At 36.4% G+C, this 72,089-nt stretch overlaps 1 long non-coding RNA gene across 1 annotated transcript; it reads right to left on the bottom strand.

Moving 5' to 3' along the window:
• Nucleotides 1–27,908: 27,908 nt before the first annotated feature.
• Nucleotides 27,909–46,531, bottom strand: LOC102555226 (uncharacterized). Its single transcript, XR_354682.5, has 3 exons — nucleotides 45,981–46,531; nucleotides 29,760–29,965; nucleotides 27,909–28,310 (listed from the first exon to the last, which is right to left on the bottom strand). It is a non-coding gene; the product is annotated as an uncharacterized LOC102555226 (long non-coding RNA).
• Between the last annotated feature and the right edge of the window lie 25,558 nt (nucleotides 46,532–72,089).

The following is a 72,089-nucleotide window of genomic DNA, read 5'->3' on the forward strand; positions in this document are numbered from 1 at the left end:
CCTTCCCCTACCTGGACAGCCTGCTTGGCCCTCCGTGTGAGACGGTGTGCTTAGTCTTGCTGGGACTAGATGTCCAGTGTAGGGTGGTACACAAGGGTGACTTTACCTTCTGTGAGAAGTAGAGGGGGGAACGGCAGGAGAAATTTGTAAGGGAGGGACTGGGAGGAGAGCAAAAAGGGAGCTGCAACCAGGATATAAAGTGAATAAAAAAGAAATTAATGATAAAAACCCTAGCATGTTCTCAGAGAATAACTTGTGTTCTAAATATTTTTTTATTATAGCTACTTGGAAAAGTTTACCCATGTATATTTGCATGTTTCTTTTAAAAGTAAATATCTCTCCATCATTCTCAACCAAATGATCTTCAAGCTACAAGGTAATCTTTATGAGTTATTTATAAAAAAAAAACAGTTTTTTTCTTCTCCTCACAGTTAACCTGAGTTAATCTCTTCATTGCTCTTTTACCAGTCGATTTTCATTGTTTGTTTCTGTATCTATGTGACTCGATAAATTGCCTTGGGTACCATCATTGGTTGTAAGAGTACCAGGTACCTCAGTAAGTAGTTGATAAGCATTCGTTTGATGAACAGTTGAAAACATGAAAAATGTCTTCTTCAATTAAAAGTGTAATGTATGAGTCAAGAAATAAGTTTATTTTCATAATGATATTTGTTGGTATTTATAGAACTTGCAAGGTTTTTGTTAGATTTTATAGTAAATAATAATTTTGAAGGAATGGTTCTGATTCTTCTAAGCAATTGGGATTTATATTATCCCATATTACTCTCCTTCTATTTGGAAACCATATCTTTAATTATCATATGCCGATTTACAAGGCTATGCAACCATTTTAAATAACTTACTACATATTTTTAAACTACATAAGGCTTTATAACTCTCATTTATTTTTCCTTCAATTAAACAGTTTGATATGTGCATGTCCTATTTACATTATATTCTTCATTGATCTCAAAACCAGAACATCCATATATACAGACACACATGCACAAAGAGGCAAATGCACAATTTGTATGATAATCTAAAATAAGTGGAAGCTACTTATACCATCTATTGCTTGGAACTTATAATATATATATAATATATATATGGTTTCAAGAATACGAAATGGACCTCAAAATCTTCACCATGTGGCTGAGGGTGACTGGATTTCAAGTGTGTACCCAGTTAATGCTGAGTTGCCGATTAATCCTGGGGTCTCTTGCATACAAGGTAAACACTTACCAAATCTATATCCACAGCACTGAGATTTATAAATATAATGGCATGCAACATCTAAATGGAAGATATATGTACCCTAAAATATAGATTTACCTTTGAGGCAAACAAGTATTAATGCTATCTTTGGGCATCATGAATTGAGTAACAATTTTTAAAATCTTCTGGCTTACATTAAACATGAACCCTTAAGAAGCCAGGTTGTCTAATTTTGTAAACTTTTGAGAAATACTTTATTCTTCCTAGAACGGCCACGAGCTGCTGGCGTTTCATATCTCTTATTGTGTGAAGTCCTTTAAGAGGGGATCATGTTTTATTTATGACCATATTCAAACTGTTGATCAGCAGAAGTCCATTCTCTGCTATACACCGTCAGATGAATAAACATAATAAGAAAAACAGCCAATTTTGCAGATTTTCTCAATTCTTTAAAAGCCTAGTAGTTAACGGATTTATTTGAGTTGCTAAATTTATACAGTAGATTATGTAAATACAAAAGGTGAATGATGTTGTAACTCACATATTTTTCCTACTAGAAATAAGCAAGGGCTTTGATATATTCTGAATGTAAATTCTCCTTCAATAATAATGCTACTATTCTTTCAATTGCAACTTTAAAGCAGTATGGTTGAGCTGGCAAAAGTGCTTCCCAGCGTGCCTGACAACCAGAGTTCCATCCTAGAACCTACACGGTGCAAGGAGATAGTCGATTCAGGAAAGTTGTTCTTTGTTCTCTACACATGCACCAGAGCATGCATATCCTACCACCACTACCTAGTTTACACCCGCATGCGTACACTCACCACCCCTAAACTGCAAACACAAATACACCATACACACATCACATCCACACATATCACATCCACATCTCCCTCGTCCCCTCTCCCTCCTCCCCTCTGTCCTCCTCCCTTCCCAGAAATTAAATGGATGAATAATTGTTAAGAAAAATGAAGTAAGACTTTTCCCAGGTTGGAGTATGAGATTCAACCAATTACAGGAACATCTTTTAAATCAGTTTATTAGACTATGCCTTAAGAAGACAATGTGATTGTGTTCAATGTAAGCCATGCATGATGGTGACTGCTTTAGTGCACCCATTTGATTACTTCCATATAATAGTATTTGAAACTCTCATTTTATAATCTAACTTTAGTTTGCATCAACTATTAGTACTTGTGCAAATTTAGTCACAGAAAACATGCAGTTATTAAAATATGGATATAAAACTGGACAAATAATTACAGTTCTCTACGGAAACTAAAAATCTCTATGTACGGTAGCATAATTGTATGAAACAAGCAAACTTCTCATGCCCTACTATTAAAATAAACTGAATTTTACTTTTTTGCTGCAAGAATTGAGTAAATGGAGACAGGTTGACTCTGTGTCCATATCTATTCTATTATAGTACTCCACCACAAAAGCTAATTATTTTGAACTTGTCAGTCACTTTATTCTCATGAGGAAATTTTGAAATACAAAAAGTTTATGTAAGTAGCTGTAAATGCAGACATCAATCCCAATTAAAATGAGACTCAACTCCCACAAAGCACATGAGATGTTAAATGGTCTTCCAAAGAAAGTGGAATAGGGCTTGTTCATTTACCAATTTATTGTCTTCAGAATTTGAAAGATTCATGTATATTTTGTAAAGAGAAGGGTGCTGCATTCTAAATTGTGTTGTTTATGAAAACCATGTGCCAATGATGGCTTACTTTAAAATATTTTATTTTTAATTATGCACATGTATGACCTCTCTCCCTCCTCCCTCCCTCCCATCTCTCTCTCTCTCTCTCTCTCTCTCTCTCTCTCTCTCTCTCTCTCTCTCTCTCTCTCTCTCTCTCTCTGGGTGTGTGTCTGTGTTTATATATTTACTGTGACTGCAGAATACAGAAGAGAGTGTCAAATTCTCTGACCTAGAATTAAAAGCAGTTATGGGAAGCCTAATGTAGGTACCAAGAACAGTCATTGAGTTCTTTGGAAGAACCCACTTTGAACAACTATGCTAGGTTCACAGTCATGATATCTTTCTTTTTAACTAGATATAAAAAAAGAGATTGTATTCTTCTTGGACCTGACATCCGTTATGTTCTCTTCTCTCTACTTTATTTTTCAAAGTCATTACCTTATGATATAATGAGGTTCAAATTTGTTTTAATTCAAATTAAGATTTTTCTTTAGCTCATTGCTCATGTCCAAAGACTTTGTTATTTTTAAGTTTTGCTGTAATTGGTGGTTCAAATAATGTTGTTGTGTTTGACATGCTATCACATATTTAATTTACTTGAAATCCACAGGAATAGTCAATTGTTCTTTCATTCAGTGAAAACACTGTCCTTAAGAACATAGTCTTGTTAGCAATACCCTTCAACAATAAACTGTACATAGGAACATCTGGTTCTCTCCTTTTCAAGCCATTGTTTTCTACACCAATCAGAAGCTCGCTATGCATCATCACATCAGCATCAATTGTGTGCCTTTCCCAATTTGCTTCTTATTTTGGAAACTGTTTTATCTCTTAAAAATTATTTTCTTTTGTTTAGTGATTTTCACACAAAAAAACTACTGATTCGTTGATTAGAGTAATTTTGGGTATAAAGACTGATTTAGAGACATTTAACATCAAGAATATTGAGCTTTTTGATCTACATCTTGAAATATCCCAAATTTAGTTTAGGTATATTGGCAAGTACTGAGCTTTATCCCATTGAGAATGGTAAGCACATATTTTATTAGCTGTACTATCAAAGTGTGGATTCCTTCTACGCTTTCTAATAAGTTTAAAATTATTCCAATTCTCAGGCATTTGGCACTAGCATATAACAATATGTTTAATATAAGGAAATGTGACTAAGATTGCATATAAAAATGCTATAGACATTATTGCAGATGCTTGTAAGTTATTATTATAATGGTAGCTGGGAAAACGAATTACTTAAGAATTTGAAGCATATTTCTGAATATTTTCCAGACATATTTTCAATGTTTCTTCATAGTTCATTTCTATTGGTTATGTGACTTTAGTGCCTATATCTTTTTAATTAATTGAGATTATATTTATGAATTATCACGTGTTAAGTACAAATAAATCAACAAATTTCTCTAACTAATAATAATATCATCTTGAGTAAGGACTAAATTAAGTGAGAGAATATAATAACCTTGTAATATTAGTTTCATAACATGACCTTAAATCAGATCCAGGAGACTAGAATGAGAAATAGAAGAAAAAAGAGTTTAGTATACTTTTGGACAACTGATGCAGTACCACTTTGCAAATCTATTCAGTTCATATACATGTGTGTGTTCTTGTGTATATAAGTATCCATGTGTGTACAGATACACATACTTGTGTGCAAACACATATATGCAGATATCAGAGGACAACAACTTAAGGTGTTCTGAGAAACATAGGTCACCTTTTATTTTATTAAATTTTTTAATTATTTACATTCCAAATATTACCTCCATAATGGTTTTTCCTTCATGAGTTAGTTCTTCATTCCTTCACCACTCCCCTTTGCGTCTGAGAGGGTGCTCTTCTACCCACCGGTTCCCACCTCACTCCACTAGCATCTCCCTTCTCTGGGTCATCAAGTTTTAAGACAAGGTTTCTTTCATTGACCTGCAGCCCACCATGTAAGCCAGGAAGGCTGTGTGTGATACCTGAGATTCTTACCTATTTCTACTACTTCACTGCTGGAATTGTAATTATATGCTACCACCCTTGTCTTGTTTACATGGATGTGGAAGCTTAGACTAAGATCTTCACGGTTGCTAGACAAACATCCAAGGTGACTTTTCAGCCCAGATCACTATTGTTTTTAAAACAAAATTCTCATAACAAAGCATTCCATCATAATTACTTGGTCAAATGCTATATAAAATTTAATATTAGAATTCTGTCTTTCCTTTGTGATTACTCTTGTCCCTTTTGAAAACCTCTTGGGTTATGGAGATGCTCAGTGATTATAAGCACAGAGTTTGATTTCCGGCATGGATATATCAGCTTACAACTACTTTTACTCCATTTCTGAAGCAACCACCACCTTGTGGCATCCATTGGCTCTGGGAACACAAATGACGCACAGATATATAAGCAGGCAAAACACCTTTGAGCATAAGATTAAAAACAAAAGAAAACATGGGTATTTCCTTAATGTATCTCTTTATTCACTCCAGTTTAGTTCGTGTGCTAGAACTCCTTAGAGGTTCCACAGTTACTTTAATTTAGAAATGGAGTTATCACCATTGTTATTTCAAGACCTTGTTCTGTAAATACCATGGCTTTAATTATTTTACATTGCTACCTCCTATGTCTGTATACTAGCATAATGATGTCATTAATCGGGTTATCTACCCAGGAATGGGAAATTGCTGTTGAATGAAAAATTGTTGCATGTAAACATCCAGTAAATGATAACGGGGAGTTTCTATCCATCAATGCTTATTCCAAATCATGTGTTCTAGAGTTCCATACTTAACTATCCTTTCTGATATCTGTTGGTGTCAATGACTTTAATAGCATGTGCAGGGCCTAAAGAAGTTACATGTAACAATTGTCCTGGTTGTTACATTAGGTAATGTCCACTCTGAAAAGGAGAAAACCAAAAGCAAAATTTCTAGAAATAAGAATTAACATCTGTATTTCCATTTCTCTCTCTCTCTCTCTCTCTCTCTCTCTCTCTCTCTCTCTCTCTCTCTCTGTGTGTGTGTGTGTGTGCGCGCGCGCGTGCGTGTGCGTGTACTTCTCATTACATTTACTCGGACTATAGCCCTGACATTTGGCATTTCCCAAGGGAATAATCTTCTGGTTCAGTGACTGGCATTTGGTATTCTACTTACCATCTCAGTGAAGGCATCAGTTAAATATCTACTCAGTGATGGAGAAATTCAATCTAGTGGGGAACATATTTCTTTTGGAAGCCCTGCAATTTCACTCTATGGAAAGGCAGGTGTTTCTCAGCAGGAACCAGGCCTCCACAGGAAGAATTCCTCTGAGACCCTGGCATGCCAGAGTTAGAGACACAGTTTCTTTCCTCTGAGCTCCTGAGATTATTTTGTTCAGACACTAGTTATTACCGGGAGTGGCTAGGCCAACTGCTTTTACCTGCAGTTATATTGTGAGCATCCAAGATTCTACATATCTGTCTCTCTATATCTATACTGAGAGAAGACCAAAAAATCCCCAGAAATACTAATTTCTTGACTATAAAATTCCTACTGGGTTAGCATAAATAGAATTAACTACCAAATTAGCTAAATTCTGGTTCAAAGCCATGGTTCAAATGAGCATTTAATAAGCTCTCTCTTTTTTCAGTAACAACTCATTGATTTTTTTCCCCTCAGAATGAGATTAAGTATTCATTTTAAAAGGATTACTAAACCAGAAACAAGAATTCTCTTTTTAAGTTACTGTGTAAACTATGTAACAAAAACTGTATTGGAAATCAAAATAGCATTAAATGTCAACTTTATCTAGCTAGTATTATTAGACCAAATAATTGTGTTTTGCAATATTCTGAGAAATTGTAGAGTTTAAAGAGAAAACTAGACAATGAATATTTAGTCTTTATCTTTAAGTATTTCTACTATGTGAACAGTATCTGAATTTAATTGAAAATCCAAAATCACCATATATTATATGTCATATAAAGTAACATGCAGCAATTTCTATAAAGTCATATAATTATAAGAGCACAAAACTGGTCATATTATTAGCACTCGTAATAAAACTGAAGCAGAGAAGAGGCTTCTGTATAAGTGTTAATGTTACCAGTGGAACCCAGGTTCTAATATTTATTTACTCCAATTATTCTCTAATGTCTGCTGAGCGAAAGTAAATGAAAGATGGAGAAGTTATGTGAGTTAAAGATCAGAGACTGACACCCAACTGAGAAGAGAGAGAAGCGATCTATTCCCAGCTACGCCAGGTTGACCTGAGTAATAATGAAAACTCTAAAATAATGGTAACATTTCCAGTACTATGAGCATTAAGGGCTCACTAATTGCCCACCTGAAAACGCCCTTGAGATTGATAAGCACGCACTCATGTCTTTATTACGCACAAGTTGAGATTAAACTTTAGAGATACTTTACTGAAATCCCAGTGTTTCTTTCTCAAGCCACATTGCCCAAGTTAATCGCAGCGAGTACCCTGTTAACGCAGCATACATGCACCTTTTTTTTTCTCTCTATGTCTGAGCTGCAAAAATATGTAGCATTAGAATAATGCCCACCTGCAAATACTGATATAGGAATTTAATGTATTTATAAAGAAAACTCTGTCAGAACAGTGTTGTATATTACCATTCTTAAAATTATAAGCACTTACAACCAAACATGATTTAGACAAAGAGAATTATATTTAGCTCTGTAATGTTTCCTACTATGTATAAGAGAATTTTTGGGGGAGCATTTATACTTCATCCCAAGTTATAAAATTTAATAAAAAATACTATCCTGAATTCTCATAACAGTATTCTATTTCATTATTAGAGTGTTAAAAAATTTCTTCCTTCTGATTTTTTTGTTGTTCCAATATTTCTTTAAATTTCATCTAGAGCACAGTGATTATCCATTATTTACATATTGTTACTAAATTAGTTAATTGAGCATGACAGATAATTAAATCAGAAGTAGAATTTGAATTATTCATGCAATAAATAAATTCATGTTCATAATTTTGCTTTAATTTTTAGAATATCCTATTAGTTTTCTATTACTTAATAACATATATATTTAATGGGTGGTAAATATTCATAAAACAGTATTATGTATCAACAAAATGTTATTAATTTTATTACTTTGGCTGAAAAAATTTTTCAGCAGCTCTTCAGAAAGCTTCTAACTGCATCTGGTAGTCTGATGTAGCATATATCATCAAAATGTGGCATTATGGCTCTGTTTTGCCAACAAGTACAAAAATATGTATGCATCTGACTCTACTTTATGTATCAATGCTCTGACCTCTGAGTATAAATACCTGTATGGTGTTACAGCCTGATTGCTAAGAGTAACATAGGAAACATTCTGTGTAGTATTAGATAAATTGACTGTTGAGCATGCCTTCATAAGCAATTGTTAAGCCATTCCTGTAATCTCACAGCCCTGTACATGTGAATGTTTGCAAACAAATGTGCACAGTATATTTTGTGCCAACTTGAATAGATGACATGCAAGGGGTGATACAATAAATTGTTCTGTTCAGTTCAATAAACTTGTGGCTTCTCTGGCACAGAAATATTTTGAATACGAAGATCAGAATGATTTTCTTCCCCTGTTCCAACATTGATTTATGAAGTCTATTCATGAGAACAAAATAATGATCATGAGAATGTAATATGTCCATATGGAGATGAGCAGTACACCAGAGGAGAGATTAGGATGTTACTAGAACACAGCAGAAAACACCTCTGGAGTGGTCAGGAAAGTTTCTGTTGAAAAATGATTCCTAGGGCTCAGTCTTGGCTGTAGAGGAAGGGTGCTGGCAAGGCCTTTTGAAGGCCATTATCTCACAGAGCAGTGGTACTTTTGTTGAGTGACCTAAAGACATCACAAGCCATCTGGAAGATCTTAGAGAAGCAGAAATACATTGTAATCAATAGCATCCTAGTTCCTTTTATTAATCATGCTCACACATTGCATGATTTCTTAACATCATTGAATCTCCTTGTTTTGTATATTCATGTTGTAGTTGATGTCTATATGCATGTGAGGGCTGGCACAAGATAAGATTTGACAGTGAAAAAATAAGGTGGGGAGAGTTTTGGTAAGGCAGGAGAGGAACAGAAAGAGAAGAACCAAGATGGAGGCAGAGAAGGACGAACCAGATTCATGTCCTTAAATGGCCACCAGTAGTTATGACTATTTCATAAGGGATGGATTTGTATAGGACATTTTGTCTTATCTAGGTGGGCAGTTTATATCACTATCAATTGATTGTGAGTTTATTGTACAGATCTTTTGTGGAGTTTGAATTTACTGATATAAATTGCTAAATTACAAGCTTAATGAGGTTTGATTTTAATGGGTTACTGGGAGTTGTGACTAGAACCATTAGGGGGGGAAATTCTGGGAATGTGAGCAGAGTCCACAGTAAGAGAGCCATGAGATTTGCAGACTCTGTACAGAACTGGCATGGTGGCGACCTGCCTTGGGAACTAGATGTTAGAGTTCCAAGAGGGTGGCTGCTACTAGCCTCAGATAGTAGCTGGCAGCAGCATGGGATGGAGATTGGGAACTTACTGTGTGAAAAGCTTTTCTGAGGGTGGTGGGGAAAAAAAAGAAAAAAAAATGAAAAGCTTTTCTGACTGAGATGAAAATACCCTACAGATGCCATGTGGCCCACCGGTGCTGGCACAAGGGAGGAATAGTGAGTCTTTTATTAATATTTACTGCAACACCATGTGTATTTGCTAATTTTAACTAAATATAATGATAAGTTTTCCTAAATATATAAGGCTAGAAAAGATATTTTCTTGTTCCCAGAGTCCTGAAATTATACCAAGGGGAGAGATATTCAAAAGCAAATTTGTGCAATAAGAGTCTGGGGTGTGTTGCTGCAATGTGGGTGAGGGTTCAAATAAATCACAGAAAAGGACAAAGAAATTCTAGTCACAGTTAAAGGAAAGTCTCAGATGAAGAAATGTTCAAGTTCGTAAGTCAATGATGTGAATGGATTCCTTGAGGTATGCTTGTAAAAAATGGGCAAAAGATGTTAGAATGAAGATACACAAGAAGCTGACAGTTAATGCATCTTAAAACTTCAACTAAGGCCTCTGCTACGACAGGCACATATCTGGTTCACTAGATTCTTTTCAACCATTATTTAGGCCTAAATTGCCCCTTTCCAGGTATCATGATACAGGGAGAATTTGATTATTTCTGCATATTTCTATACTAAGTCCCATACCAATATCAACAATACCTCATATTGCTGTGATTCAAATAAGCTACATAACAAGGTCTGTTTCCATCCTGTGAGCTTCTGTGATAGCTTTAAACACTGGCAGGCAGAAGTAGTAGAACTCTTCAATCGCCAGGGTTTTAGTTTGGCTCAGAGAGCAGATATCTAACAAATGGGTATAATGTACAGCTGATGACTTTGTGTCCTCCATTTCAGAATTTTTCCATCATATTGATGGGGTATACATTCTTTATAAAGAAGTTTTGATAGATTTTTTAAATGTGTGGTAATATTGAATGCTAATATTCACCTTTTATTCTCTCAAACACCCTTCCTCTCTCTTCGAATTCATTCTTCTTTCCCAGTAATCCCCTACTTCTTTCCTGACCATTTTATTCAGTGGAGTGCTAAAGTACTAAATTGTGCACAGGTCTTGTGCAGGAGTGTTTTTCTTGTTTATTTCCCTGTTAGCAGATGAAAATATAGTAAGTAGAGGGTTTCTCCAGAACCACATGCAGTAACTGTGATCTTATAATCTGTAGGTACAAAGGGTAAGGAGCAAATTTCTATCATTATAAACTGCAGTCTCAGTAATTTTGTTGTAGTAGCACAAACGGAGAGAATGGGAGATTTAAAAACTATCAGGAAAGGACATTCATGTAGCTTGGTTAACAGGTTTAGATTGAGAGTCCATATCAACCTGATATTTTTGATATTCCTGATCCCGTTTTGTGTTCCACAATTTGAACTCCTATTTTCTACCATTGGGAAAGAATTCAGCTTCCTTAAAAACAAAAGGAAACCATGCATGTTATAAAAATTGTGAAATGGCATCTGCTGCTTTTATATCCAGAAGCTTGTAGAGAAAGCACATCTTGAAGTTTCTTTGGTCTTTTAGACCCAATTTTTTTTCAAATCATTTTGAATTAGAAAACAAATAAAGGGGAAGAGAATTCTTTCCTTCCTGGTTCTTTACTTCGGGATATTTTTCTCAGTATGTTTAAAGCCTGACTTGATTCATTTTCAGCCTTAATCAGCTCCTTATTCTTTGAATGCTCCCTGCATTCTCTCAAGAGTCTTGCTGGAAAAAAGACCTCTTTTTCACAAAGGATGCCTGGACTATTGTTATTTTAAAAGAACACACATTTTGAGCTCCCCATCACAAAATAGAGAGAAAAATTCAACTCTGCTTCACCTTTTATAGCAAAAGAAGCAGATGGCAGCTGTAGTGAGACTTTATTCTGTCGTCTCCTCTCTGGGCCTTTCTATGCTGCTAGACAGGTGGTATGAAATATGAAGTGCTTTTGGCCACTCAGAAATATAAAGGCTATAAAGAAACAACACACCCTGCACACATTTCCCATAAAACAAAACTGTTTATATTATTCTTGATTTATAATAGAAATTGCAGCTGCATATATTTCTCCATGAATATAGAGAATCAAGCACAAATCATAAACCTTCCTATACAATTCAGGTCTTACCAATTAGTTCTTTTTAATGGAATATTTTCCCCATTTTAAGAACTTGAAAAATCCTCCTTTGGTGGGTAGTTGAAGTGGGAGTTGAGACATGGTTTCATTCTATAGTCCAGGCAAGCCTGAATCATATGGCCATTCTTCTGTTTCAGCCTCCCAAGTGTTGAGATTATACTCCTGACCCACCATAGCTAACAGAGAAATGATAGTGAAGAATGGTAGGTAGATATAGATGTTCAACCAGGAACATACTCAAATATCTACCAAAACAGTAATGAATTACTTATTTCATCTCTATTGCAACTTCACATTTGAAATGAACTTCTGTTTGACAAGTTCAAATATTTCCAGGATTTTCTGTCACTTTAAATAATTTTATAGTGTTCTTCATTTATTTTTCTTTTAATATGTTTAGATTTATTTATTTTAATTTATGTGACTATTTTGCCCAAATGTATGTATGTTCTTCATGTCTATTTCTGGTGTGCACAGAGACCAGAAGAGGGCATTGGGTCCTCTGTAAGTTCAGGAATATATGGTTGTAAGTCACCCTGTACATTCTTGGAGTTGAGTCAGGGCCTGACAGAAGAGCAGCAAGTGCTACTAACCACTGAGCCCTCCCTCCAGCTCCTCATAGTCATGTAGTAATTTTGACATAGCATTTCACTGTTTGTACCTAATTTATCTAAACAACATGTTTTACAGAGCAGCTTTGTAAGAATTAGCAAAAATATGAATTTGTGCTTGACACTGTCTTAATACATTATGATACTTTATCCATAGATCCTCGTGGAAGTTGCAATATATTTCAGAAATGGGATTCAGTTGAACAGTTGGTGTACAGCACATGACTCTACAACTCTGCCTTACAACCTCATTCAAAGAGGGGAGAGCAAAACACATAGTGCTTCTTATCCATTCACATTCTTATCATCAAAATTAATGTGTCTATGTCTAGTTTTTAGCGCTTTTTTTTCTCTCAGTCTATAGTTCTGTGCCCAATATTGCCTTTTCTTCTCTATATCAAAACACTTTGGTCTAGTGTTTGTATAAAAAGAATAAGAGAAATAAATGTGTCAGCAAACAAGGTGAAAGGAGCAAGAGAGGATTGACTGCATTAGCGCAAACCCTTCATTCTCCTGCTAGGCTGCCATGCTGCCACCAGGGTGTTTGTATTAACCACAGTCGCACTACTGTATATTCATTTGTTTACCTGTTCTGTCTCTTCATACATGACTCTGCTTTCTTCGAGCTGGTTATATTCTGCCACGCCAGTCATGTTTTCATAGAATATACCTCTTAGAGAGCATTCTTCTCACCTGAGCCATTGATATGTGTGAGTATTCTTGAGTCTTCAAGAGGCTACCTAACCATGATTTATGTCACTGGTTGTTCAGTCTCTTTGCCTACCATACACATTTCAAATGTCACTGGCAGAGTAGTCTGAGTCATCTTTAATTCTTTAGTATTTTTCAAATGTAAAGAAAGTCGAACATTCCAGCTCCCTTTTAACTAGTCTTCATCTTAGGTTTTCTCTTCTAAACCACACTATTGAAATATAATATCAATAATGAACAAATAGCCTCATATTTGTCCAGTTTTCTGATTGTGGATTATTTCCTCACTTCCTTTCCAATAGATTTATTTTTTGGTTAGAGAGTTACAAAACTCATCAAAATGGCATAAAAAACTCTCTCTCTATTTCTTTATTTCAGAAACAGAAATACAGAGGTATTTTCAGCACTCCATAGACTTTGACAGCTAGAGCAGTTGTTCAGCTTAAATGTGTGCCATTCCCTTCTATTGTCTGATTATTTCTGATCATTTAGGATGTGCTCAAAACCTCTTAAGCACCTGACAGTTTATTCTGACATAGGGATTCAGAACCTTGTGTGCACACTAAGAAACATTCACGAGTGTCATGCTGTCTCAGCTTCACCTCTTATTCTCTAGTGAAGAATGCTAGTAGAATAAGCAATAAGGAAGCTAGAAGGATTCAAAGCAATTGTTGGCTAGTTTTATGTTCCAGCTTGGCTCATCTACAAAGCACAGATCCCTAAGACACTAGTCTAGAAGATGCTGTAAAAGTGTAGTTTGTTAAGTATGCATGAATACTTAAAAAGTCCGATTGCACTAAAAGTGTGTAGATAAAGCTGATTATCTCCCAACATGTTAGTGCGCCATATCCAGTCATTAGGAAGAATTCTGTTTCTCCATCAATTCTGGGCTCACCTATAGCACCATCTTCTCACAGCATACTTAGCCTGCTACTATTCCCAGGAATCTGAACTGTGTCTTAGGCATGTAAGAAATAAGCCAATTCTTTACTGTATGATTTTTCCCCTTAAATTAGTGAGCTTTCTGTCCTTCTAAAAATATCTGAGATAAGCAAATTATGGAGAGAAGGAGTTGATAATGTCTCAGGATCTTGGAACTTTTAGCTCATGTTTGCTTAGCCTTACATGGAACTGTGGCTGACTCCATTTGGTGAGATATAGCAAGAGGTATTAACCTCAATATCACTGAGAAGCAAAGAAAGATAAAAATAGAAAGAGGATGGGGTCTCAATATCACTCTCAGGTATTTGGGTTGAGTGACTTCTCTTCCTCCTTCTATGTCATATTTCCTGAGGTCTCTATTTTCTCCCACTGGTTCTGTGTGATGGCGAGTAGGCTTCCTTAGGCTGTGGAGATCATTTCAGAAGGCAATGTTATCAAAGGGAGAGGAGATGAATACTGTATAAGGACATGGATGTGCAGACTTTCCCCACACTAAGTAGTCACCATAAGAAGGAAATTGGCTTCATTTCAAGAGTGCAAAGGAAGATCAATTCTATCAAGGGCTTGGCAGATAAAGGTTTCTGCTGACATGGTTGGCCACCTGTGTTTAGTCCAAGGGACACAAAAGGTTCAGGAGTGAAATGACTCCTGTAGATATTCCTCTGACTCCACATGTGTGCACTGTCACTTGCCTGCCACCTCTGCATACATATATAAATACAAAATAAATAAATAAATAAAATGTCATGAAACTTTTAATTTTTTGGAAACTGAATGTTTTATACGTTTAATTTGGATTGCATACATTAGTGTGTAAAATTTTTAGGTAAAAAAGACACTAAATTGAATTTATATTTAATATACTACATTAACAGTTGGTAGTTTGTTACTATAAAATGAGAGGGTTAAATAATTTGAGTTCAATTGACTTGGTAAATATCTTGGCCATTGGTGCTTACTCAGGTAGTAAGATGATAAAATGATTCTGAGTGTGTGGGCAAGCTCTCTGGATTCCAGTTGCTTAACTAAAACTTTATAATTTGTCATTTGTAATTTATATATAATTAGCTTCACCTTCATTTTCTATGTGAAACATACTGAGGTTCAGAAAAATGACATGGTTTCTTTAAGATCTCTTGTATCTTACTGGGTATCAGTATTCTTTTTCTTTTTTTCTTCTTCTTCTTTTTTTAGATTCTATCTTTTAAATTGGGTATTTCTTATTTACATTTCAATTGTTATTCCCTTTCCTGGTTTCCAGTCCATCAGCCCTCTAACACCCCTCCTCTTCAATATGGCTGTTCCCCTCCCCATCCATCCCCCATTACCGCTCCGCCAAACAATCCCTTTCACTGGGGGTCCAGCCTGGGCAGGACCAAAGGCTTCCCCTTCCATGGTGCTCTTACTAGGCCATTCATTGCTACCTATGAGGTTGGAGCCCAGGGTCAGTCCATGTATAGTCTTTGGACAGTGTCTTAGTCCTGGAAGCTCTGGTTGCTTGGCATTGTTGTTCATATGGGGTCTCGAGCCCCTTCAACCTCTTTCAGTCCTTTCTCTGATTCCTTCGACGGGGGTCCCGTTCTCAGTTCAGTGGTTTGCTGCTGGCATTCACCTATGTATTTGCTGTATGCTGGCTGTCTCTCTCAGGAGAGATCTACATCCGGTTCCTGTCAGCCTGCACTTCTTTGCTTTATCCATCTTATCTAGTTTTGGTGGCTGTATATGTATGGGCCACATGTGGGGCAGGCTCTGAATGGCCATTCCTTCAGTCTCTGTTCTAAACTTTGCCTCTCTATCCCCTCCTATGGGTAATTTTGTTCCCCTTTTGAAGAAGGAGTGAAGCATCCGCATTTTGGTCATCCTTCTTGAGTTTCACGTGGTCTGTTCATCTTGGGTAATTCAAGCATTTGGGCTAATATCCACTTAGCAACGAGTGCACACCATGTGTGTTTTTCTGTGATTGGGTTACTTCACTCAGGATATTTTCTAGTTCATTTCATTTGCCTATGAATGCCATAAAATCATTGTTTTTGATAGCTAAGTAGTATTCCATTGTGTAGATGTACCACATTTTCTGTATCCATTCCTCTGTTGAAGGGCATCTGGGTTCTTTCCAGCTTCTGGCTATTATAAATAAGGCTGCTATGAACATAGTGGAGCACGTGACTTTTTTATATGTTGGGGAATCTTTTTGGTATATGCCTAAGAGAGGTATAGCTGGATCCTCAGGCAGTTCAATGTCCAATTTTCTGAGGAACCTCCAGACTGATTTCCAGAATGGTTGTACCAGTCTGCAATCCCACCAACAATGGAGGAGTGTTCCTCTTTCTCCACATCCTCGCCAGCATCTGCTGTTGCCCGAGTTCTTGGTCTTAGCCATTCTCACTGGTGTGAGGTGAAATCTCAGGTGATATCTTATTTCTTTGACATAGTACAGTGTTTCTATTTTATATCCTGGAAAATTCATGTCAAAAAGGCAGTATACAGCCAAATACTGTCTATTCATTTATGGCTCACTGGTGTGTGCATTTGACTTGCTATCTGTAAGACATGATGAGTGGCACCATGCAAAGTGGGCTACAACTGCGTAGTCCATGGAAATCACACTATGTGAGCTAACTGAGTACCTTGGAGGAGCTCAGGTTTTCTCATTTAGATCTCATCTGCAAACTACTGGTCCAAGTTGCACACCTCAAAATGTCTGCTCTGGCCCAACAGAAAGGCAAGGATATCCCAAATTCAGAGAGACCTCTCTGTTAGCTACTGTAGAATGTTAGGTGTACAAAGAGATGGAGGCAGAAGCGGGAAAACAGAGATGACTGGCATTGTAATAAATTAGAATTTTTACTCCAAGTACTTCTTGTCACAGATAAAATCTCGACTATAGAACTAGCAAACCATAAATATCTATTTTATTATGCCATTCTTTGCATTGCCCTCCATAAGAATATATGTAGACAAGCTTACTGTGGCTGCTTCACTTAAAGGGGCCCTAACAATTAGCTACAGTGTTTTATGTTTGTTTGATTGTTTTGTGTGTTAGAGAATCTTCTTGCATTAGCTTCATCAAATTCATTTTTGTATGTTTTACCTGAGCTAGATCTAACTTTGGAGCTGAATTAAAATAGATAAAAAAATAATATATCTCCTGATTGTATGCTTTATAACAGGGCAAGAAGGTTCCATAACCCTTTCAGACACTTATGAGAGGAGTTGAATTTAGGCCAGAATAAAGTTTTATACAATTTTAATTCCACTTTACTATTCATCTCAAAGGAAGAAAGAACATTCTCTCTGAGAATGTCTTATCTACTAATCAATTACTTTTCACTGCCAAATGTATAAAAATCAGAATGACATTTTAAAAGGATAGATGTGTTTTAATGCATAACTAGTGGAGAGCATTTGTGTAGGTGGAGATTTTACCTCCCCTGAGAGAATGGCTCTTAGTGTGGTGCCATATTGTCACATTTAAATGAATTGCACCACATAAAATGACTGGTCCATAGCACTGACTAAGTGACCAGGCTAGACTAGGTAACATAATTAGCAATTAATTTTCATTTCTTCTGCATATATATCAGGAGCAATCTTTAGTGATAAGTCTAATTCATTTCACTTGAGAAATATTCATAATGCTATTGGAAGGTAACATGAGCAAGAAAATCCATTACCATAATAGTCAAGATACATAAATTACACATTATGAAGTTCTCAATATTCTGGTGATGCTTACCCACAGTGATTCATTTACATACTTTTGCTTATTCCTTAATATACATGAGGCTTTCTGGAAGTTGAATCTCAGAGACTCGTGGGGTGCTAGGCAAGTAGAATATTTTATTTAACTCACATTTGTTTTTCCTATATAGAGAGAAATGGAGAACTCTCTGTGATGCAAAATACACAAAATATGCTCACTGTCTTCCATAACCTTTATTTCCCTTTTCCACTAAAACCTGAGACATATTTTGTAAGGAGCAGGACCTATTAGTGTGTCATTATAAGAAAATAACAGCGCCCAACAGTTGAAATCCGAGGGTAGAGGTTCCTGTCATCAAGTTGAAGGCTGATATTGACCTCTAGACCCACATAGTGGAAGGAGAGAACCAATTTCTGTAGGTTGTCCTCTAACTTCCACATGTGAGAATATGTGAACATGCAAATACATAGAAAATCAATCCATCAATGAAATACAGTAATAGTTTTGAATTAAAATAAACAGTAGCAGTTAACTCAAAATTGAATTTTTTGTTTAAATTTATTTATTCACTTTTCAGCACAGTATCAGGCTTTTCTCTCCTCCCAATACCTTCTCACACAAGTCCTTCCGCTATATTCCCCACAACTACCCCTCTGAGTATCACCCCCTATCCCTTACCCTCATAACCTTCCCCAACATTTCAAGTCCCTGTGGGACTAGGCACATCATCTTCCACTGAGGAAAGACAAGGTAGCGGGCAGTAATTAGGGTCAGTTGGAATCAACAGGCAGGTAGGCAGGCAGGCAGGCAGAGAGGTAGGCGGGAAGGCAGGCAGGAAAGCAGGCAGGCAGGCAGGAGGGCAGGCAGGTAGAAAGGCAGAGAGGCAACGAGCTTAGGGACAGTCCCTGCTCCACATGTTGGATGACCTGCATGAAGACCAAGCTGCTCATCTAATACACGTATGCAGGGGACGTATGTCCAGCTCCTAATCCCTCTTTGGTTGGTGATTCAGTCTCTGAGAGTCCAGTTTAGTTGGCTCTATTGGTCTTCCTATGGAGACCCTGTCTCCTTTGGGTCCCCTTAATCCTTCTCCCAACCCTTTGGAAAGACTCTGTGAGTTCCATCTAATGTTTCGGAGTGAGTCTGCATCTTTTATCATTGGCTGCTGGGTGGAGCATCTGAGAGGAAAGTTATGCTTGGCTCCTGTCTGCAAGAATAACAGAGTATCATAAACACTGCCAAGTATTGGTTCCTACCCATGGGATGAATCTCAATTTGCGGGAGTCATTGATTAGCCATTCCCTCAGTCTGTGTTCTATCTTTGTCCCTGTACATCCTGTAGGCAGGATTCAATTTTGTTTGAAGGTTTATCTCTCCCCTAGGAGTCCTGCCTAGCTACAAGGAATGATCAATTAAGGATTCATATCCACCATTTCTACAGGATCTCAGCTAGAGTTGCCCTCATTGACCCTCTAGGGCCTCCTTCTGTTCCAGGTCTTTGGCATGTGCTAGACATTGACCCTTCTCCCATCCCCTTCTTTCTCCACTGCTCTCCATAAATATGATCTCTTCCACCACACCCTACCCAACTCTCCTCCCAATCCTCTCTTCCACCCAGTTGTCTCCTTCAATCAACTTCCCCTATTTTGTTTCCCCTTCTGAAAAAGATTAAACCATCCACCCTTGGGCTCTTCTTGTTATTTGGCTTCTTTGTGTCTGTTGATTAAAGCATGATTAGATTGTACTTTATGGCTAATATCCACTTATAAATGAGTACATGCCTTACATGTCATTTTTGGTAAGGATTATTTCACTCAAGATGATGTTTTCTAGTCCATAAATTTGACTGCATAATTCATGATATCCTTTTTTTAAGTGGGTGAAAAGTCTTCCATGTGAAAAAATTAACCACATTTTCTTTATTAATTCTTCAGTTAAAGGATATCTACATTGTTTCAAGTTTTTGAATATTATGAATAAACTTGATATGAACATACTTAAGCAATTATCCTTGTGGGATGGTGGAATATCTTTTGGGTGTATGTGTAGGAGTGATATAGCTGGGATTTGAGGTAGAACTATTCCCAATCTCCCGAGAAACTGACAAGTTGATTTCCAGCCTCTATTTACAAGTTTGTACTTGCACAAGAGTATTCCCCTTGCTCCACTGTCACCAGCGTCTGTTGTCCTCTGAGTTTTTGATCTTGGCCATTCTGATGGGTATATGGCAGAATCTCAGAGCTGTTTTGATTTTCGTTTCTCTGATGATTAAAGATGTTGAACATTTCTCTAGGTACTTCTTGGCTATATGATATTCCCCTGTTAAAACTTCTCTGTTTAACTCTGAACCCCATTTGTAAATTGGGTTGTTTGAATTGTTGGTGTCTACCTCTTCAGTTCCTTATATATTTGGGATATCGGTTCTTTGAGGCAGGGTTAGTGAAGATCTTTTCCCAATCTGTTGCCTGCCATTTGGTCCTAATGATAGTGTTCTATGACTTACAGACGTTTTTCAGTCTTATGAGGTCCCATTTATTAATTCTTGACCTTAGTGCCTGAGCCATTGGTGTTCTGCTCAGGAAGTTGTGTCTTATACCAATAAGTTCAAGGCTATTTCTCAATTTCTGTTCTATTAGACTCAGTGTATTTATTTTTACACTGAGGTCTTTGATACATTTAGACTTGAGTTTTGTGCAGGATGATGAATGTGGATCTATTTGAATTATTCTACATGCTGACATCTAGTTAGACTACTGTCATCCGTTGAAAATGCTCACCTTTTTCCAATGTTTTAGCTTCTTTATCAAAAATCAAGTGTCCATAGATGTTTAGGTTCCTTTCCTACTCACTTATATATACTGTTTTGTCATCTGTGAATAGTGATACTTTACTAATTCTTTCTTTTTTTTTCATTTTAGTTTTTTTTTATTAACTTGAGTATTTCTTATATACATTTCGAGTGTTATTCCCTTTCCCGGTATCCAGGCAAAAATCCCCCTCCCCCCTCCCCTTCCTTATGTTGTTCCCCTCCCAACACTCCCCCCATTGCCGCCCTCCCCCCAACAGTCTAGTTCACTGGGGGTTCAGTCTTAGCAGGACCCAGGGCTTCTCCTTCCACTGGTGCTCTTACTAGGATATTCATTGCTACCTATGAGGTCAGAGTCCAGGGTCAGTCCATGTATAGTCTTTAGGTAGTGGCTTAGTCCCTGGAAGCTCTGGTTGCTTAGCATTGTTGTACATATGGGGTAACGAGCCCCTTCAAGATCTTCCAGTTCTTTCTCTGATTCCTTCAACAGGGGTCCTATTCTCAGTTCAGTGGTTTGCTGCTGGCATTCGCCTCTGTATTTGCTGTATTCTGGCTGTGTCTCTCAGGAGCGATCTACATCCGGCTCCTGTCGGTCTGCACTTCTTTGCTTCATCCATCTTGTCTAATTGGGTGGCTGTATATGTATGGGACACATGTGGGGCAGGCTCTGAATGGGTGTTCCTTCAGTCTCTGTTTTAATCTTTGCCTCTCTCTTCCCTGCCAAGGGTATTCTTGTTCCCCTTTTAAAGAAGGAGTGAAGCATTCACATTTTGATCATCCGTCTTGAGTTTCATTTGTTCTAGGTATCAAGGGTAATTCAAGCATTTGGGCTAATAGCCACTTATCAATGAGTGCATACCATGTAAGTATTTCTGTGATTGGGTTAGCTAACTCAGGATGATATTTTCCAGTTCCAACCATTTGCCTACGAATTTCATAAAGTCGTTGTTTTTGAGAGCTGAGTAATATTCCATTGTGTAGATGTACCACATTTTCTGTATCCATTCCTCTGTTGAAGGGCATCTGGGTTCTTTCCAGCTTCTGGCTATTATAAATAAGGCTGCAATGAACATAGTGGAGCACGTGTCTTTTTTATATGTTGGGGAATCTTTTGGGTATATGCCCAAGAGAGGTATAGCTGGATCCTCAGGAAGTTCAATGTCCAATTTTCTGAGGATCCTCCAGAATGATTTCCAGAATGGTTGTACCAGTTTGCAATCCCACCAACAATGGAGGAGTGTTCCTCTTTCTCCACATCCTCGCCAGCATCTGTTGTCCCCTGAGTTTTTGATCATAGCCATTCTCACTGGTGTGAGGTGAAATCTCAGGGTTGTTTTGATTTGCATTTCCCTTATGACTAAAGATGTTGAACATTTCTTTAGGTGTTTCTCAGCCATTTGGCATTCCTCAGCTGTGAATTCTTTGTTTAGCTCTGAACCCCATTTTTTAATAGGGTTATTTGTTTCCCTGCGGTCTAACTTCTTGACTTCTTTGTATATTTTGGATATAAGGCCTCTATCTGTTGTAGGATTGGTAAAGATCTTTTTCCAATCTGTTGGTTGCCGTTTTGTCCTAACCACAGTGTCCTTTGCCTTACAAAAGCTTTGCAGTTTTATGAGATCCCATTTGTCGATTCTTGATCTTAGAGCGTAAGCCATTGGTGTTTTGTTTAGGAAATTTTTTCCAGTGCCCATGTGTTCCAGATGCTTCCCTAGTTTTTCTTCTATTAGTTTGAGTGTGTCTGGTTTGATGTGGAGGTCCTTGATCCACTTGGCCTTAAGCTTTGTACAGGGTGATAAGCATGGATCGATCTGCATTCTTCTACATGTTGACCTCCAGTTGAACCAGCACCATTTGCTGAAAATGCTATCTTTTTTCCATTTGATGGTTTTGGCTCCTTTGTCAAAAACAAGTGACCATAGGTGTGTGGGTTCATTTCTGGGTCTTCAATTCTATTCCATTGGTCTATCTGTCTGTCTCTGTACCAATACCATGCAGTTTTTATCACTATTGTTCTGTAATACTGCTTGAGTTCAGGGATAGTGATTCCCCCCGAAGTCCTTTTATTGTTGAGATTAGCTTTAGCTATCCTGGGTTTTTTGTTATTCCAGATGAATTTGCAAATTGTTCTGTCTAACTCTTTGAAGAATTGGATTGGTATTTTGATGGGGATTGCATTGAATCTGTAGATTGCTTTTGGTAAAATGGCCATTTTTACTATATTAATCCTGCCAATCCATGAGCATGGGAGACCTTTCCATCTTCTGAGGTCTTCTTCAATTTCCTTCTTCAGTGTCTTGAAGTTCTTATTGTACACATCTTTTACTTTCTTGGTTAAAGTCACACCGAGGTACTTTATATTATTTGGGTCTATTATGAAGGGTGTCGTTTCCCTAATTTCTTTCTCGGCTTGTTTCTCTTTTGTATAGAGGAAGGCAACTGATTTATTTGAATTAATGTTATACCCAGCCACTTTGCTGAAGTTGTCTATCAGCTTTAGTAGTTCTCTGGTGGAACTTTTGGGATCACTTAAATATACTATCATATCATCTGCAAATAGTGATATTTTGAGTTCTTCTTTTCCGATCTGTATCCCCTTGACCTCCTTTTGTTGTCTGATTGCTCTGGCTAGAACTTCAAGAACTATATTGAATAAGTAGGGAGAGAGTGGGCAGCCTTCTCTAGTCCCTGATTTTAGTGGGATTGTTTCAAGTTTCTCTCCATTTAGTTTAATGTTAGCAACTGGTTTGTTGTATATGGCTTTTACTATGTTCAGGTATGGGCCTTGAATTCCTATTCTTTCCAGGACTTTTATCATGAAGGGGTGTTGAATTTTGTCAAATGCTTTCTCAGCGTCTAATGAAATGATCATGTGGTTTTGTTCTTTCAGTTTGTTTATATAATGGATCACGTTGATGGTTTTCCGTATATTAAACCATCCCTGCATGCCTGGGATGAAGCCTACTTGGTAATGTTGGATGATTGTTTTGATGTGCTCTTAGATTCGGTTTGCCAGAATTTTGTTGAGTATTTTTGCGTCGATATTCATAAGGGAAATTGGTCTGAAGTTCTCTTTCTTTGTTGTGTCTTTGTGTGGTTTAGGTATAAGAGTAATTGTGGCTTCATAGAAGGTATTCGGTAGTGATCCATCTGTTTCAATTTTGTGGAATAGTTTTGATAATATTGGTATGAGGTCTTCTATGAAGGTTTGATAGAATTCTGCACTAAACCCGTCTGGACCTGGGCTCTTTTTGGTTGGGAGACCTTTAATGACTGCTTCTATTTCCTTAGGAGTTATGGGGTTGTTTAACTGGTTTATCTGTTCCTGATTTAACTTCGATACCTGGTATCTGTCTAGGAAATTGTCCATTTCCTGAAGATTTTCAAATTTTGTTGAATATAGGTTTTTATAGTAAGATCTGATGATTTTTTGAATTTCCTCTGAATCTGTTGTTATGTCTCCCTTTTCATTTCTGATTTTGTTAATTTGGACACACTCTCTGTGTCCTCTCGTTAGTTTGGCTAAGGGTTTATCTATCTTGTTGATTTTCTCAAAGAACCAACTTTTGGTTCTGTTGATTCTTTCTATGGTCCTTTTTGTTTCTACTTGGTTGATTTCAACTCTGAGTTTGATTATTTCCTGCCTTCTACTCCTCCTGGGTGTATTTGCTTCTTTTTGTTCTAGAGCTTTTAGGTGTGCTGTCAAGCTGCTGACATATGCTCTTTCCTGTTTCTTTCTGCAGGCACTCAGCGCTATGAGTTTTTCTCTTAGCACAGCTTTCATTGTGTCGCATAAGTTTGGGTATGTTGTACCTTCATTTTCATTAAATTCTAAAAAGTTTTTAATTTCTTTCTTTATTTCTTCCTTGACCAGGTTATCATTGAGTAGAGCATTGTTCAATTTCCAAGTATATGTGGGCATTCTTCCTTGATTGTTATTGAAGACCAGTTTTAGGCCGTGGTGGTCCGATAGCACGCATGGGATTATTTCTATCTTTCTGTACCTGTTGAGGCCCGTTTTTTGACCAATTATATGGTCAATTTTGGAGAAAGTACCATGAGGAGCTGAGAAGAAGGTATATCCTTTTGCTTTAGGATAGAATGTTCTATAAATATCCGTTAAGTCCATTTGGCTCATGACTTCTCTTAGTCTGTCTACATCTCTGTTTAATTTCTGTTTCCATGATCTGTCCATTGATGAGAGTGGGGTGTTGAAATCTCCCACTATTATTGTGTGAGGTTCAATGTGTGTTTTGAGCTTTAGTAAGGTTTCTTTTACATATGTAGGTGCCCTTGCATTTGGGGCATAGATATTTAGGATTGAGAGTTCATCTTGGTGGATTTTTCCTTTGATGAATATGAAGTGTCCTTCCTTATCTTTTTTGATGACTTTTAGTTGAAAATTGATTTTATTTGATATTAGAATGGCTACTCCAACTTGCTTCTTCTGACCATTTGCTTGGAAAATTGTTTTCCAGCCTTTCACTCTGAGGTAGTGTCTGTCTTTTTCTCTGAGGTGTGTTTCCTGTAGGCAGCAGAATGCAGGGTCCTTGTTGCGTATCCAGTTTGTTAATCTATGTCTTTTTATTGGGGAGTTGAGGCCATTGATGTTGAGAGATATTAAGGAATAGTGATTATTGCTTCCTGTTATATTCATATTTGGATGTGAGGTTATGTTTGTGTGCTTTCATTCTCTTTGTTTTGTTGCCAAGATGATTAGTTTCTTGCTTCTTCTAGGGTATAGCTTGCCTCCTTATGTTGGGCCTTACCATTTATTATCCTTTGTAGTGCTGGATTTGTAGAAAGATATTGTGTAAATTTGGTTTTGTCATGGAATATCTTGGTTTCTCCATCTATGTTAATTGAGAGTTTTGCAGGATACTGTAACCTGGGCTGGCATTTTTGTTCTTTTAGGGTCTGTATGACATCAGTCCAGCATCTTCTGGCCTTCATAGTTTCTGGCGAAAAGTCTGGTGTGATTCTGATAGGTCTGCCTTTATATGTTACTTGACCTTTTTCCCTTACTGCTTTTAATATTCTTTCTTTATTTTGTGCGTTTGGTGTTTTGACTATTATGTGACGGGAGGTGTTTCTTTTCTGGTCCAATCTATTTGGAGTTCTGTAGGCTTCTTGTATGCCTATGGGTATCTCTTTTTTTAGGTTAGGGAAGTTTTCTTCTATGATTTTGTTGAAGATATTTACTGGTCCTTTGAGCTGGGAGTCTTCACTCTCTTCTATACCTATTATCCTTAGGTTTGATCTTCTCATTGAGTCCTGGATTTCCTGTATGTTTTAGACCAGTAGCTTTTTCCGCTTTACATTATTTTTGACAGTTGGGTCAATGATTTCTATGGAATCTTCTGCTCCTGAGATTCTCTCTTCCATCTCTTGTATTCTGTTGGTGATGCTTGTATCTACGGCTCCTTCTCTCTTCCTTTGTTTTTCTATATCCAGGGTTGTTTCCATGTGTTCTTTCTTGATTGCTTCTATTTCCATTTTTAATTCCTTCAATTGTTTGATTGTGTTTTCCTGGAATTCTCTCAGGGATTTTTGCGATTCCTCTCTTTAGGCTTCTACTTGTTCTCTAAGGGAGTTCTTCACGTCTTTCTTGAAGTCCTCCAGCATCATGATCAAATATGATTTTGAAACTAGATCTTGCTTTTCTGGTGTGTTTGGATATTCCATGTTTGTTTTGGTGGGAGAATTGGGCTCCGATGATGCCATGTAGTCTTGGTTTCTGTTGCTTGGGTTCCTGTGCTTGCCTCTCGCCATCAGATTATCTCTAGTGTTACTTTGTTCTGCTATTTCTGACAGTGGCTAGACTGTCCTATAAGCCTGTGTGTCAGGAGTGCTGTAGATCTGTTTTCCTCTCTTTCAGTCAGTTATGGGGACAGAGTGTTCTGCTTTCGGGCATGTAGTTTTTCCTCTCTACAGGTCTTCATCTGTTCCTGTGGGCCTGTGTCTTGAGTTCACCAGGCAGCTTTCTTGCAGCAGAAAATTTGGTCTTACCTGTGGTCCCGAGGCTCAAGTTCGCTCGTGGGGTGCTGCCCATGGGCTCTCTGCAGCGGCAGCAACCAGGAAGACCTCTGCCGCCCCTTCCAGGAGCTTCAGTGCACCAGGGTTCCAGATGGCCTTTGGTGTTTTCCTCTGGCGTCCGAGATGTGTGCACAGAGAGCAGTCTCTTCTGGTTTCCCAGGCTTGTCTGCCTCTCTAAATGTTTAGCTCTCCCTCCCACGGGATTTGGGTGCAGAGAACTGTTTATCCGGTCTGTTTCCCTCAGATTCTGGCGGTGTCTCAGGCAGGGGTCCTGCCACTCCTGGGCCCTCCCCCACGGGAGCCCAGAGGCCTTATACAGTTTCCTCCTGGGCCAGGGATGTGGGCAGGGGTGGGCAGTGTTGGTGCTCTCTTCCGCTCTGCAGCCTCAGGAGTGCCCACCTGACCAGGCGGTGAGGTCTCTTTCCCACGGGGTCTGGGAGCAGAGAGCTGCTGCGGGCTGGGATCCGCGGGCGTGGGACCTCCGGCAAACTCTAGATGTGCCCGGTCCTAGATGAACTCTGCCTCTGTGTGTCCCCATCTCACCAGGCAGCTCTCTTGCAGCAGACAAGTTGGTCTTACCTGTGGTCCCGAGGCTCAAGTTTTCTTGCGGGGTGCTGCCCAAGGGCTCTCTGGGGTGGCAGCAACCAGGAAGTTACTTCTTCTTTCTAAATTGTACTTGTAAACTTTTGATTTCCTTTAGTTGTCTTATTGCTCTCCCTGTGACTTCAAGTACTGTTTTGAAGAGACATGGGAAGAGTAGACAGCTCTGTCTTGATCTTTATTTTAGTGAAAATGCTTTAAGTTTCTTTCTGTTTAATTTGATTTTAGCTATTGGTTTGCTATGCATTGCCTTTATTGTGCTTAGATATACACATTTTGTGCCTGCTTTCTTGAAGACTTTTATCATGAAGGGGTGTTGGAATTTGGAAAATGCTTTTATGGCGTCTAGTGAGATGATTATGTAATTTTTTCTTTCAGTTTGTTTATATGGTGGATTCTGTTGATGGACTTTCAAATATTTAACCAATCCTGCATCCCTGCAATGAAGCTTACTTGATCATGGCAGGTGATGTCTTTGATGTGATCTTAGGTTCAGTTTGAAAGTACTTTATTGACTATTTTTGCATCAATATTTAAAAGGAAAATTGGTTGGAAACCTGTTTTATTAGATATTAGAATGGTTACTCCAGCTTGCTTCTACAGTCTGTTTGCTTAGAAAATCTTTTCCAGTTTTTTTTTTTTTTTTTATACTGAGACAATAACTATCTTTGCTGCAGCGGTGTGTTTCTTGAATACAGCAGAATGATGGATTGTTTTTGCATTCATTCTGTTAACCTATTCCCTTTTTTACCAGGGATATTGAGAGATATATTTTACCATTGATATTGAGAGATATTAATGACCAATGATTATTACTTCCTCTTATTTTGATGGTTTTGATGGTTATGTGTTTATGTATGTGTTTCTCTTGGTTTTGATGGCGTGAAATTGTGAAATTATTTGTTTTTTGTATTTTTGTGAATGCAGTTAGCTTTATTGGGGTGGAGTTTTTCTTCTGGTATTCTCTGTAGGGATGAGCTAGTGGAAAGATATTGTTTAAACCTATTTTGTCAAGGAATATCTTGGTTTCTCTATTTATGGTGTTTGAAAGTTTTCCTTATTATTTTAATATGGGTTGACATCTGTGGTCTCTTTGTGTCTGTTAGACCACTGCTTAGGCACTACTAGCTTTTAGAATCTCAGATGAGAATTCAGGTATAATTCCAATAGGTCTGCTTTATATGTTACTTGGTCTTTTTCTCTTTTGCACAGCCATATACTGGTGTGATTTCTTCTGGTCTGAAGACATCTAACCTCCCATTGCCTAGAAGAAAGGAATTTAAATGGAAGAAGCTTTGTGACAAGGACAATGAAATAAGGTAATATGTCTCTACCTTTCAAAGATACTATATCTAAATAGCATAACATGATGAAATGATGTCAAAACATACATCTTTAGAGGCTCAATCATTACAGCAATTGTAGACAATGTGCAATTTAATTAACATCTGAAACAGTCATGAGGTACTCTTTATTATTTTAACTTCATGATTGATGAAATGAACACTAATAGTGGTCAGTTTTATGTCAAAGTTTGTACTCCAAACACATCTGTCCTACAAACATCAATTTTATTTAATTTTAGTATTTTTTAACTCTGATACCTGCATTGTTTTGGAAGAAGAAAATAATAGATTTAAGCACTCTTATCTATCAGTGTATAGTTCTTGTTTTGTTCTTGACCTATTTGTCTACAGTGCATTCTCTGATTACCATAAGACCCTGATGGTAAGAATAGCACTATCGTGCTGAGTTTGTCTAATTATTCTACATAAACATAATGAGAATATCTATCCCTTAGCACCAGAGAATGAGGACACAGTACAGAAGTATAAAATGGGGAAGGAGTAAGAGAAGAAGCAAAGACAAGAATCTAAAAATTTCAACCAATCATCCCTTTCTCAACTTTTCTTGACATTTGGAGATGTAGCATTTTGGAATCTGCAATAGCTACACCTTTCCTATTTTTTGTGTTAATTATGCACAGAATTGTAGAATCAAATGGTCACCATTATACTGTAAATATGCTGGCAGGACAGTTTCCCTAACCTTCTGACTTCTCACCAGTGAGGTCCTTGAATCTAAGTTCTCCCAGCATGACTCTCCCCATCTGTGGTCTATCTGTACACCCAGCACAGCTGGGCCCTGTGAGATGGGCCTACAGCCAGTCATCTTCTTCTTGCCAAGTCTTCAGACAAGCAGCTGGGACACTAGAATAATATTCCTGGGAATTCCCTGGCTGTCAGCTTAGATACTATATCCTTGTTCACTGAGCCAAAATTAGTAAAGACTGGCAAAGACAAATGAGTAACTCATCCAGGAGAATTGCAGGTTGTATCCAAAAATTTACCCAACATTGATTCCAAGTAGCATTCAACTTTGTCTCTAACAAGCTAACAGATGTGGGCACTGCCAGGGGAAGTTAATGGGGATTGTTCACAGATCTAAGTTGGAGCAGGGTAGTTTTTTTGCTCAGTTACGTTTTGGAGCAAGAGACCAGAAATTGTCAATCTACTTTGACACTTGATTTAAGAGAATATGGAAGATTTCCCATTTTTTTCTTTTTCCAGCATTTATTTTTTCAGAACTGATAAGTTTCTGGCCTTAGGTCCTCACAATATACCTAGAGGCTACAATATAGGTTAGATTGTTCTGTTCACAACAGCATGTGGCTTTGAGAAAAACTGTTTATTCCTGGCATGGAATTTATTACCTGGAGCTGACTATTTATTGAGCAGGTTTCCAGAGTCAGACGTCTGGCTGTGGAAGAAAGCTGAGCACTACAAGCCTACGGGAAGAGTAGGAACTATGGTCATGTGGATTTGTAGACATTCATGCCACAATGAAGAGCCCATGTTTTCCTGCTGAGCACTGATTCTTGGTGGCACATCCATCATTTCCTTTAATTATCAGAGCAATCTGAGGAGACAGAAATGGTGATAGTTTAAAACCAAACCAATCAACCAACCAACCAACCAAACTAAGGATTTACTGTGGGCCAGAGACTTAGATAATGAAGTCTGTATAGTAAATAAATATTCTAGGTCCTCACTTATACAGAAAGGAAATATGACTCTGACAGTGTAAGCTATTATCAACTTTAATCAGATAGTATACAATGGAATGGGTATCACATTAATCTTAGAATAAAGCATGATGAAAAATTCAGACATAAGAGCATGGAGATGAAAGTTTGAGCCTCTCTGCTCTTTATTTTGCTTGCATCATTGAATTGACTTCCAGGAGTACCAGAAAGGGAACAAGATGCTTCTCACAAGGTGCTTCCACACTAGGTGATGGCATTGACTTCTTTCTATCAATAGCCATCTGCAGCAGGGATGGGAGATTGTGTAGTTCTGTCCCCGATATATTTAAGTTGAGATTGTTCTGGAATCTAAAACTGGAAAGACAATGCAGTTTCAGAATTAAATTGTCTCAGTTTTAATAAAATGGAAAGCAGAACATGAAAGAAAAGAGAGGTTAAAAATTCCCTTCTAAATAGATAATTAATTTAATTAATTTAAGGTGATCCAGGTTCTTCAGTGCCTGAAGGGCTGGACTGTGATGGAGGTCCTATTCTCCTGGGAATCATCATAAAACATCCAAACACAGACTTCTTGTTTCTTTTGATATCTTCCTTATGCCCCCAAAGAATAGATGGTTGAAATGTGCTTGATGTTTGGTGTAAAAGGAAAGAGAAATTCAGGATGCTGAATTTTGAAGACTAGAATTACCCAGAAGGAAAGCCTTCAAAGAGAAGAGTGATATATTATCTATGAGGTAAAAAGCTTTTGATAAAGTTGGCCATATTGTGCAGAGCACAAAAGTCTCCATTTATTTGTCTGAGACATTTTATCTCCACAGGATTTTACCGTAGGAAGAAACACTCTGGGACATTTCTCCAGTTTATAGCTCACTGCTTCTTCAAGAAATAATTAAAATGAATAATTTTTTTACTACTTGCAGAGTAAGCCTTTTACATAAAAATTTAAGTTCCTGAATTGGTTTATATGTACAGCAGCATGAGGAACCTGTGCCATTCGAGCTCAGCATGAGTCATTGTTTGACCCAGGATCACGTAATCGGTGAGATTGGAGGCATTGACAACTGATTGTTGGACTGCATGACAATTTAACTAAAGGGAAAAGGTTCATCCTTAATGTAGTATCCCAATATAAATTAAAAGGAGATACAGAAAAAAAAGCAAATTAAGCTGGTTAAAGAATTTTCCTCTATATATCTCCCTTCTGATACAGGTACAATAGCAGCCAGCTCTTAATATCCCCAACCCACACCTGTACCACCATGATGCCTTATCTTCCATGATGGACCGTAAAAAGAGCTTCTTCTTTATGCTCTGTAAAATAACATTGCTAAAAAGGATTGGAAACTTGTGAGCACCAGTAGAGCATGATACATTGTGTCTTCTACATATGGCAAGGAAGCTGCATACACGAGATCTCAACAACATGGTTGCCTAAACAATGACAATACCAATTGACATGCCCATCTGGATTGGGGACTATCACAATGCCTCACCTATAGATGAGGAAGTATAGGCAATTAATGTCTGCTAAGAGAGGGATAATCCACCATTTCTCTCTCTCTCTCTCTCTCTCTCTATATATATATATATATATATATATATGATGTAAATATATTATTCATATATAGAGTTATCAAAAATAATAATACAGAAAATATTCAAAAACATATGTGCATACCTATTACAACCCCTGCCTATACAATGATCTTGAAAGCATTGATATACACACAGGAAGAAGCTAAGGAACATTAAAAAATATCTTATTATTCAGCAACTTATTTGTTAGAATAAAACCAAAGGGCCTGACCTGATAACAATAGCAGTTTCTGGAATGGTGGATGTTTAGAAGTTGAAAGTCTTGATGGCAAAGCTATATAAATTCTCAAAACCTGATGAAGTTAGAAAGCTTCTAACTACTGATTCAGTGGGACCTCGGGAAACAAGAAAGTAACTGTGTGCTCTCATTACTGTCTATGGTTTCAATAAGTACAATGTGAATTATCTTACAGGGAAAGTTAGAAAGCTTATGTCTAATAAGTTTACATCAGACTGTCAAATGTTGACATTCTCCTTAGCTCCCCTGGACACAGAGGTCAATTCTCATTGCTCTCATGGTCCACTGTGCTACTGTTATTAGTATTTCAGTAGTCACACACTCATACTAGATTACTCCCTCATCATAATGCAAGATCTCATATGAAAAGAAGACAAATCATGTCGGTGTTTATGATAATGATAAAAGGCAGAAGGTTATACAGAAATCATGATCATTAAATATGCAAATTGTTAAAGATTCCTGCATATTTAGAAATAATTAAAATAAAGCAATTGTCACCCAGAGTCCCAGTGGCCTGTGAGGGAAAGTCACTTTTCTAACATCAAATGTAGCCACTAACAACTATTTCTTGGCAACTACAAAACATAAAGTTCTAAAATAGGTCACACACACACACACACACACACACACAGACACACACACACGCACACACACACACACACGGGGGGGGGAAGACAGAGAGAGACAGAGAGACAGAGACATAGGACACACAGAACAAACAGGACACACAGGACACACAGGAGACACAGGACACACTAGAGGCACAGGAGACAGAGACAGGGGGAGAGGAAAATACAAAGAGACAGAAAGAAATATTCTTTACACCTCTTTAATCCAAAGTTGGAGGTTTCGACTTGTTGAATATCACTTTCATAGAGATGTTTAAACTTTTTCAAATATACACTAAGAACTTTGTACTATAGAACCATTATAAATACAAATTTTAAAAGGTTATCTTAACGTAATCTTCACATGCAAGCATATCAGTGTAGAAAGGGTTACTATTCCTTCGTTCCTGTATTTTATTTTGTTTTCTCTCTCCTCTTAATTTTTACTTTTTATTCATGGTCTTTTTTTCTTTAACACATAATTAGGATGTTTAAAGTACTTTGCACCTATTAAACAGCACTGGATTAAAGTGTGTAAATAAATATAGGATGAGGAACACAGGTGTTTTCGTGATTCAATTAGTGGGTCTTTATTCCTACGGCTTCCATGACTTACTGTCTTTTTCTTAATTCAAGAGATGAAAATAAACAGTCATCTGGCTATTCAGGGAGCCCATGGAGGGCTCATTAGCTGGGTTCTAATTGGGTTCTTTGGAAAATCTGTCACTCAGGATTGAAGGTGAATATGACGCCAGCAGCAAATGAGTGCACAGAGGGCTCTGAAGTGGAATGACGGAAAGTACTTCAGAGAAATCGGGGGATATGAGATGAGTTCATTTGGGACAAATGAAATGCACTTTTAATATGGCCAAGAGGCAGGGGGTAAAACTGCAAGGCCTAGGGAAGCTCACGTTTGGAAAAAGTGATTTAGCTTGACTTCCAAAATTTGCTTTATTTTTACGGGTGCGATAGATGATTGTGTAAATGAGTGTCACTCCAGGAGACGGCTTGCTACTGCATCAGCTGTTACAAGTTCTCCTTTTGTATGGTTACTGCTGGTTACTATACCAGTATGGTTTCATTTCTTCTGGTCTTCCTTAAAATAATATTTCTGTCATCACGAACATCTCCCCTGTAATGTGATTTGTATGAAATTTATCCTTCATATCAAACCTCAGTCAATGTTCTTTGAAATAGTTGACCAGTGAATCAATTTTCAGAGGAGAGAATTCACTGCTATTCCCTTAGGCTTTGTTTAGTGTTTCTTCACCCTTAGTATTCAGTTATTCTTATCTTTCAGCCAATTTTATAATATGCAATGGTCCATTGGGCTGCTCTCAACCTTGCTCAGAGAAGCTGTCTAATGAAGTGGGTAGTGATTAATAAAGAGGACAGTGACTTTTCAAAATACTGAGAGTAAGCAATGGTAACTGCTCAACTTTAGAGCGGCCATGCCCATTAGGCTCTCCCACCAAAGGTCAGAGACTATCTCAAAAGAGTGTGGGGATGTATGTAGGAAAAGGAGGATGAGAGGAATATTGAAATTCTATCTCCTGGGAACACCATTGCTGCTATAGTCATGAGCTGATAGCAGCTGTGTAAGACTTGCACAAGATTAAGCCCTGTTATAAATTCCACATGGAAAAAGGATACCACTTCCTCCATTTGAGGTACTCTTAACATTTTATAGCTTCTTCTCAGTGGAGAGTCACTTTCTAAGAAGACTGGAAACTGTTACCAGTGGATGGCCTCATATCCATGGACGTATGAGAAGTTCTAACTAGATTCAGTATATTGTTGTCTAAATGAGTATCGTGCTGGTAGAGGGACAGCCCATCAGCTGTCACATGTTCTCCTTTTGTATTGTTACTGTTGGTTGCTAGCTCAACCTTAGAGGGGCCATGCACAGTAGACTCTCCCACCAAAGGTCAGAGACTATCTCAAAAGTGTGTGGGGATGTATGTAGGAAAAGGAAGACTTATTCTGTTCTTCTAAGAAATAGTGTTTCTACATCCGGCTCTCGCTCCTGAGAGACACAGCCAGAATACAGCAAATACAGAGGCGAATGCCAGCAGCAAACCACTGAACTGAGAATAGAACCCCCGTTGAAGGAATCAGAGAAAGAACTGGAAGAGCTTGAAGGGGCTTGAGACCCCATATGTACAACAATGCCAAGCAACCAGAGCTTCCAGGGACTAAGCCACTACCTAAAGACTATACATGGACTGACCCTGGACTCTGACCTCATAGGTAGCAATGAATATCCTAGTAAGAGCACCAGTGGAAGGGGAAGCCCTGGGTCCTGCTAAGACTGAACCCCCAGTGAACTAGATTGTTGGGGGGAGGGCAACAAGGGGGGAGGATGGGGAGGGGAACACCCATAAAAAAGGGGGGGAGGGGGATGTTTGCCCGGAAACCAGGAAAGGGAATAACACTCGAAATGTATATAAGAAATACTCAAGTTAATAAAAAAAAAGTCTCCCAAACCAAAAAAAAAAAAAAAAAAAAAAAAAAGAAATAGTGTTTCTGGCATCAGGGCTAGTATCTACTGAAGGCACATAATTTCACATCAATCTTCCAAGATAATAAATACTGAGATGTTGAATTTATAATTTAAGTCTGTGCAGACAGTTTAACATTAAATGATAATGCATTCATTGCTAGGCAGAATTTAAGAAATGGTGCTTGCCAGATATACCTGTGTGCAGGCTTGCATAATGAAAGCTCGAAATGCACAGACATAAGTTGTAAAACCTTATTTATCACCATATTAATTAGGTGTCCTAAGTGATCATCCAGTGAGTCTGAAAAGCCAGCTAAAATGGTGGAAGTCTCATGTACCTGACTGTGCATGCACATACATAAAAGACAGACTGTTATTAAGATGAGACCTATTTTCTTTTACAACACACAAATATCATTCATAAGCTAACTTCTAAGTTAAGATAGTAGCCTACTACATAGTAGACTTTTTGTTTCTGTGTGAAGGTTTAGGTATATAAAAAGATATTCAATCAACTTCTCTCTCTCTCTCTCTCTCTCTCTCTCTCTCTCTCCTATGTATAGTGTATTATGTGTGTTTATGTGCACATGCATATGTATGGAAAGACCAGCAGCTGATTATAAATGGCCTCCCATATTAATCACCTCCATATTTATCAAGGCATGATCTCTCACTGAACCAGGAGTTCACCGTATTGTTAGAATAGATGCTCAAGTAAGCCTAGAGACCTGTCTTTTTCACACCTGACACTCAACTTTGGCATAACAGACATGTGTCCTCATGCCATCTTGTGTGTTAGGCACTTTACTAACTGCGCCAACCATATCCTCACTGCCAGAAAATGTTTTCTTTGCAAATAGTTAATACTTTTTCAATGATTGAGTGAATTGCTTATTGACATTTTAAAATGTTCTCATCAAACTCGAAAGCAATTGAATTTAATAAAATTACAGTATGATAGAGTGGATTTAACTCTACTCAATATTACACTGTCTTTCATTTATATGCCTTCCCAAGGGAATATTTAATAAACTACACAAAGCATCAGTAAGCAAAAATTTAGTGCTTGCACTGGGAGAAAGACAGGAAACATCTTCAGCAGGTAGCCACAACCCTTCTTAGCGGTTAAGTAAATTAAATACCTAGAAATACTCTGCTCTCTATTGATTGAATATCTTAATTTATTCAACAGCTGAGAAACCACTATCTCTGAATGACTATTAAATATTTTCTCTAAATTAATTCTATTAGTCATCTGCTCTAGTTAAAAACCTCCCAAACGTTAGTTTGCTATGTGATAAAGTGACTAATATTTATATGTCTAGTAATATTCAGCAATCAGGTCTCATTGTCCTTGTGAAAGCAGTTTGCAGTCTACTCATGTCCTCTCACAGAAACATTAATGCACAGATGTAAAACATGTGAGAGAAAATATCACACATTGAGGAATCAGAGTGCATTGTGAATGTAGAGTCTCGTTTGGTTCAGTCCAGAGGATCATAGGTCCTGTTGTTGTTGTTGTTGTTGTTGTTGTTGTTGTTGTTATTATTATTATCATTATTATTATTATTTCTCTTTTGGATCTGAGCCACACTAAGATTTTGAGATGTCTGTACAATGTACAGAAATCAGCTTTTGTGTTCTATTTGCAGGATATAGTAAGAAAAACTTTTCCTTTCTTTTTTTTTAACTAAACTATACATTTCAGTTCCCTAGGGCAGAAAAAAGTGGTGAAAAATTTGAAATGTTTGAAACTGACTGAAACCTCCATTGTTTCTTGTCTACAGAGGAAGTCAGTGGGTGAACCCTATTAGTATAACGAGAAATGACATTGAAATGACATTTATGTCTTTCATCCAATTGGAAGAAGCAGGAGAAGACATTAAATCACAAGATTATACAATTTTACATCGGAATTTTAGTTTTATAAGTACAATTTTTAAAATTATATGTTATATTTCAAAGAAATATATCCTCTTGTTTAAACTTTAAAAAGTGCTTTGGATGTGGTCTCTCTGGTATGGCAGAAGACCTAATGACAATCTCTGAATCCCAAGAAGTAATCCTAATAGAATATCACCCATGTAATATTCTTTCCTAAGCTATTAGTGGATAAAAATACAACAAATATTAATAGGATATCTACAGGACATGAACCTGTTGAACATGACCAACTTTGTGCTGATTCAAAATGATCTTTGATGACTACTAACACATTCTTCAGGGTTCAGTATAAATTTAATTTATGTTTGTTGTTATCTTGGCAAGTCCATATAAAATATATCGATAGGTCCAGGAAGACATTAGAATGATTAGATATTGACATTCTTCCCCTGTTTTCTTTCAATATTCAATTCTTTTCAAAATTATCTAAAGACTACATCAAACAGAGTGTGGCAAAACAAACATCTTTAAATATAAAAACATATTATATAATATATAATAATACAATAAATTCCTTTCTCTTACTTGCTAAAAGAAATATGAGTTGACTACATCTGTAATATTTTGTTAAGAAGCACTAATGGTTAATGATTACAAAGAAACAGTTTTCCCAGATTAATTCAAGTTATATTTTGTATTTTTTATTGAGATATAGATTTGCAATCAACACTATTAATATATCTTGTATCTGTTTATTATATTAAATATTTCTGGTTATTATAAATATCCCTAGGGTTCTTACATGATTTTATATGTATCAGATAACTAATTTATAGTTTCTTAATTTTCTAATGATTTATATTTTTATTTTATTAATTTTTTTCAAGGGCTTTTCTTTTTTGCCATTTTTAAACAAAATAAAATACAATAAAATAAAACAATCACATTGAAGTTGGATAAGGCAATCTAACAGAAGGAAAAGAGCCCCAACGAAAGACAAAAGAAATAGAGACTCACTTGCTCACACATTCAGGAGTCCCATAAAAATACTAGGCTAAAAGCTGTAATGTCTACACAGAAGATCCAGTGCAGACCTTGCAGGTTCTGCGCTGGCTGCTTCAGTCTCTGCGTTCATAGGAATTCTGCTCAATTGATTTAGTGGGCCTGGTTCTCCTGGTGTCCTCTGTCTCCTACATTCTTTCTTCCTCCTCTTCTACAGGGTTCTCTCAGCTATGAGGTGACGGATTTGATGGAAGAATCTCATTTAGAGCTGTGTCTTGAAAGGACTCTCTCTGTGTGTACATAATGTCTGGCTGTGGTCCTCTGTCTTTGTTCCCATCTTCAGGTAGAAGTTTCTCTGATGATGGCTGAATACATCACTGATCGGAGTATGGCAGAATAGCTTTAGGACTTATTTTAGTTATACTTTGTTGTTTTTTTTCTTCTCTTTTATTGGATATTTTCTTTATTTACATTTCAAATGTTATCTCCTTTTCCAGTTTCCCCTCCAGAAGGCCCCTATCCCACCCCACTCCCCCTGTTTCTATGAGGGTGGGTGGATGGGAGAGCACCCTTATATTTTTATTTTTAAATTTATATTTTCATTTGTGTGTATATGTATTTGTGTGTGTAAATATATCCGCAGGTGTGTACATAAAGTTAGATGACCCATTTTCTTTTTTTTAATAAGGAGATTTAATATGATTATCTTTTATATTTTTATGACACTGCATCAATAAGTAATGTTCCTAAATATAAATAATTCTATCACTTGCAAAGTGATGTGTGTAACAAGGATGTCATGAGTACATTGTGAACAGGGAAACTTCTCCTTGTCTTTCATTTCAGTTTTTTTTTTTATTAACTTGAGTATTTCTTATATACATTTCGAGTGTTATTCCCTTTCCCAGTTTCCGGGCAAACATCCCCCTAATCCCTCCCCCTCCCCTTCTTTATGGGTGTTCCCCTCCCCATCCTCCCCCCATTGCCGCCCTCCCCACAACAGTCTAGTTCACTGGGAGTTCAGTCTTAGCAGGACCCAGGGCTTCCCCTTCCCTGGTGATCTTACTAGGATATTCATTGCTACCTATGAGGTCAGAGTCCAGGGTCAGTCCATGTATAGTCTTTGGGTAGTGGCTTAGTCCCTGGAAGCTCTGGTTGCTTGGCATTGTTGTACATATGTGGTCTTGAGCCCCTTCAAGCTCTTCCAGTTCTTTCTCTGATTCCTTCAACGGGGGTCCTATTATCAGTTCAGTGCTTTGCTGCTGGCATTCGCCTCTGTATTTGCTGTATTCTGGCTGTGTCTCTCAATCCTGCTCCTGCCGGTCTGCACTTCTTTGCTTCATCCATCTTGTCTAATTGGGTGGCTGTATATGTATGGGCCACATGTGGGGCAGGCTCTGAATGGGTGTTCCTTCAGTCTCTGTTTTAATCTTTGCCTCTCTATTCCCTGCCAAGGGTATTCTTGTTCCCCTTTTAAAGGAGTGAAGCATTCACATTTTGATCATCCATCTTGAGTTTCATTTGTTCTAGGCATCTAGGGTAATTCAAGCATTTGGGCTAATAGCCACTTATCAATGAGTGCATACCATGTGTGTTTTTCTGTGATTGGGTTACCTCATTCAGGATGATATTTTCCAGTTCCAATCATTTGCCTACGAATTTCATACCGTCATTGTTTTTGATAGCTGAGTAATATTCCATTGTGTAGATGTACCACATTTTCTGTATCCATTCCTCTGTTGAAGGGCATCTGGGTTCTTTCCAGCTTCTGGCTATTATAAATAAGGCTGCTATGAACATAGTGGAGCACGTGTCTTTTTTATATGTTGGGGCATCTTTTGGGTATATGCCCAAGAGAGGTATAGCTGGATCCTCAGGTAGTTCAATGTCCAATTTTCTGAGGAACCTCCAGACTGATTTCTAGATGACCCATTTTCAAGTCATGTATCTTTCTCTATGGCAAACCACTTTGTTTCTGAGTACAGATACATGTTCCTTGTGCTGTGTGTACATTTGCGTGTGTGTGTGTGTGTGTGTGTGTGTGTGTGTGTGTGTGTGCGCGCGCGCGCGCACGTGCGCGCTCACCTGAGTGTGCATGGAGAAAAAATATCACTATAGTGATGTGTTCCAGTTTGACTGAAAGATTCTCAAAGGAAACAAACAAACCAAACAAAACAGGAATGAAAGCAAGAAGGTGAAATTCAACTTGACATTCTGCATGTTGTGATTCTGCAGTGTCAATTGTCTATGGGGAGAAATAGAATATACTAATAGACATAATTTTGTACAAAGCATTGTATTAGGGAGCTGGAATCCCTCGATGTAATCTTCCCTATGTAAGTGAAGACCATGGAATATTGTTTCAAAATCACGTTTCCTTTTTGAATGGTGGTGTTTAAAACTAAAGGTATACAATTGCCTGAATATCATTGGGGAAACAGAATGTGAATATTCTCTGTTGATCTTCACATACAAAAATATTTTTAAATAATTCTTTGGCTAAACATCCACAGAAGCTGTAGCTCATCAACAACCAGGTTTAAGTTTTGATCTTAGGTGAGCCATGACATGTCCTAAGTAAGTTCACCTTTGTTTGCATGCATGGTGCAGTAAATAATCTGAAAGAGAAAATAAAGCATTAAATTCACTTAGATGCTTTATTTTTGTGGCCTTTTTTTTTTTTTTTTGGTTTCTAGTTTATAAATAGAGTCCAAGTAATTTTTGCACATATTTCTTTTTCTTTGGATCTTTGCTAAGAGCCATCACTAGTTCTGACATTGTTCATATGAAGATTTTGGGATATATTAGGGAATTAACTGTCAACAACAAATGACTTTATCTCATCGTTTTAAAATGTTATCTCTCGCCTCACACTTTTGCCTAGAGTTTCGTATACTTTTCAATAGCAGTGGAGAGATGGCACCCCTCTTAGATTTCTGGTTTCCGGGAGGAAAGATTTTCTTTTTCTCCATTGTAAACTGAAATGTGGATACAGATTTTCACAAATGTCGGGGGACTGGATATGTATGTGTAGAAGAAAAGTCTTTCCCCTTCTCTCTCATCATACTCGAGAACCAATTCCAAGTAGATCTAAGTCTCTGGGGATAGGTCTGAGCTAGAATTTCTAGACGATAGTTGAAGGGACATATTTCCTGGACTTTGTGACCAAAGTCTTTCTTGTCTTAATATTTCTCATTTCCATGTAGCCTCAATGTCAACCACATATAGGTATATACACATTCAAACATATAATATATCATATAAGTTATTATTATACTTTGCCAAATGGTTTTTTAAAATACGACTCTCTTATTCTGTAGAATATGATAGATTATATGTACACTATAATATTAACAGTTAAATATCACTAGAACTAGAGATGAAGCAAAGATCATAGCACATTTTCTTATAATACAAGAGATCTTCAATTCAATCAAGAGTATCACAAAATAATTTGAGTTCTCTTTCCAGTACCGACTGGTTTGTTCTTGTAGTAAGGTTATGTCTGTGACTTATGAAATAAACAATAAAATGTTACTATAGTTAAGTCAATTAACTCTGTGGATCACAATTCCTCAATTAAAAACATGAAGAAATATAATGAGACTAGAATCTTCTTTACCATGCAAAGTATAATCAAATTTAAGTAAGTTGGGAGAAATTGTAATGTTTATAAAAGTTCGAGCACTGCAGTTGGCCATGGCAAATACTTCATAAATATCTGAATAGATATTATAGAAATCTGATATTTTCCTGAAAACAGTTTTAATTGTATGAGTTTCAATTTGATATTACACAGTTCCTTCCAATGTTTTGAATTCTTCTAGGTATTGCTGGTGACTTTTTCTCTATATTCCTTTTATTAAAAATTACCATTTACTTCTATTTTTAAAATACACTAACGGGATTGTTGGGGGGAGGGCGGTAATGAGGGAGGATGGGGAGGGGAACACATATATAGAAGGGGAGGGGGAGGGGTTATGGTGATGTTGGCCTGGAAACCAGGAAAAGGAATAACTATTGAAAAGTAAATAAGAAATACCCAATTTAATAAAGATGGAGAAAAAAATACATTAATGAAATGTCTCTAAGAAAAATATAAATTTCAGTCTTACTTAAAATATGATATTTTATGCAACTGAAGGAATGTTATGTATTATTTAACAGCAAATTGTAGTGCTATATATTTGAGTGGCTCACACTACACTGTTACCTGGCTGGAAAATTGAACGTGAACAATGAAGTAAAGGAGATCCATTCTCCTTTTCTAATGCAGGGGATTTTCACTACAGAATATTATTGAAATATGAATATGTTGTTTCCTCATCAATCCTGAAAACAAACTTTACAATGGGGTGGATAAATGAGAATTTTTGCTATGTATATAATAAAAGTGAGAAATTTGCAGTAATGGTTCTAAAAATTTCTTAATGCAATGCTCTCCATTCCTGTCTAATTATTTTCAATCATTAATATTTTCCTGTCATTTTTCTAGTATTTTATTTAATTATAAAGTAAAATGATCACGAAATATTTGACTGTATTTTATTTTTATGAGTTCAAGTCAATTCTCTTGTTTTTATCTATATAAAACTGAAATTAAATAGGAAATATGGTCCAACATCATGGATAATTGAGAATTAGGTATCTAGCTGTCCAAGTTTCCCTTGTGAATGTGTGATGGAAAGTTTTTTTCTCAAATATTTTAGGCTCTTTTTCTTTTCAGAGTTTCTATGGTGATTTGCCAATGTGCTCTGTAATAATGCTTTGCCTCATAAGATTCTAGTGAGTGCTGTAGTATTTGGAAGAGGAGAGTAAGTCGTAAAATTATGAGTGATAGCACAGGATTTTATTTTAATTAATGATTGTTACTGGGTGTATGCATATGGCTTTGTGGAACAGGATCTCACCTTTTTATGGAGTTTAGGATTTGAATATAGGTTGTCAAACTTTGTGGAACTTATTCACTGTACTCTTACTTGGGATTTTTAAAAATTATCTATCACTGGAGCTAGTAAAGATTTATAAGGAAATTTGATGATGGTAATGATTGATGATGTGTTTATGTGTGTTTGGTTGTGCAGTTTTATGCATGGTCAAGTAGAGAACATAGAAAGATGTCAAATATCCTCCTCTACCACTTTCTTCCAAATTCCTGAGGCAGTGTCTCTCACTGAACCTAGAACTCACTATGATTTTGGAGGAAAGGCTGGTGATCTTCCTTTCTTTGTGTCCCCTCCCATCAGTGCTGAGTTGACAGGTGTACATGTAGCCATACTTGGCTTTCCATGTGGGTAGTGATACTTAAACAACAAACACTTATCCACTGCAGTATCTCTCTAACCATAAATCCTATTTTCAACTCTACATAGTTAGTTTGCCTTTTTAGGAAATACAACATATAAGCACTAATCTGGCTAATCTAATGTTTTAGAAATACTTTTATTAATACTTTGCTAGATGCCTCATAAACAATTCTTGATAAGACAAGCTGAGAATAAAAGTTAACAGACAATAAATGCATTGATATGCAAGTAAGATTAGAATAAATCTAATTATAATTATACATACAATATATATAATTATATATATAAATTATATAATTATTGTATATGATACCTAATTATAATTATATATACAATAATATATTATATCATTATGTCATAACTTTAAAATGTAGTATATGTCTGGGTAAAGTCTACTCCCTCCAAGTTGGATGCAAACAGAGAAGGAAAAACAGGGCAAACTATATACTGGCAGATTTTTTCACAAAGTCATCTTTTTCGTGGAGGTCATCAGGGTATACTACAAAACAAAAGATGCTATGAACATGAACACAATGAGTGAGTTCCTGAAGGTAGAAAAGTTCTCACAAATCAGTTGGTTAAAGTTACTGTATGAAGTCATCATGTAGTTAGATTTCATTCTGTAAAAAAATTAGATGAGTGAAGAAACCTGTTTTTGTTTTTCTAATATATACATACTTATATATTTACACACACACACTCATCTTCTTACAGATTGTGTTTGACATTAACTATGCAGATTTTTGTATAAAATACCTTATAAATTATTTCACTACATAATATCACAGTTCAGGGATATTTGATGTTCATAAGTCACATAACACTTGGTAGACATTGGATCCAAAACTTAAAATTTCTTATATGTTTTCTACCAACTAGTAATGCAAAAAAATTTCATATACATTGTATAAGCCATTTAGGTTCTGTGGAATTTGATGTACGAAGCAAGGTGAGATCACACCCAAACATCTGATATGACCTTGAACTAGGAAATAAGGAACCACTTTAAAACTTCGTTGCATTTAATTAAAGTATAAACCCAAAAAGAGACAAATAAGCAAAAGAAAAGTTATGTTCTCTGATATGTATGCTAGTGATAGATAGTACTGAACATCAATATCAATGTCAGTGCATAAAACATTTAAATTTATGTCTTCTGAATAAAATTTTGGGGAATGGGGTCATTGTTAAAAAGTTCATGGGAGACTTTTACTTCTTTAGAGAACTCTTATGGTTTCTGGAACTTCATATACTTTTTTTCTTGGATGAATAGCACTGTTTTAATTCATAATCAAGAGCCACAGAAGTAAGGAAGTTATAGCTATTATAACAGAAAGACAACACCAACTCTGTTTCCTCTAGAGGGTTGTTTTTGAGTCAGAATTAGGTATACTTATTTGATACTCATTTCTATCTATCAAATCACAGTTTCTTTATTTAGTGATATGATGGAATAGTCTCTGAAGGACCTTTATATTCTTCCTTTAATATTTAAAAAAATGTAAATACTTCGAGCCTAAACATTCTTTATTTTAGACAGACTTTTGTTTTAGTATAATAAGAACTTGGTCATAAATTTCAAATGATGCAGATAAAATATAAAGAGATAAAATAATTTCTCCTTCATAAATATATATTTAATTAATTCGATTATGCATTGAATAGTCTTCTATAACTTAGTATATTACCATACCATGGTCTTTTTCATTGTGCTAGATTTAGTGGTTATGTTTAAAGAATTCTGTGCTATGTGGGATGCATTATTTGATCATCAGCTCATCTATAAACATTGAGATTCTACATCCTATTTCTATATATCTATATTATACATCAGATGCAAAACAATGCTTTTCATATACATGTTTTGCAAATGTACATATGTAATGCTTGTCTAAGTATATGCATACATATGTAAATGTATGTATATATTTATATGCATGTTTATTTGTGTTTGTTTTTTCTCTAGTGTCACAATCATATTTGTGTGAAAGATTGGATGTAAAGCTAAACTTTGATATGATATTTATATATAATATATAATATACATGCAAGATATATTTATGCCGAAATGGTTTGAAAAAATAACATAATTTATGAGTGTTAAGAGTGTACTGTATTTGAATGTGACTTATAGTCCAACTTTTGCTAAGAGTGATAGTTAATTAAATCCACAATTGTATAAACAATTAAAATATGGAATCTGCTGGTTGTCTGAGGTTTCTATAAAGAAAATGGGAAGTAGGTGTTGAAATATATAAAGTTATAAGATAAGTGTTTTGTGTTTTCTTTATTTTTTAAGTCTTTCCTGGACAAATGCTAATAACAAGAATACCAAAACTAAGTGGCTTTCCACACCAGCATCTTTCTCTCCTTTTATAAGGTTTTGAAGATATTATTTTCGCATCTTCCCAATGACTTGTGTTCCATTGTCCTGGCACTTTTATTACCATTTTTCAGGAAATGAAAATAAAGAGAATCTCACCAAAACTAAACTACTTTACTAAGGTCACAAAAGATAAATTACGTTTTAAAATGTTTTTAAAATTATTAATGTCCTTATGCAGTATAAAAATAGAAGTCAAGGGGTTGGGGATTTGGCTCAGCGGGAGGTTGAGGATTTGGCTAAGTGGTAGAGCACTTGCCTAGCAACCACAAGGCCCTGGGTTCGGTCCCTAGCTTCCAAAAAAAAAAAAAAAAAAAAAAGAATCCTTCAAAATAGAAGTCAGTGGGTGATAAAGAATTACTTACCTTACTGAATGAAGACAAACCCATGCATTCCAGTCAGAAAGCTTCAGTCTACTGAAAGTTAGCTTCAATCTGCTTGGAAATGCTCACTCTTTGTACAGAGAACGCACTCTGTGGTTGGTGCACATTGGGACAACTGCCACCTCTTGGGTAGAAAAATCTTTGCTGGAATTTGGTTTTGCAAGAGCCTGAAATGAATTTTTCATCTACTGCTGCAAGGGGCCTGAAGCAAAAATACTTCAAATAGCCTTGGCAGCATCAGGTTATATAAAGCACAGAACAGTGAGGGCTGCAAGTGTGAGGAGACAAAGAGGCACACCATAATCACTCAGGAAGGACCACTCTCCATTCTGACACTGTTGTCTCCAAGGGTGACAATTCTCATTCTAGAACACAGGTGACCCCTCTGTCCTCAGTCAAGCATGTCCCAGCCATGGCTCTCCAACAGGAACAAGAACACATAGGGGAAGTATACTTCCTTATAGATATTAAGGCATGCATGATAGAAATCTGAGCTTAGAACCAACTGAAGCATTCTTATAAATACAAATGTCCATACTCATCTGTCAGTCACCACACAAATAGTATAAGCATGTTCACAATCTACATGGATGTTTATACATTCACGTGAAAATATTTGGAGGTGGAAATGGAGTTATATGTTTGTTGAGAGATTTACAAAGCTTTATTTTACTTTATCTTACACAGAATTTCCCTGCTATAAAAAATCCCAAGAGATGTAAAAGTACCTTTCAATGAATATAGCTACAGATATCAAGCATTTGAAGCAAATAGGTAATACACCTTAAAGGTAATATATGTTAAAATTGGAGTCATTCAGTTTAATAAATTTATAAAGAATTCATGAATGTTTTTTGTTTGACTAGACATTTTAGACTAGTAAGAGGCTTTTATGATTTTATGAAATTTCAGTGTCTTTAGTGTTGTAATTAGAAGTAAACAACCTTAGTAAAACTATAATAAAGAAGTTAGACTGAATTAACAAACCTTTTCCCGTGAAGAAAATATCAAAAGCAGACATCACCACAGGATAAATCTATCAGTAATTCAAGGGATGAAAGCCAGTCCTTACTGTGTCCTTCCAAACATGGGAAAGAGCACTTTAACTAAAACATTATTTATATTTTTGTGTCATAAATACATAGTTTGTGAATATATGTAAAATATAGGCACAACTACTAAGAGAATACAGAATATTTGACTTCCTGATTTTTTTTATCTTTATTAACTTGAGTATTTCTTATTTACATTTCGATTGTTATTTCCCTTCCTGGTTTCCGGGCCAACAACATCCCCCTAACCCCTCTCTCTCCCCTTCTATATGGGTGTTCCCCTCCCCATCTTCCCCCCATTACCACCCTCCCCCTAACAATCATGTTCACTAGGTGACTGTTGGCAGGACCCAGGGCTTCCGCTTCCACTGGTGCTCTTACTAGGCTATTCGTTGCTACCTATGAGGTTGGAGCCCAGGGTCAGTCCATGTATAGCCTTTGGGTAGTTGCTTAGTGCCTACAAGCTCTGGTTGGTTGGCATTGTGGTTCTGGTGGTGCAGGCCAGTAGGATGTGCTGAAGAGGCAGAGGCAGGTGGATCTGAGTTCGAGGCCGGTTTGGACTTCCTGATATTAATACCCTTAATACCCTTAATAAAATTATGTCCAATTTTACCCATTTTCCTACAAATGACATGAATACTTTTCTTTGTTGTTGAAGACAATTCTATTGTGTCTATTTGCTTCTCTGTCCATCTGTCTGTCTGTCTGTCTGTATCTATCTGTCTGTCTGTCTATCACCTATCTTTAATCTCTGTCATCTATTTCTCAATGCATGTCTCTATGTCTCTATGTCTGTCTGTATGTATGTATCTATTATCTGTCCATCTTTACAAACATCTACATCTATATCTATACATAGATAAAGATATGTATAGATATAGATGTAGATATAGATATATAGATCCATCTGTCATATATCACATATCTATCAACTGTTTACCTAGCTATGAGTATCTTAATCAATCTCCATTTTCTTTAATCATGCCTATGTTGTCGAATATCCTGGTTGGCTCCATTGTTTAGTCAAGTGCCACAACGTTATTGCTCTTCAGTGACCTCTGTATTATTTCACTTAGAGTGCTTTTCTAAATCTGCAGGAATGGACATATAAGCGATCCATTTCTAGTTTTGGAAAACCCTTCACTGTGGTTACCCTTGTTGACATTTAACCCCTGCAGTACACAAGAGAAACCTTTAATTCATATTCTTCCAGCATTTTGCATTACTTCTCTTAATGATTCCTGTTTTGGCTGGCTTTAGAAGGAATTTCAATATAGTTTGGATTTGCATTTTTCTGATTCTAAGGGAGCAAAAATAGTTTTTTCAAAGCTTTGTATTTCATTCCATAGGAACATCCTGTTCAATTAATAAGCCTGCCTATTGTCTTTGTTCTTGATCTCTTTTTGTTTTTGTTTTGTTTTGATTTAATTTTCTTACGATAACCTTATTCCTTCTTAAAACAAAGACAGTACAAGAAAACAAATTTCAAGTTAAAATTCCTGCCATAATAATGCTATTCTTTTCCTCTCGTGTACTGATATACTTCATGCTTAGTCCTCATTGTACTGCAGGTTTGATGGCAAAGACTTGAGTCATGGCAGGGGTTGGGCAGAACTCTTATGCCAGTCTAATACAACAAGAACAATACTCCCGGATCTATAATGTGAGAAGGAAATAGAACTCTTATTTCTAATCTACCCAAATTTAGACATTTTGTAGATTAATAGTAGAAGTTATAGACAATAGACTATCCATAAAAAAATGAATAAATGAGATGCAAGGTCAATAAGAAATGAAACAAGGCAAATCCAGTTGTCCAATAAACAATTTACTTCAAAATATTCTTTGTTTTTTATTACTTTTATAAAATGAAATGACCTGAATGTCAATGCTTTCCTGTAAGGAATGTAAAAGTAGCTGGGAATAGAATTCACAGGAGAGTATTACCTAGCAATGTGAGGTCCCAGGTTCAAGTCTAGTAGCAACAAAACATTACAAAGTTTGAAAAGAAGAGTGAACAGCACAGTGTCATTTTCTTCACCAATGGTATATTGAATTCTAACATGTGAAACATCTTTATCTGAAGAAACAATTCATTGTTTCATTGGGAAAATATGATGATTGCATTTTTAGTACATCTTTACGCATACTAAAGTAATTTTCTAGGAACTAAAAATTGCTTTCTTTGTTTGGGCAGTACAAATATAAAAACCCAACTGGCTATTGAAGATGAAACTTCCTTCCCAGTATGTCTGATGGCTTATGGTTTGCTGCCTACTGGGAACAACTCTTTGGATTAACAGAACTTTTAAGATCTCCAAATCCAATCTTTCACTATGCTACAATTATTTACCCTGAGGAATCTGGAAATTCTTATTGACAACATGCACATTTCCATTTCAAACATCAGTCTGTAACACCTAGAAGCATAGTTTAATGTCTAAAGTTGTTATCATTTATTACCCCATAAAAGCAACAATAAGAAAGAAAGACAATATAATTCATGAAGGTGCCTTCCAGTATTTCGGCATTCATGGATTCATACAGGGCCATAACTACAATGAGGAGCCAGGGCAGTATCATGTGTGAAATATGCAATAGATTTCTGCTTCATGCATAGAATTTATTTAGGAACACTTTCCCATCCTAGAGAGGAGAATGGTACTATTTGTATCAAGTGTTGCTTTGGGAATCATATATAGATTAAGTCTTTGTATTTCATGTTACCATCATAATAGGTTGTTTAATAAAAGGATAAAGGGCAATAACATATGTAAAATTCATCAGAACAAGTTAGAATAGTAGAAAAATTAATTCTTTCCAAAGGCTACATGTTTTAATGTTCTATAAGAGTTGCTTTAAACTGGTAGACAATTTAGGTTTTCTAAAATTGTTGTCTAAAATGTGGTAAATACATATATTAAGTAGTACAGTTTTTAAATGCAGTGTTTCCACTGCAAGATGGAAGGTATTGGATGATTCCATTTATTTATTAATTATGTTATTTCAATAACAAATTCTAAATTACACAAGGATTTCCTGAAAATGTTGCAATTACAACATAAGCGATCTATTGATATGCCTTTTATCTACTTATCAACTTACAATATGTACATCTGTCCGTTATCCTCAATTGATAAAGTCAACGTTACTGGTCCATTTTGTCACAGGAAGCCTACACCCAAATGATAATAATTGGATATTAAGCTTACTTTTACAATGAGAATATGCCAATAGTTGGAGAGTAATTAATGTAAAGAATGGATGTACAGCCCCAAAAACATAATGTATATGTATATACAGAAGAGGACGGTGTTCAAAGGAATAGCATAGATCAGTTTTGCCATTAATGACCAAGGTAAAACAGAAGGCACACTCATCCTCATATGTGCTACCACTCAAACTTTCCACATATTTAACATGCCTAAATGGTGTTGTGTAATGTTGTGGAAATATAAAGCTATGTCCATTTCTTTTCTCTTTGAGACAAGCACAAATGTGTTCAACAGTTACATGCAGGATAAAATTGTAACTAGTTGACTATGAGATAGGGGATATCTAATTGTAGATTCATAGACAAAAACAATTAGGATTCTAAATGATCCTGAGAGGACAACTCTGTTTAGCAATGTCTTGGCTCTGAACCAATAACATACACATTTTATCACTATTGCTCTGTAAGACAGCTTGAGGTCAGGGATGGTGATTCCCCAAGAAGTTCTTTTATTGTTGAGGATACTTTGCAGTACTCTGGTTTTTGTGTTATTCCAAATGCATTTGCAAATTGCTCTTTATAACTGCATGAAGAATTGAGTTGGAATTTTGATGGGGATTGCATTGAATCTGTAGATTGTTTTTGGCAAGATGGCTATTTTTACAATATTGATCCTGCCAATCCATGAACATGGGAGATCTTCAATTTCTTTCTTCAGAGACATGAAGTTCTTATCATACAGATCTTTCACTTGCTTGCTTAGAGTCTTACCGAGGTATTTTTATTATTTGTGACTATTGTGAAGGGTGTTATTTCCCTAATTTCTTTCTCAGCCTGTTTATTATTCAAGTAGAGGAAGGCTACTGATTTGTTTGAGTTGATTTTATATCCAGTCACTTGACTGAATTGTTTATCAGGCTTAGAAGTTCTCTGGTGGAATTTTTAGGGTCACTTAAGTATACAATCAAAGCATCTGTGAATAGTGATATTTTGACTACTTCCTTTCCAATTGGTATCTTTTTTACCTCCTTTTGTTATCTGATTGCTCTGGCTAGGACTTCTCACAGTCAATCATAGAACTGAGAACAGGGTCTTGGTTGGAGGTGTTAGAGAAAGGATTGAAGGAGCTGAAAGTGTTTGCAGCTCCATAAGAACAACAATACCAACCAACCAGAACTGCCAGGGACTAAACTACCAACCAAAGAGTATACATGAACAGACCCATGGCTCCAGCTGCATATGTAGCTGAGAATGGCCTTCTTGGGCACCAGTGGGAGGACAAACCCTTCGTCTTGCCAGGGTAGACCCTCCCCCCAGTGTAGGGGAGTATTAGGGTGGGGAGGTGTGAAGGGGGGGTGAGTGGATGGGGGGAAACCCTCATAGGAGAAGGGGGAGGCAGGATGGAATAGGGGTTTTGTGGACAGGAAATGGGGAAAGGAGATAACATTTGAAATATAAATAAATTTTAAAAATCCAATGAAAAATATATTTAAGACCCCCCCCAAAAGAAATGACTTGGCTTCAAGATGAGAAGAGCAGGTATTCACAGGTGGGTTTTTTAGGGGATTCATTAGTTTTCCTTTTGAAATAATCTAAAAACTCTTAACAAAAATGAGGTTCTTGTCTAGGATTTTTCAGAGCAGAAATCAGTGAAGGGAGAAAGCATGCTCTGTTTCTTTGTTTCAGTTACCAAGTGGATCCTCTCTGGTCTTATATTTTGTTTTGTTGTTGCTTGTTGGTGGTTTTCTGTTTTTTGTTTGTTTGTTTGTTTGTTTTTTTAAGGAGATTATCTGAGTAAACAAGTTAGGATCAGAATTTAAATTATTTTAGCAGAAACAATTATCTGGTCGTTTTGGAATAGAAAATATTGAAAATTGCTTCAGTAGACATCACTAATACATTCTGTTCTATAATGACCTTTCCATCAAATAATTCCACTTGGACTTAAGCTTTGTATAGGGCAAAAAGAATGGATTCATTTGCATTCTTCTGCATGGTAATCACCAGTTGAATCAGCACCATTTGTTGAAAATGCTATCTTTTTTCCACTGGATGGTTTTAGCTCCTTTGTCAAAGATCTAGTGACCATAGGTGTGTGGGTTCATTTCTAGGTCTTCAACCCTATTCCATTGATCTACCTGCCTGTCTCTGAACCAATATCATACTGTTTTTAGCACTATTTTTCTGTAATACATCTTGAGGTCAGGGATAGTGATTCACCCAGTTCTTTTATTGTTGAGGATAGTTTTCACTATCCTGTTTTTTTTTATTCCAGATGAATTTGCAAATTGCTCTTTAACTCTATGAAGAATTGAGTTGAAATTTTGATGGGGACTGAATTGAACCTGTAGATTGCTTTTGACAAAATGGCCATATTTACTATATTAATCCTGCCAATCCATGAGCATTGGAGGCCTTTCGATCTTCTGAGATCTTCAATTTCTTTCTTCAGAGACTTGAAATTCTTGTTTTACAGATCGTTCACTTGTTTATTCCGGCTACTGATTTGCTTGAGTTAAATTTATACCCAGCCACTTTGCTGAGGTTATTTATAAGGCTTATTAGTTCTCTGGTGGAACTTTTGGGGTCACTTAAGTATACTATCATATCATCGGCAAATAGTGATATTTTGATGTCTTCCTTTCCAATTTGTATTCCTTTGACCTCCTACTGTTGATTGATTGGTCTGGCTAGGACTTCAAGTACTCTATTGAATAAGTAGGCAGAGAGTGGCCAGTCTTGTCCAGTCCCTGATTTTAGTGGGATTGCTTCAACTTTCTCTCCATTTAGTTTGATGTTGGCTACTGGCTGTTGTATATTGATTTTACTATGTTTAGGTACGGGCCATGAATTTCTGATCTTTCCAAGACTTTTATCATGAAGGGGTGTTAAATTTAGTCAAATGATTTCTCTGCATCTAATGAGATAATCATGTGGTTTGTTTCTTTGAGTTTGTCTACATAGTAGGTTACATTGATAGATTTTCATATATTGGATCATCCCTGGTTCCCTCGGATGAAGCCTACTTGATCATGATGGATGTTTATTTTGATATGTTCTTGGACTCAGTTTGCAGGAATTCTACTGAGTATTTTTTCATTGATATTCATAAGGGAAATTGGTCTGAAGTTCTCTTTCTTTGTTGTGTCTTTATGTGATTTAAGTATAGGCATAATTGTGGCTTCTTAGGAATTAGATAGTGTTCCTTCTTGTTTCTATTTTAATTGATAGTTTGGACAGTATGGGTATGAGGTCTTCTATGAAGGTCTGATAGAAAGCCACACTAAACTCATCTGGTCCTGGGCTCTTTTTGGTTGGGAGACTTTTAATGACTGCTTCTATTTCTTTATGAGGTATGAAACTATTTAGATGGGTATATGATCCTGATTTAACTTTGGTACCTGGTATTTGTCTAGAAAATTGTGCATTTCATACATATTTTCAAGTTTTGTTGAATATAGGCCTTTCTAGTAGGATCTTATGATTTTTTTGAATTTCCTCAAATTGTTGTTATGTCTCCCTTTTCATTTCTGATTTTGTTCATTTGGATAATCTTCTGTGCCCTCTGGTAAGTCTGGCTAAGGGTTTATCTGTCTTGTTAGTTTTCTCAAAGAACCAGCTTCTGGTTTTGTTGATTCTTTTTTTATGGTGTTCTGATAGGATGCATGAGACCTGTTTTGTGAATAATTATGTGGTTAGTTCTGGAGAAGGTAAGATGAGGTGCTGAGAGGAAAGTATATTCTTTTGTTTTAGGATGAATTGTTCTATAAATATCTGTTAAATCCATTTGGTTCATAACTTCTCTTAGTTTCCCTATGTCTCAGTTTAGTTTCTGTTTCCATGATCTGTCCATTGCTAAGAATGATGTGCTGAAATAACCCATTAGTTTTGTGTGAAATGCAATGTGTGCTTTGAGCTTTACCAAGGTTTCTTTTATGAATGTATGGTGCCCTTGCATTTGGAGCATAGATAATCAGGTTTGAGAGTTCATCATGGTGGATTTTTCCATTGACAAATATGAAGTGTCTTTCTTTATATTTTTTGATAACTTTTGGTTGAAAGTCAATATTATTCCATATTAAAATGGCTTCTCCAGCTAGGTTTTTGAGACCATTTCATTGGGAAATGTTTTCCAGCCTTTTTACTCTGATGTTGTATCTGTCTTTATCACTGAGGTTTGTTTCCGGTGTACAGCAAAAATGCTGGTTCCTGTTTATGTAACAAGTCTGTCTGTTAGTCTATGTTTTTTTTCTTTTTTTTTTAATTGGGGAATCAAGTCCACTGATGTTAAGATATATTAAGGAATAGTAATTGTTGTTTCCTGCTATTTTTGTTGTTTCAGGTGGGATTATGTTTGGCTCCCCTCCTTTTTTTGTTGCAAGAAGATTACTGTCTTGCTTTTTGTAGGGTGTAGTTTGTTGGAGTTTTCCATTTATTATCCTTTGTACAGCTGGATTTGTGGAAAGATTTTGTGTAAACTTGGTTTTGTCATGGAATATCTTGGTTTCTTCATCTATGTTACTTGAGAGCTTTGCTGGATACAGTAGCCAGGGCCGGCATTTGTGTTCTCTTAGGATCTGTATGACATCTACCCAGGATCTTCTGGCTTTCAGTCTTTGATGAGAAGTCTGGTGTAATTTTGATAGATCTGCCTGTATATGTTACTTGACCTTTTCCCCTTATTTCTTTTAATAATCTTTCTTTGTTTTGTGTGTTTGGTGTTTTGACTATTATGTGACAGGAGGAATTTCTTTTCTGGTCCAGTCTATTTGGAATTCTGTAGGCTTTTTTAAGTTTATGAGCATCTCTTTTTTTAGGTTAGGGAAGTTTTCTTCTATAATTTTGTTGAAGATATTTACTAGCCTTTTAAGTTGGAAGTCTTCGCTCTCTTCTATACATGTTATCCTTAGGTTTTATCTCATTGTATCCTGGATTTCCTGGATGTTTTCTGTTAGGAGCTTTTTGTGATTTACATTATCTTTGAAGGTTGTGTTAATGTTTTCTATGATATCTTCTGCCCTTGAGATTCTCTCTTCTATCTCTTGTATTTTGTTGGTGATGCTTAGGTCTGTGACTTCTGATCTCTTTCCTAGGTTTTCTATCTGCAGTGTTGTTTCCCTTTGTGATTTCTTTATTGTTTCTATTTCTATTTTCAGATCTTGGATGGTTTTGTTCAATTCCTTCACCTGTTTGGTTGTGTTTTCCTGTAATTCTTTAAGGGATTTTTGTGTTTTCTCTTTAAGGGCTACTACTTGTTTACCTGTCTTGTCCTGTATTTCTTTAAGGGAGTTATTTATGTCCTTCTTAAAGTCTTCAATCATCATCATGAGATGTGATTTTTAAACCCAAATCTTGCTTTTCCAGTGTGTTTGGAAATCCAGTATTTGCTTTTGTGGGAGAACTGGGGTCTTATGAGGTCAAGTAGACTTAGTTTCTATTGGTTGGGTTCCTGTGCTTGCCTCTTGCCATCAGGTTGTCTCTGGTGTTAACTTGTCTTGCTGTCTCTTATAGTGGCTTGACCCTCCTGTAAGCCTGTGTGTCAGCACTTCTGTAGACCTCTTTTCTTTCATCTGCATCTGGTATATAGAGTTGGGTACAGGTTCAGCTCTGGGTGCAGGCAGAAACCAGAAGGCTATGTCCCAGACTACTCCTGGGACGTGTGTCCTCAGTCCTCCAGGTGGGTCACACAGAACAGAAGATTTGCTCTTACTTCTGCTCTCTGGTGTATCAGCCCTCCTGATGACTGTGGGAGCAGGCAGAAACTGGAAGGGTCCTGAGCCTTACTCCTCCTATCTACCTGTATCCAGGGGAACTAAGCAGGTTCCTCTTGGTCCAGGACTCTGAGCAGAAGTGACAGTCTCCCCTGAGCCTTCAGGATTGTCTGCACTTCTGTGAGTCCAGCTGTCTTCCCCATAGGACTTGAGTACAGAGAGCTGTGGAACTGGTTCAGATCTGGGAACTGGTAGAAACCAGAAGTCAACAAAGTGTTTTCTTATTTTTCAGTGCAATCTTTTTCTTGATAATGCACTTAATTACTACCCTGCTTTAGGATTAATGTATTTCAGTGCCCACTATCATCTCATACCTTTTTATGTGAAAAAAATCTTTAAATTGTAGTTTCATTATAAATAAAGGAATCATTTAAGAACAAGTCAAAGACTACTTCTAAGAGGTGTAAACAGACGTTTTGGCTATTAAGAGCACAAACTACTCTGGTGGGCACAAAGACTTGGTTCCTGCTACCTACCGAAGGATCAAAAATCATACATAAATAGAGTTCAAGGGAATTTCATGCCATCTCCTGGCCTTTTGTGAACCTATACACACACAGTCCATGTGAATTTCCTTTAGCACACATACTAACATAGAAAATTTAAAGAAACCACTTCTATCAATTATGTTTTTATTCTTTGAGAATTTCCTACAGATATACAGTCAGATATGATCATATGCACTCTTCATTTCTTCTCCACAACTCCTTTCACTCTTCTATTTCAACATAGACTTTGTGAACAAATTCAACTCTAATAGACAATCACTAAATTATTTTCATTTCTTTTTTTTTATTTTTTATTTTTTTATTAACTTGAGTATTTCTTATATATATTTCGAGTGTTATTCCCTTTCCCGGTATCCGGGCAAACATCCCCCTCCCCCCTCCCCGTCCTTATGGGTGTTCCCCTCCCAACCCTCCCCCCATTGCCGCCCTCCCCCCACCAGTCTAGTTCACTGGGGGTTCAGTCTTAGCAGGACCCAGGGCTTCCCCTTCCACTGGTGCTCTTACTAGGATATTCATTGCTACCTATGGGGTCAGAGTCCAGGGTCAGTCCATGTATAGTCTTTAGGTAGTGGCTTAGTCCCTGGAAGCTCTGGTTGCTTGGCATTGTTGTACATATGGGGTCTCGAGCCCCTTCAAGCTCTTCCAGTTCTTTCTCTGATTCCTCAATGGGAGTCCTATTTTCATTTCTTTATCTGTCTATCTCTTTCTCCATCTCTTCTTCTATCCTTCCTTTTCTCTTCTTCTCCCTTTTTCTTTCTCTCTCCTATCTTCCTCTTCCTTTTTCCCTATACCTTGCCCTTTCTTCTGCTTGTGTTTGCAGAAGATGATGTCACATCCTGCTCCATCAAATTCAGCATAGTGTCTCTAAATCTGAAATTAACCATTTTGGAAAAAAAAAAAACAGCTTTCTAGCATGCTACTGGCCTCAGAGTTCTTCTCCCTTCTCCAAATACTGGGCTTACAGCCACAGGTGACCATGCCTGGCATTCATATGGTACTAAGAATTTCAAATTGAGGATTCCTCTATAGTGAGCATTCTTACCCACTAAGCCATTTTCTACGACCCGATTCTCAGAAACACAAAACCAGTACAAAATAAAACATGAAACAAAGACTGGAAAACAAGAGAGGATAAATTTCCATCTCTCCTTTAATTATATGTCCAAGACAATAGAGCAGAATACACACAGCTTTGGCAGAATGATACTTATAGATCCATAGTGTCGATGTCATTCGTAATGGACTCAAAACTTACTAAAATCAGCATAGATTCAAGGAAAGCTCATGTAAATATTAGAAATGCAATGAAAGACAATGCTTGGGTTTGGTAGTTGGCTTTTTTATACAGAGCCTGTCCATGAATGACATTAGGTGTGATTGTGACAGAGTAAACTGATCCTAAACTAGGAGATTAATATTCAACATCCCATATTTGAAGACTGTATTGGCCTTCTAATATGCAGATGACATCCATAAAACCAGCTATTCACTGTGCACATCCGTGTGATGAATGCTGTGTGTTGAAATTCAACACTCTCTGACAGCACCAGTAAAATAGCAAGCACATGTTTAGACAGAGTGAGGTTTCCATTTGTTTTGCTACATACTACATTTTGATGTGTGAGCTTCTGAAATTCTGTGTGTTCTATTTCTTCTTAGATGCCTTAGAAAACAAATATGACATTTATCTCATAGAAGGAACATGGCAATTAAATGAGCTCACAAGCAATTATCATACAATAAGGTCACAAATAATGTTAATAAGGATGTCCATATACAAACAGAGATTTTCACTTCCTTCATGTGTTTCAGTTAGTTTCATTATCACTATCCTGCTCATAGCACAAAATTCTTCTGTGAGTCTTGTGGGTTTCTTTTCACATGCTCATGAGCTCATAGATGTAGCAGCCAGAGAACAATCATGGTGTTTTTTTCTCAACTATCATCTACCATTTGAAAGTTTTGAATAAGGTCTCACAGTGACCTATAACTCATAAAACAGGGTAATTTGGCTGAACAGCAAGCCCCAAGGATTCTCCCATCATCACCATCTCAGGACTAGAATCACAATATGTGCAACTAATCCAGCTCTTCTTAGTTAGGTGGGTTCTGAGACTCAAAGTCAGATCCTCAGCATCTAAAACATAAACTTCACTAACTTAGTTGTTGCTCCAGCTTTCCTGAATTCATTTGAAATTTTCTACCACCAAAAAGCTCTTTGAGACTCATTCCCACCAGGTCTCAGAATTTGATTCCATGTTACGCTTTTGATATTCTTTCAATTACTTTAATTTCAATTCAGCTATTCTTACTAAAACAAATGACCAAGATAACTATTTCTTTTAATCCCTTCCTGCTGAGCTATGTTTTTATTTATTTATTTATTCTTAAAATACAATTTTTAAGCTCTTACAAAAACACATAATAATTCTTTGAATAAATTCCTTTATCAATTAATCATATGTCATCTATCTATCATCTATCTTACTTGTATATCTATCATGTTTATCACCTACCTATTTTTTCAAACTTATATCTTATGTTTAACCAATCCTTTATCACCTACCAACCAAATATTTATCATGCAATATCTATCTATTCTATAACTGCTAAGAATCATATATTTATGTGTCTATGTATAATCTACCTTATCTATCCATCTCCCTATTAACTATTCTATATTTATATGCCAGCTATATTTTTCTATCATTTATTACCTTTTCATGTACCCATTTGCCTTCTATATTGTTATCTATCATCTATCATATCTACTATTTATCATTTATTGTGAATCACTCTATCCTCTATTATTAATCAATTACCAGTTACCTATTTATTATGTCTCTATCTATATCATTTATCTATATATCATCTATCTCTATAATTACAAATCAGTTTATACCAGAGACATTTATTCCTCTGTTATTTCTTGCACATTGTGAAGCATGATGGAAAGGATTATATCATAATGATTTTTATCCATGACCTATTTCTACAACTTTTCCTAGCATAAAATTTCTCAATCAATGCTTATAGAATGAAATAAAACTAATGGTTCTGAAGAGCTGAGAGAACTGAAGATTATTCTCCATGAACAGAAGATGTCCCTTATTTGTACCCACTAAGATCTTATTTACAAGAGTATTCATTAATATTGGATTCCTTGTTATCTATACAAAGACATCTTAATGGGTATTAATTGTATTTGTCCTCACCATTATCTCACCCATGTGTGCACTTGAGGGATGCTTCTTCTTTTTCAATTGTGTCCTTTGATGATAGTACTTTCAATAAAGAGAATTGACTGATCTTATTTCAGAGCACGTAGTTTATTTTAATGAGGATTCAAGGATTTTTTTCTTTTCAAAACACCTTTAATTTATATTTCTTTATTTAGAAATGAAATATTCACATGCCATGTAAAGTCAGACTAAATGTGGAAGTGAATGAATGTATGAAATATGTTGCTAAATTGTGGATTTTTTTATTCATCCAAATTTAAATGTTTTACATAGAATATGGACAATTCCTACAACTAGATTACATAGAATTATTTATTCAAAATTTATATGGAAATTATTTAAATTAAAAGTAACTTTAAACATAATTTGTGCTTGACAATATAATTGTTTTTATGAAGATTAATTTGTAAACAGTTTGATGAAATAATATTTCTTTTTCTGTCTATGTTGCAAGGAGTTTTTTCCCTCTTATTTATGTAGCATTATCCATTATCTGCCATTAGGTTAGAAGACTGAACCCCCAGTGAACCAGTCTGTTGGGGAGAGGGCGGCAATGGGGGGAGGGTGGGGAGGGCAAGGGGAGGGGGGAGGGGGATGTTTGCCCGGAAACCGGGAAAGGGAATAACACTCGAAATGTATATAAGAAATACTCAAGTTAATAAAAAAAATTATACTAAACACAGTTTACTGAATATACTTTTTAGCAATTTGAATCCAATTAAATATGAAATTCCTATAGAAAACAATACTTCCATTTAAAATTAATACACTTGACCTTAACATATACTTAACCAATATGTAAAAAGCTTCATAATTTAATCTTTTCAATCCATTTGAATGTGAAACTCCACATGCTAACAATAGAGGCATTGTTTCCATAATAGGCATTAGAATATGAATTTAGAATGCACACAGAATGTGTTGCTCAGTGTTAGATTGCATCAGTGACTCATTAAGTTTCAGAAAAATACTGTTAGAGAAGAGTATGTTTGAAAATAAGAAGCACATTTTAATGTTTTACCTGAAGTTTTACAATTTTATATTTTCATGTACATGTCATTTGAAAAGGGTATTGATATGATGGAAGAATATATGATGGAGAACATAAGTTCAAATAACATATTTTGATATTTGTACCCCACAATTTTAAGTTATTGTACCTTATTAAGAATTAAAGAAATTATAAATTATATTTAAATGCTTCTTTACAATTTGATATATGTAGACAATGTATTTTGATGATTTCCACATCTCATTTCTCTTTTCAATTTCCCCAGATACTGCCTACCATTTTTCCTTTCCAACTTTATGCTTCTCCTTTGAATCTTACTCATATATAAGATACTTTATCACATATCCCTTATTACTTTCCTCCAGCTATCCTTGGACTTCCTCCAATATATCTCCTTCAAAACATATCTTTGTTATTTTTCAAACATTAACAAAATTTGTTTTGCTCCCATCCTCCAATTGCTTCCTTTCAATTCCCCCAGCTCTCCCAGTATACCTGCATCTGAAATTAATGGTTTTGCTTTTATTTTTTGAGAGCCCACTGGTTCCAATTAAGGATACCTATATTAATATAGGTGGGGTATTCACTCTTTCAATGGTAGCAGTCTCCCAAAATATTTCCCTCCTTATATAGTACTGTATTTCCAATAACACCTCAGATAGCCCCACTACCACTAGACTAGGATTGTTACTAGCTTTACATGTGCAGATCTTGTGCAGATAGCCACAGCTATTGTGTGTTTATGAATATAGTGATATCATGGACTCAAGACATAATCCTATATTCTTCCTTTCTATACCTAAATTCTTACATTTTTTGCCCCCTTTTATATATATAAGTAAGTTTCCTTCATCAGGTGTAATTTCTGTCATGAGAGCTGACTGCTAAAGAAGCTCATTATTTCTAGTTATTTATGAATACTGTCTGTCTGGTTCAACTCAGCTGTTCTGGCTTAAAACTCGTCTCCAAGTTGACTGATTCAAATGGGCTTCTTTTGACTTCTTACTGAATTGTTCTGTTTAGCTTCAAAACAACTCTGGCAATCTATTCTAATCTTCTGTGTCTTTTTCATTCTCTGGCTCATGCCATCGTCACTTGCGAACCGTCTCTGTAAAACTGTCCTGGTAAAACTACAATATTCCCCTCCCAATATCTCTTTCTAAGTGCTTCTCTCTTTAGTCATTTCTCTTTTCTTCTCTGATCTTATGAAATTTGGGCATATAGTTTCTGACTTATTCTTTCAAATCTTTCTCTGTTTTGTGACTTTGCCCCTTAATTAAACATCACATTCAAACATGGCTGCTTCCTTCTACAAACTAACTTTACCAACAGTGTTTGGTATTGCATGTGTGTACTAAGGGTATGTTTGTATTCCAGCCAGGCTGTAATCCAAAACATGTCTTCATTCCAGCTGGATCACAGACCTATGACTTTGGATATGATCACTTGTGATAGCAGCCATATTGTTGGATTAAAATTCCTCTACATTCTTCTACAGTGTTCTATAATCATTGTGGGAGGAAGGATGTTGACAATGTAGAGCAGACTATTCATATTTATTTATTCTTAGGTCTTAACCATTTATGAATCTTGCGTTAACCGTTGTAAACTACATAAAAGTTTCTTTGATGGACTTTGATAGTTATTCAGATCCAGGGCATAAACTTAAAAAAAAAAAAACAGTTTGGCAGCATGATAAACAATAATAGGGTTCCCACTCATCATGGTCTGTAGACTAGGATTACAGAACTGGACATGTAACTTTCTGAATTACAGGTTATAAGTCCTATCAGAAAATAGTTGTTGCACCCATAACAGTTTTGCAAATATTGTATCTGGGTACATCTTGTGGTAGAAAGATAAAAATAACTCCATCATATCCACAGACCTCCGAATGCATGCTGTGGCATGAGTACACTTCTGCTTGCTGTCTCCTTTTACACACTGAATAAGTAACATAATAAACATAAAAATTTATATTTTAAACAACACACTGAAAAAAGAAATATTTTACTCAGATTTTAAGAAGAAAAAGCAGAACGGCTATGAACAAGCAACGTTCATGAATTTGTATGAGAAAGTTATAATTGAAACAAAAACTTTCTATGAGGAAATTGTGTTCTGGAGTTTTTCCAAAAATATTTTAAACTTTTTTTTTTGCTTTGGGTTATCTGTAAAATAAAACCCAAAGTCTCAGCTATTCCAAAACTGTTCAGTTTTACACATAGACTAATACACCGAAGATTTCCTCTACCCTGATCTCGAGCCAGCTGTGTCCTTCTCCTTTCTGAGAGAAAAATGTGTGACTTGATTGCACCAGAGAATGGTGCAATTTTCTGCCTTGATTTCAGCATTACTCCTTACTTTTCTCAAATTTTAGAAATGATCTTTGGATTCAGTGGGAATAGGAAGAGTGAAATTTGAAGTTGCTGAAGCACCAAGGTATTCTTAATACAGGTGGTGATTATAATTCAGTCTCCTCATCTAACATGTTTTAACCCAGAATTGTCCCTGACTAAAGAAAACTCAGGGACAAAAATGGAGCAGAGGCTGAAGGAAAGGCATCCAGAGACCAACCCATTTTATGATGCATTCCATTTACAGATACCAAACTGTCTTAGTTAGGGTTTTACTGCTGTGAACAGACACAATGGCCAATGCAAGTTTTATAAACCACGACATTTAATTGGGGCTGGCTTATAGGTTCAGAGGTTCAGTCCATTACCATCAAGGCGGGAGCATGGCAACATCCAGGCAGCCATGGTACAAGAGGAGCTGAGAGTTCTACATCTTCATGGGAAGGAAACCAGGAACAGACTAAGCATCCCCAGGCAGCTAGGAGGAGGGTCTCTAAGCCCACCCCCAGAGTGACACACTTCCTCCAACATGGCCACACCTTCTAACAGTGCCATCCCTGGGCCACACATATGCAAACCATCACACAAACATCTATACTATTGATGATGCCAAAATGTGCTTGCAGACAGGAGCCTGGTTTGGCTGACTACCAAGAGGCTCTTCCATCACCTGAATAAGACAGATGCAAATACTTTATGTCAACCACTAAACTGAGCCTGGGACCCCAATGGGGGTCCCAGTTAGTGGAAAGGCTGAAGAAGTTGAAGGGGATTGAAACCCCATAAGAGGAAAAACAGTATCAATTAACTGGACCCCTCAAAGCTTCCAGAGAATATGCCAGAAACCAAAGAGTATAACCAGTTCATGGCTCCTGCTAAATATGTGCCAGAGGACTACCTCATCTGACATCCTTGGGAGGGGAGGCACTTGGTCCTGTAAAGACTTGATGTACCAGAGAATGGAGATGCTAGAAGGGTGAGGCAGGACTGGGTGGTGGGTGGTAAAGGACCTTCTTAGAGACAAAGTGGAGAGGGAGACTGGGAAGGGGGATAATATTTGAAATGTAAACAAATAAAATAATAAAATGATTAATTAAAAAATTAAAGTTTTCTTGATGTGAACTGAAAGCAGGAAAAAAAAGGCTCCTGGCTTGAAATATTTTGGGGGGCACAAGTTTATATTTATGGATAGTTAGTTATTTCTTGTTGATTCAAATATTTAATTTAGATCATTCTCTATGGCTAAAATATATTTTGAAAAGTCATCTAGATAGAAGTCCATTTTCACAGCATTTAAAATCTTGTTCTCATTTAGTTATCAGTTACATTTTTCTGAAGAATTCACTAGAATTTTATGGTTCTTATAACATACTCTACAGATATATGTGTAATAATGCAAGTTATTGTATGCTTCTGTGTATGTGTATATGTATGTGCACATTTCATGGTAATATATACTGTTTCAATAAATATTATCTACTAAGTGTTGTGTAGATTGACTCAAATTCTTGAAATTGTGAAGGAAAATCAAGTGTTAGGTATCATGGCAAAGAATGAAATGATGATTCTGGAACTGTAAACATTTTGTTTTTTCATCCTGTAGACTTGGGTTCCAAGGGAAGTAAGAAAATGTCTTAATTGAAATAAAGGAAAACAATTACACAGTTTTACACAGACTGGTATAAAGGATGACAGTAACTCAGATTCATTGTACAGTGTTCGTGTAGAATTGAACTCTGTGTTTGAATAATGCCATAAGAATATTCTGTGGTGCTTTTTGCATTAAGCCTACACTGTAACAGAAATACCAGGGAACTCTTAGAAATATCAACTTATCAGTCATTAGATAGGCCTAGAGGGGTGGCTTAGTGGTAAAGAACACTGACTGCTCTTCCAGAGGTCCTGAGGTCAATGCCAAGCAACCACATGGTGGCTCACAATGCCGTCTTCTGATGTGTCTGGAGAAAGAGTCTGTGATTCCTATAAATAAATACATATTTAAAAAAATTATTAGGTAACAGTGTAACCACCCATGCCCATAAAAATGGCCATAAATTTCTGGGCACAGCACTGGTAATTTGTCCTAGGAAGTTTCTTCTTTAAAAATAAGTTTTTATTTATCCTTTGATAATGTCATACAATATATTTTGATCATATTCTTTTGCCTCCCTCAAGTCCTCTCAAACCACTCTCATTACATATATGAAGATATAGGTGTTCTACACCGAAATTATCAATTATTTACAATTTATCAATGCAAATGTTAGCTCTCTGTTAGCACATCAATACAATATGATACATTGCTTTTGTTTTTATTAGACTAAATCTTAATTCTAAGACAAAACCAATATTACTTGTTTTCTCTAACCTATAGATGTTAGCCTTTAATCTTTAAATATGTGTATTCCATTTAGAATATTCAGACAAGTGAGGAGATTACTAAAAGGCTATGAAGAGGAGCTTTCAACAGAAGGGAGATAGGATGAACTGGAGTAAATAGTTAATTATTGATTATGGAAAAAGAAGAGATAAAATGGGAGGGCAAGACAGCATAAAAGAGGGAGACTTGGAGAGAAAATTATAGTTAAAGACTTCAAAAATGTCATATGAAAACCTACAACTATAAAAGCTTCTACTTGGACTTCATTTGACCTTGAATTATAGTATAAGAATTTACTGTGTTTACCTTCCCATAGTTTAATTGTATTCTTTACTGGGTAATGTACCTTTCCTAAGATATATCGATAATATTCATAGGAAGAGATATGGAGACAAACTTTGGAGCAGAGACTGAAGGAATAGCCATTCTGAGCCTGCCCCACCTGGGGATCCAGTCCATATACATACAGCCATAAAGCCTTGACAATATTGCTGATGTCAAGAAGTGCATGCTGACAGAAGCCTGATATAGTTGTCTCCTGAGAGGCTCTGTCAGAGCATGACAAATACAGAGGCGAATGCTAGCAGCCAATCCTTGAACTGAGAATGTGGCCTCCATTGGACGAATTAGAGAAAGGATCAAAGGAGCTGAAGGAGTTTGCAACCTCATAAGAACAACAGTGCCAAACAACCAGAGCTCCCAAGGACTAAACCATTACCCAAAGACTAGACATGGACAGACCCATGGTTCCAGCTGCATATGTAGCAGAGGATGGCCTTGATGGACACTAATGTGAGGAGGAGCCCATGGTTCTGACAAGACTGGAACCCCCAGTGTAGGGGAATGTCAGGGGGAGGAGGTAGGAAGGGGTGGGTGAATGGGTGGGGAAACACCCTCATGGAAGAAGGGGCATGGGGATGGGATAGGGGACATATGGACAGGAAACCGGGAAAGGGAATAACATTTGAAATGTAAATAAAACATATCCAACAAAAATATATAGATAAACATGTAGAAAAAAGAAAAAAATATATTCTATAACAAGTCACCAACAACCCTACTAGACATGAGCAACTAAAATTTATTATACAGAGTACTAGGAAAAAATTGTTTTGTAGTTGTTGATCGATGAGCTCCCAAAGAACACTAACCCTGACAGACTATGGTAATGGTCTCAATAGCTGTGTTCTCACAAATATTATGCACAATTCATTTATCTTGATGTCTTTGTGATATTTTCATGGAGCTAAAAGACAATGCATTAGCTGCTCTATTAAACCTCCAAAATACCTATATCTGGCCTAAGTAATATATTCAGGAAGAATGCTGTTTTTATTTTTTTAAATAAGGAACTATAAAGCATTAAGTTACATGAAAAAGCAACAATACTTCAGTACATGTTTTGAGGAGGATAAATCTGTCTCTGATAGCATTTTAAGTATTGTGTTTAAAGTTAGGTTGATGTTTAACTTAATAGCCTGAAGTTATCTTGGACACAATGTCCATCAGCTGAGAAATGGATTTGGAAAACAGTCTATATATGTGAGGTAGAATACTGTTTTGTGATAGAAAGGAATAAAGTGACATGCTACATATATCAACCTCGAACACATTATGGGAAATGAAAGAATATGGTAGTAAAAATGATGTATGATTTCACTTATAAGGAACACTAAGAGTTGAATATATACAGCTGAAAAAAATAGATCAAAGGCTCCTCAGAGTTAGGAGACTTGTAATGACTACAAATAGCATAAATTTTATTCTGTAGGTGACAAATGTTGCAAAATTACAATAGTGGTTGTATACTCTTAAGTTCTCAGGGAAAAAACTGTAAAGTTTATGTGTGACTCTTATACATGAATTGAGGTACACTGATTTATCACACACTACTTAATTATTATGGTATGGCTCCTTGCATCACACCAGAATTACTTGGAGTTTGAGTAAGGAAGTTAGATTCTGCTTCAAGCCAAAGGTTCTGGGACACAGAAATTTTCCCTGCATAAATTATAGCACTTGGATAATAGAATCAGGTCCCTAGCAACATGACATAGTTGGTATAATTTACATAACCATAATGATATCCATTTGAGTTTTCCCCTGTAGATGTACAGAATGGTAGCGTATAACTGCACAGTTTATTTTTAAGCTCGCCCGGGGTACTAACATAAAGCAACAAGTGCCTTGATTTTGCTAAACACCCAGGAACAACTCACTAATGTTTAAAGGCATCTAAAAATGTCTGCACTGAAAACTAAACCTTCAATTTGCCTAGCTTCCGGTTTTCATCTTATTTTGATTTTTGCAATATTGGGAATCAAAGTAATTACGAGATTATATACATGGACCTTAGAGACTATTCTGAGTACGAATTTAGAGGGAAATAAATAGATTGCCAGAGAGCAATGACCAAGGTACCATCTAGTGAAGTCACTAAATATGTCTCAGAACTCCTTATCCTATTATGAATGAGAATGGAAGAAACAAGTTGACATTGTTCCTTTGCTCATCATTAATCATCCTTTCTTTTCAGGGTAGTGCTATCTCTCTCTCTCTCATTTGCAAAATAACCTTGAAATATTCTGATCTTTTTCATATAAACAAGTAAATGGTTAATTTAAGAAATGTGTTTCATTCTTCCTAAGCTACAGATTTTCTAGTATTTTAGCTACTACTTGCCATGAGTAAAATCCTTCCCTTCACATCTAGAGAAGTCTGGATTTCATGTGTATAATAAGCTTTAGACATGCATCTCTAATTTCCTTCAGGTTTAAAATGAATGTTATTAACAGAATCAATTAAAAGGATAAAGTTCACAGCATATAAATTAAAGCTGGCTGAATTAATATTTCCTGCAGGACTTCAACAAAGTTCCAGGTTAACAGGCAGAATCCAAGGGCACAGTATAATTAAAATACCTATTTGAGAGATGGAAATTGGATTTATCTCTCTATAATGAATACTGAAATACACTGATAAGTTTTAAGGTATTACAGAAGATATAGTACTTATACCACTCAAAGGAATCTAAGATAGATTTGAATGAAGGATCCAGCTCACTGTCTACACTCAGGAAAAATCCAAGTCCCCTCTTAACCTAGATTATTGCAACAATTTCTAGAACATGTCTCCAATCCCAGGGGATTGTTATTTAAGGTTAACCTACAACAAACTTAAAAATGTTTTGAGTTCTGAAAGTCCAATGTCTGTTATTATTACCACACTCTAAGATAGTATTCAGTAAATCCTTTTGGACATTTCCCCAGGGTTTATAATGTTTCTCTCTGTGTATATGCCACTGTATCTTTGGCAATTCTATATAAATGTCATGCCCTTAATTCATAACTCAGATGCTCCCACCTGCTCCTCATGCACAGGAGATGATTTATTAGCAAATTTCACAGGGGGAAGTAATAAGATAGAATAGAAATACACAATTTGAGCATTTAGAGAAAAAAAAGATTTTAATTTTAGTCCATGTGCTTCTGAACCAAGCACATTAAAAAGTATTTCAAATTCACAATTTATCCCAAGGAGAGGGAGAGGCGAGATACCTTGCTTGTGTTTCTTTGCCATTTGCTAATTAATGTTGAAGTCTATTCAGACGCCAGATATCAGTATGCTTCATTGTTGTGAGCCCATGAGGTTGATCTCTCCACTGAGCCGATGGATGAAAAGCAAAAGAAATGATATGTCTTCCATCATCATAGCTCTTTCCTTGAGGTGAGTAAGCTGCTAAACAAGGGAAGAGCATTTGCAGCCCATTATCTCTTAAACGCACATTCAGGAATCCCTGCATAGAGAGAGACTATTGAACCATCCTTGCATAGATCAGCATCCACTGGGTGCTGAATTCCCCTTGACTCATGAGTATTTCACCATGCTGATTTATTTAACCGTTTTTATTCATTTTTAAGAAGTTGGTACATGTATACAAGGAAATATCTATATTATATTCCTCCCTCCATGGCCTTACCAATATTCCCACATAGTGATTCTTGGCCAACCTCACGTCATCCACCTTTTAATTGATAGTTGATGATGCTCATATATGTGTGGCCATCGATCAGAGCATGGGAAATCCTATCAGTAGCCACATTCACTAATGAGAATGATGTTTTCTTCCCCAGCAACTAGCTACCACTGAGTTAATCTTGTCTGGTAGGTAAATATTGCAGCACTGTGACCAGCACTGAGTGAAACCGTTGATGTCTTTTCACTATTAACATTCTGCATCATGCCCCTGGCACCGTGAAAGCTGGCGTGCAGGAAAAAGTTTCATGGTGGGTTTGAGATTAAAATCTCTGTCTTCTACAGCCAAAGAATGTGATGTCTACCTCAGGAAAATCATCTTATCGAACAATTATGGTACGTACCTAAGGGTGATGGCAATAGCTTCTGTTGATTTGGAGACCTTTGGGGCATAGGTGACTAATCCTTCATACAGAAATAACCAGTGCCTCGTGCAATTTTCTTCTAACAAGCCCTGTCTTCTTCTGGGAACAATATTGTTCACCTGTGCCGAGTAACTCGGAACTTTTTTTTTATTAACTTGAGTATTTCTTATATACATTTCGGGTGTTATTCCCTTTCCCGGTTTCCGGGCAAACATCCCCCTCCCCCCTCCCCTTCTTCATGGGTGTCTGAACTCTCCTTAAGCTGTTAGGGTTTTAATTAGCTTACTAACAACGAGTTCACATGAGACTCTTTCAAATATGTGAGTTTTCACTACACTAAGTGTGTCCCCTTCTTCCCACTACAACCCACCTGCCCCCATCCTTAATTGATGCTTTAATGCCCCGTATATTCCCTGTCTTGTCCTTTTCACATGTGTTTTGTAATACCCAAGTTAATACTTTCATCAAGCCCTGAGACACTAGGCTTTCATATGGCCATGTATACCCTCTTTCCTCTGAGTTAGCCTTTCCCTTTTATACTTAATGTCTCCAACTTCACCATTCCTCCTTGCTTAAGACTTTCTGTCTAGTATCCTACCTCATTTCTATAACCTGCTACACCCTGTCTCTTAATGTGCATCCCTCAGTAGTCCCTTTCAACCTTTATTTCTTCCATTTTTACTCCACGTGGAGCGTATTTATTTTTGAAGACCGTCCTTTGCCTTCTTACCTTCTTCATGGTTTTATAAATACAGACTTGTCTCAGTGTAACTGCTTTCTGGCATGATTCTTATGAAAATGTCCCCATTGAATATACTTACAACTGATTGTCCTTTCTTCTGAGAAAGGGTGTTTTTTAAATTGCTAATAAGTTATCAAAATATTTTATTTTTCATTTTCTTATGATCTATTCTCTTCAAAAATATCAAACAGACCTTGGAAAAACACTAATATGTCTCATGTATGCTTTTAACAGCCATGGGTAGTAAAGTCCCTAGTAGACACTACAATCTTCAAAATTGCTATCGAATCAGTACAATTACAGTTTTAAGCAGTTGAGTGAGAATATAGTGTCTTTAAACCACAAATGACTATTAACCCAAAATAAAAATCACTGCAAATAAAAAGGAAATTAAAGTGGACACAGATTAAGCTAGGAATGATCCTAGAAACCCTCCACACTGCTGTTGGGAAGACAAATAAAAATATTTCACTGAGTAATAGTTTCTAGATTCTTATCAATTTAAAGAACCTTAATTATAGACCCTAAATAGCTCATTAAAATATTTAGTCAGGATATCTGAAAACAGCCTCATAAATGTTAATGGAATATATAACAGTAGTTTTATTGGGATTGGAATTTTTATACGATTTACCTGCTTGATGAATACAATTAAATTTTACTTAATATAGCCACATCTATGCAATAATCATAATTTTGAGATTAGCTACTGACTCACTAGCTCTTTATTAAACTATAGATATACTTCTGTCTCCAAAAACATCTATGCTCTGGGTACTTTATATGAATGAAGTAGTATGACATTGCTGATGAAATGGATAAGTAGTTAAGGGTATTGCTGCTCTGGCAGAGGAACTGATTTTAGTTCTCATCCTTTGTATGATGGCTACACACACCCATAACCGTAGTACCAGGGTATCTGAGGCTCTCCTCTCATCTCTTTTGGTACAGAATGTGTGTTATAAATAATGATGGCCTGGAAACTGGAAAGGGGAATAACAATCAAAATGTAAATAAGAACTACTCAAGTTAATAAAGATGGGAAAAATAAAGCAGATAAAACTTTTTAAAAGAAATAGTACAAAATATAGTTCTTTCTGACATATATTTTGAAATATTTATGTTCCACACGCTATGTAACCATATATATTTTGGTTTTACCATGCACATGCATTCTTCTATTGAAGAATTGACAATTAAAACTTGTTCATTATCCCTATGTTTCCTAATTTTAATCTGACTCAGAATGCTCTCATGTATTATAGTGCAATGTTTTTTTAAATATTGAATTTAAAAATATGCTCATGTACTTGTCTACATGGCTGTGTGCATGCACACATGTACAAGTGTGCAGTGACTGCAAAGGGAAGAGTAATACACCAAATTCCCTGAGCTGGAGGGGATAGTAAGGC

This window comes from Rattus norvegicus, chromosome 6, assembly GCF_036323735.1.
Source record: "Rattus norvegicus strain BN/NHsdMcwi chromosome 6, GRCr8, whole genome shotgun sequence".
NCBI lineage: Eukaryota > Metazoa > Chordata > Mammalia > Rodentia > Muridae > Rattus > Rattus norvegicus.